The sequence below is a fragment of the Cynocephalus volans genome, chromosome 7 (assembly GCF_027409185.1).
Source record: "Cynocephalus volans isolate mCynVol1 chromosome 7, mCynVol1.pri, whole genome shotgun sequence".
Lineage (NCBI taxonomy): Eukaryota > Metazoa > Chordata > Mammalia > Dermoptera > Cynocephalidae > Cynocephalus > Cynocephalus volans.
The window spans coordinates 15,173,163-15,245,251 of NC_084466.1; the positions used below are offsets into that span (position 1 = coordinate 15,173,163).

Sequence of the window (72,089 nt, forward strand, 5' to 3'; positions counted from 1 at the left end):
GAAAGCAGAAAGTCAAGGCCGGAAGGAAGCCTGCCTCCAGAATGAGCTGGATGACAAAGGTGCGTGGTGTACCTTTCTGCACTGAAAAGCTCTCTGGTTTTGCTGTCTCCATGGGTTTCAAAGGCCACTTCTACCTTCTGGCATTACAGCTTCACTTCTGTAGGGATCTGCACATTTTCCATCTGAGACCAAATGATTTGCCGCCAGATCTTAGCCAGATAAATTCACATCAAATAGCTGATTTGGCAAATATTTACTGAATGCCTATTATGTGATAGATGCTGATGTAGTTACAGAGACGAATAAGATATAGTCTCCATCCTCAGACTATATGGAAGAGAAAATCTCATAAGCACCATGACAGGATAAATCCTGAGAAGAGGTAAAAGGAGCAACTAACTACCTGGGACCCCAGGAAAGCTTCATGGGGAAAACCACATTTGAGACTTGGCATCTGAAAAGTTTTTAATATTTTTTGGTTCATTACAATGGCCTCCAATACAATTAGTGAACATTCGGGTTAACATCAAAGCCTGGTAAATAGGATGCACAGCAGAAATTGCTGCATACTCATATGACTGCGTTTTGTGGGGGCTGATCTTTGCATGTGAAAGGAAATGTGTTCCTGAGTGCGGCTGTGCCGGGTGGGTCTGAAGCAGAGGTGGCGAGATTGAATCATTCTGCACAGGAGAGGGAGAACTGGGAGCTGGAAGGAGAAATGAGGAAGAGGGGTGAGAGGTGTGGGAGGGAGTGAGAAGCCAGATAGAGCATGGAGAGTGGGGCTCCCGGTGGCCTGGGGTGGCCAGTGGGGAAGAATCCCTAGCAGTCCAGTGGGCTAAGATGTAAGGCATGGCAGTCCAGCGTGCTGTTAGAAGATGCCTGCATTGTTGAGATGTAACGCCAGGTCTTCCTAAAGCTTCATGAACCTTAACACGTGTACACAAATGCTTTGTGTGGGCAGTCATTTTGTTCAGAACCAGCTAAGAGCTGCATTCCATGGCTGGTTCTTGGTGGTGCAGAAGACAGAGCACTGAGCAAGAGGTCAAGAATTTTCAACATAAAACTAATTCACAGGTGAAGGGTCCTCAGACAAGAGTTGGATGCAAGAATAGAAGCTCCCCTGGAATTTGCAAGAACCTTGGCAAGAGATTCAACTTTTAACCAGGAATGAAGGTTCACAGCAATTTTATCCAGATATTGCGGTGGGGTGGGGTGGAGGTTGGTTACCATAGCTGATATCTGGGTTTCAACTAGAGATATAGAATTTGCAGCACAGTTCCATCTTTTCTGTGCTGGTGCCTTGTGTAATAATAATTACTTAGTGATATCGTATAGGACAAAATCAAAACCTTGACACAAATGGTAGATTTTCTGATGCTGAGATACCAAATTATTCTGGAACACATGAATTTTTTTTGTACTATTTTTTTTCCTTATTCTGCTCATACATATTTGGAATGCAATAAAGTATAAATAAACAGATGAACAAATAAATAAGAACATTTACAAATTAGTTGCTTTTGAGACATTTACTTTGGCAGTGTTGGTTAATTGTATGGGTTATGATGTGAATTCCTCCCATCCTTGGCCAAACACACTTATTTTGTCACACATGATTTATTACAGCTTTTAGATTTGTAAATATCTTTCACATTGGAAATTGCTGTGTTTGGCAACCGTGCTGCTTAGGAATTTGTTTCTATCAACTCGATCGAGTATTGGAGGAAGTCCCATAATTTGTCTTCTGAAAAATGACACAAAATGTTTTTCTTTAGAGGTGGAATATGAATCTTTCAACAGAATATTTATTGAGCACCTACTGTGTGCCGAGAACTGTTCCAGGGCCTGAGGGAGGAACAGAAGTGCTGATTCTGTTCATGAGGTGGCAGCTCGGAAATGTTCCCAATAAAATGATAACCAGCAACACCATGCAGTAAATGTTGAGAATCAGAGGAATAGTAGGAGCGTTCAGTACTCATGGATCAGAGAGGAGGTGAGAAAATGTTGAGTGGGGTGGTCATAGGTAGCTCTTAGAATGTTTGAGTTAAGAACTACATTTTGAAAATACTTTGTATATTTTCGCAGCTTTATTGAGTTAGAATTGGCACCAATAAACTATATATATTTAAAGTGTAAAATCTGATGCATTTTGGCAGATTTACATCCCCATGAGACCATCATCAAAATCATGATAATGAACATATTCATCATCCCCCAAAGTTTCCTCATGCTCTTCGGTAATTCCTCCCTCCACACTTTCTACCTCTAGGCAGTCACAGGGTCTGCTTTCTGTCATTAGAGGCTGCATTTGCCAGAAATTTTTGTCTGGCTTCTTTCACATAGTACAATTAATTTGAACTTCCTCCAAGTTGTTGCATGTGTCAATAGCTCATTCTTTTAATTGTTGAATAGTAACCCTTTATAGGTGTATACTGCAAGCTGTTTAACCATATGCCTGTTGATGGGCAGTGCAATGGCTAAGTCTTATGATCACTGTCTGTTTAAGAAATTGTAGGACTGTTTTCTGAAGTTTTCCATTTCTGAATGATTGTACCAGTTTACATTTCCACCAGCAGTGTATGAGAATTCCACTTACCCCACATCCACACTGACACTTGGTATGGCCAATCTGTTTAATTTGAGCTGTTATAATAGGTGTATAGCAGTATCTCATTGTGTTTTGCATTTTCCTAAAAGACTAATGATATTGAGCATCTTTTATTATGTTTAATTACAATGGAAACATCCTCTTTTGTGAAAGCGTATTCAGATCTTTTGTTTACTTTTTATTGGGTTGTTTGTTTTCTTGTTATTGAGTTTTGAAAGTTCTTTATGTATTCTAGATTCAAGTGCTTTGTCAGATATGTAATTTCCACGTACTTTCTCCAAGTCTATGGCTTATCTTTTCATTCTTTTATAGCATCTTTTGAAGAACAAGTGTTTAATTTTGATGAAGTCCAATTTGTAAAGTTTTTTATTTTATACATCATGCTTTTGGTGTTGTATCTCAAAAATCTTTGGCTAACCCAAGTTCACAAAGACTATCCTGTGTGTTTTTTTTTTTACAAGTTATATAGTTTTAGGTTTTGCATTAGAGACCCTCATGCAGTTTGAGTTGTGAACTAAATTTTAATGAGGAAGGAGGAGGGTATGTGAAAGCCAAGTCATTAAACCTGGTGTTTCCAAGGTGTGGTCTGGGCACAGTGAAGTGACCAGTGTGGGTGGAACTTAGAGACTGGGTGCTCTCTGTACACCAGTCATACAGCTTTTTCTTAGTTATGTGAACATCTCAAGCTCCTTTCTGCCTCAATGCTTTGTGCATACCAATCTCTGGGCCTGGATTGATCCGTGCCTCCATTAGGCCTAGTCAGCCCAATGTGTCCTTTGGCTTGCAAGATAAGTGTTACTTACTCTGGTCTCGTGTGACTGTACAGATCTGGGCAGTCATGTTGTGCAACTCCATTTGTATGAATGATGTCCCTGGAGTGTGGCAAAGTTATGATGTTCCCCTCAACTAGCTCAAGAACCTTGTTATACACTTGTGTAACACATACAACTTGTTCTATAGCATGCTTATTACAATTTGTATAGTTGTGTCAATATTTTATTAAAATCTCCTTTCCCCAGGAAACCACAGATTCTTGAGGGCAAGATCCATGTCTTCTTTGTTTATTAATGAATCTCCACCAACCAGCACAGTGCCTGACATATACTAGCTGTGCCATAAATATTTCTTGAAGGAGGGAAGAAAAAGGAAAGAAGGAAGGAAGGATTGCACTTAACACTGGAGACAGATTCTGGAGAGTCTAAAATGCCAGACTAAATAATTTCCACTTTATTCTAACCGATTGGGTTCTATTTAAAGCATTTGAACAGGAAAAGTGGCATAAATAAAGCAGTATTTTAGAAACTTGTTGGTGTGTACTGGATGGATTTTAGGTGTGAGAGTCAAAAGAAATTTTAAAACAAACAAAATAAAAACCAGTGTCTGAAATACAGTTGGAGAAGAGGCAGAAATGAATAGATGGATGAGTTATTATGTGAGGAATAATTACAGGATATGTCAGCTGATGGAAACTAGAGAGAGTAAAAGGGGCAGAGGTAAAGTTCACCCAGAGCAGGGAGCCCAGACGCTTTAGAGAATGACATTGCCACATTGGTTGACATGAAGATATTGAAAACAGATGATTTTATAGGAAAGATATATTAAAAAAAACCCTATTAGTAAACTGTTTTAAAATATTTTGTTATGTTTTAACCTTTACTTGTTCTGAGTTAATTTTATGTGTGTGTATTTTTACATTCTCAGAAAACATATTTTTGAGAAAAAATTGTAAATCTTTTGCCTGTAGTAAAATAACCATGCAAAAGTGCCTGAAATACTGATTTATGTCTTATATAAAAATCGTATTTGTGAATATCCTGTTTGGTTTTGTTAAACTAATAAGCAATGGGACATAATTCCATCTCAAGTCTTTTGGGCTTCAAATCTGGTTTTTTCCCTAAGTACTTGAAAGCTGTCTTAGCACTATGTACTCTGAAAACTGCTAAGAACTGTTAAAAGAAAAACTACACAAATTAAATTTAGCAGAATGTATTTGAGCAAAGAATTATTCATGAATTGGGCAGCACTTAGAACCAGAAGAGGTTCAGAGAGCTCTGTCCAGAAGCATGAGCAGTGAGCTTTAATAGTCTAAACGCAAAAGAAAAGTAGAGAGATCACAGCTTGGCTATAGCCAAGCATTTGCCTTATCTGGGCATGGTCTGATCAATTGGCTGCCTGTGATTTGCTGAAGATTAGCTGTTTCTGATTGGCTGCAACCCAACTGGCTATTTGTTACAAAAAATAATAAGTTAAGTTTTGGTTTGTTTTTGTACTGTTAGGTCACAACGGTTACATAGGAACTCAAAGTATGGAGAGGGCCTCAGGCTAAGACCTCTTTATTTTGCTTTAACAATTCCCCTCTTTTGGTCAGTCTTTCAGTCTCAAGAGATTGACCAAAAGCTTGGGCCCTGATGCTATGTTCTGCACTATTGTAATGGACTTGTTTGATCTTAATATGGAATTTACAAGCCATAATGTCAGGCCAGTTGAATAATTTTTAATGTTCTTTTCATGTTTTTGTTGCTCTAACTAAATTGAGACCATTTAATGTATAGGGGATGACTGCATACAAGCATTTAAGACTCTTGAGAGGATACAGCACACCAGGAATACTACTATAACGACTATCAGGAGGATCGTCCCGAAAGACTGAAATATGCTCCTTAACTAAGGCCCCCATGAAGCAAGCGATTAAAATCAAGTAAATGAAAAAATGAACCTGAAGAGGAATCTATTTATTTTGACCAAGTGGCCTGTTTGTTGATTTCTTGTAATTGAGTTTCTACAATACCAAGTGTGCTCATCTGAGTGCCGAAGGAGGTGTCAGCTATTGCACACACTTCCTGCAATCAGCCAACAGATAGCCCAAGGTGATCTGGTTATCTAAAACAATTTAAGCAAGGAAGTTTAGAAAATTTTATTGGGCAGCTATAGCCTTTGCAGTAGACTTGGCTATAGTAGCTAATGTTTGAGACAGATTTCTATTTTTAACATTTTATTTATTTATGTATTCTGTATGTATGTATGTATTCAAAATATTTTAACATTTACTTGTGCATATTTGTGGGGTACAGTGTGTTGTTTCAATACATGCGTATACTGCACAATGACTTGCTTAGGGTTGACAGCATAGTTTTGTACCCATTGGTCTGCCACTTTTTCTCCTCCCCCTCTCCGGTCCCCTGGCCTCTAGTAACCACAGTCTACTCTGAGACAGATTTCTAATCACAACATCATTATGTTATGCCAAGCCAGGGAAGGAACATTCTACCAAAAGATGCCCATTTAGAGAGATTTATGCCTGCTGGAAAATTTCTCTTTATTCTTTAGTGCAAATTAAGAGATGTAGACCAATGTTCAGTTTCCAATTCATTATAGAGTGACGGTGGTACCATTAGAATCCCTAATCCACATTGTCCTCTACTTCCCACTTATTGAGACATGGAGTTTGTCACACATATGGTTGATCATTAAGTCCTTCACAGATAAAATATATCATGGAGGGGTACAACAGACAGTTCCTTCTGGAATGCCTTGTATGTTAGAGGCCACCAGTAGGGAAGCACTAGCAGTATTTATCCAAGACTCTACTATTGAATTATTGCATGGTTGGTGGCCACCAATAATTAGAGAATTAGGGTTATGAATTTGTCTACAAATGGTTGAGTTATCTTTCCCTTTGGTTGTTTTATTCAGTTTCTAATTCTCACTATAAGTTTTGCTTACTGTTAGATTTAAACGGGGAATTTGAACATGTCAATATAAAAGCCTAACCCTATAGAAAGGACGAGATGTTCAATTATAGCAGGAGTCACACCTAAAATATTAGTAAAATCTGTTATAGGGTGAAGAAGACAATCTCTAAGATAATGTAGGCATTTAGGTTTAATATGACATATTTGGCATTCAGTTAAGTTTCCTGTGGAAGCTATTAATTGTAAAATCATAACCATAGCATTATCATGCCATGCACATACAGAAAGATGGAACAGGAAAAAGAGGAAAAAGAACAAAGGTTTTGTGATGACAGAGAAGAGTTTTCTTGATCTGTGGTCTTCGGAAAGCTGTCCATGTCTAGCATGTCCTCTGCTTCCGAGGAGAAATCTCCCTGATCAGTTTTACCTTGAGGTCTCCAATGGGGGTATAGTCCCAAGAATCTGGAGGGGCCTTCTTAAAAGGAGAGATATTTACCTGTGGCTTAAGGGCCTGAATTTTTGTTGCAGTGTGGGTGGTGAGAAGAACTTGATATGGTCCCTTCCAACAGGGTTCAAGGGTGGTCTTTCTCTGGTGTCATTTCCCAAAGACCCAATCTCCAGGTTCTAGTTTGCGAAAGGTCTGGCTGTCATCAGTTGCTGGATCATAGAGAGCTTCTCTTGCCCGATGAAAATATACTTTGGCATAATTCATTAAAACCTTGCAATACTGAGTCAGGTCAGAGTTTATTAGAGCAGGAGATACATGAGATTATATTATTAGGGGCAAGTGTCTCCCAGTAATTCTTTCATAAGGGGTTAATTTGTATTTTCCTGCAGTGGTGGATCTGATTGCCACCGAGTCCAACAGTAGGACCTTTGACCAAGGTAATCCAGTTGATTCAGTTAACTTTGCCAACTTCAATTTTAAAATGCCATTTTTCCTCTTAACCTTCCCAGAAGATTGAGGATGATGGGAGTAATGATAATGCCTTTGTGTTTGTAATACCTTATTTAACTGTTTTATAATTTATTCAGCAAAATGAATACCTCTATTGTAGGAGATTTCTCCAGGAATGTCCCATAAAGGAAACAATTTTTTAAATGTTTTACCTACTGTTATAGCATAGGCCTTTCTGCCTGGGAAAACTTCTATCAACCAGAGAACATACAGACTATTGCAAGAACCTTTTGATATCCCATTGAGGCTGACAATTGAATGAAATCTATCTGTAAGTGCTCAAAGGATCAAGCAGGCAACAAAAATGTGCCACCGGAGGTTTTTGTTATTTTACCGCAGGGTTAAGGGTTTGACAAAACAAACATTAGGTATAAACTATTTTAGCAATTTCTGAACAGTCACAGCACCAATTTTTTTTTTAATAATTTGTATCATTTTGCCTACCCCATGATGAGTCATGGAGTGCAAAGTTTTTAATAATGAAAGTTTCAAGGACTCAAAAAGAGCCAGGCAGCTGTTTGGGTACTCCATGAGTCCATGCTTAACATTAAATTTACATTCTTTCAGGTGCCATTTATTTTTTCCAAATCAGGTGACTATATCATTGTTGATTAAGTAGGTTATCATAGGTGATTTGACTTGGATCATTCTTATGGAGTTCAGTAACATTGCATATATATTTTTTTTCTTTAACATTGCATATTTTAACAGTTTTTGTACTTGCTGACTTAGCATGAAACTATTCCAAGGCCTTTGCTTAGTATTCAGTCAATTATTCTTCTGACTGATGTTGGATTAGAAGTTTTATGAACCAATTACTTTCTTCATTAGTGTTCTAAGAATTCTTACCCAGTCCTATGGGATAATCTTAAAGTCATTAGAAACCCATACTTGTCACAGAGTCCTTTCCATAATTCTACTCAAAGATAAACATATAGGCTTATAGTTGCTTGTAATAGCTTTCAGGAAAGTACCAGAGTAAAATAATTAACTGTTTGAGGATGACGAGACTTAACATGGCCATAGAAAGATCTGATGACAGTTCATTATCCTGCAGTTGACAGGGAAATGTTATTTCTGTGACATACAATATTTTAAGATAATAACTAGGATTATGACTGATAGCATTGTACCAAGACAATCAGATTTCTAGGAATTTCATACAATTTTTGAAACACATATTAGAGCATACCCATGCAATAGGACTTAAAAAGTTTTAGCATCACTTGTTATTTGACAGTTGAACACAGCAAAAAGTCTAATTAGTTTAATATCTTCCTTTTTATAAAGAAAGAGAAATAAAATTCTTTTGAGATGTTCCAGGGGCCCATCTGGGAGCTCTCAAAATTAGTTCAAGGTCAAAAGGTTATAATTTAGGATTTGATTTTGGGAAGGTGTCAAAAATGTCAAAAGGTTTAAAACACTTGGTTAAGATAGGATCACATGTCGCTGTGAAACAATACTTATTCCTTTAACTAGAATTATAATTAAAAGACTTCAAAGGCAAATACAGAAAGCCTCATACTTGTAGGAAAAACCTTAGCTCTTTTAATAGAACGGATTCAGTTTTCTTAAGTAATCAAACACCTAATAAAGACAACATAAAGTACAGGAAATTATCTTGAAAAAAGAGAGAATCTTTGTTTCCCAGGCCAATTACTTAAAAAGTAAAGAAAAATCTTTCACAATTTCTTATTAAAAGCAGACCAATACTCCAAGAAAACCTCGTTGTTTTAACAAAGAGGATCATGCATTAGATTTGCACCAGTGTAATTTTGTTATAAATTGCTCTATTAAAAAAAAATATATAAATAATTCCCTTAAAATTATAGCCAGCTTGATCGCACGTAACATTCCTTTCCAAGATTCCTCTTCCACAAATCTTCCACAACTTTCATATCTTTCAGATTTTGTCAGATACTTTTCCTCTTTCTCATTGCAGGACAACCATTCATTCTACTTTAGGACAAAAATTACTATCCTTTTCCCTTAACAAAACAAAACACATCCTTATACTTTAAAAGACATCATACCTTTCTTGTATACTTGCATATAGTGTGGTTTCCCTTATTATTTCTAGTAATTGTAGTTACATATATTAATTAGAATTCTCAACCTTTAATTTCTAGTGAAAACTAGGAAGCAAGCAATTGTGAACTGCCTGTGACATACTAACATTCTGTAATTTAACACCATTCATAATTCTAGAAGCATTTACTTTCTAATAGTAGAGTTTTTCAGTGTAGCACAAGGCATGTTTACTAATAACTCATCTATCCTTAGTCTCTAATAAAAAGCTGTAGGGAAGGCAAATTTTTAACTCTATTTTCTTAGGGTTTTTTTTTTTTTTTTTATGGGTCTGAGAATTAAATTATTGTTTGTACAGATTCCCCTCACCCTTAACTTTCTGTCCTAGATGATAGATGTTAAAACCTTCTGGTATAAGGAGGACATCTTTCACACTGGGAATTTTATCTTACTTATATCTATTTAACTCACTTGCTTTTAACAGTTAGGCTTGGAATACTCATGAAAATGAGATACTAAACAGTAAGCCATCATCCTAAATTATTTCCCTAGATGACAAATTTTGTAATATAGAGATAACATGAGTTTATTTTTAGTAGTAAACCTAGGTAGAAAAAGTTGTACATCTGTATCATATTTAATGTTGACAACTCTGAGGACTTGCCTGTTTTAATCAACTGACAAACTTTAACTGGCTTTTATTTACCAAAGGTTATTGAAGACCAAAGGAACTTGACAAGCATTTCGGGTTAGTTCCTATCTTTCTAAGAGTTTAAGAAATATTTAACCTATCAAAGAGTTTTTTTTTTTCTATAATTCAATTAAGTAGAACTCTTTTATAAATTAATTTTGTCAATATTATCCAGAGGTAGAAAAATATCACACACACCTTTGTATAGACAGACATACATAAACATATAGATAGAGGCAGATATTATTGTTTTCATTTTAAAATTTTAGCTATATGCCAGGTACAATAATACAACACTTACTAATTTATTAAAGAGTATCTGGATCTTAATGGGTTTTTTCTTTTTAAATTTTTATTGAATCATAATTGATTATACATATTTTTGGGGTTCAACGTTGACATATGTTGATCAAATCAATATTACTGGTATGTATATTGTTACAAATCGTACTTATTCTTTATGCCCCTTGTCCACTCTCTCCCCATCCTCCATTCCCTCCCCCCTCCCCCTTCTAATTACCTTAGATTTCTTCTCTCTTTCTGAAAGAGTAATGGATACTCTGTTGACTGTTGCCTAGATGATCTGTCCAATGCTGAGAGGTGTGTACAGGTCCCTAATATTATTATAGAAAAGATACTTCTTCTGTCACTCTGGAATGAGCATTGTGGAGAGAGACATCCTCTTCTTTGGTTTCTGCAGGTGACTCTCCTTGTGTCAATGCACTCCAGTGGCTGGTGAACCAACTGTGTGGTGGTTGTGATCTCTAGCCACTTTTGCGGCAGCCATGGTTATTGTGGTGGCTATGGTGGGCCACCCACATGGAGGTGATATTTTTGGCATGCTCTTTACCTAGTTGTTGGTGGTGATGGCCATGTGCCTGGTTGTGGGCTGGGGTTCTGGTCCCTGGCTCCAGACCTCCAGACCCCAGGCAGGCCCTGTGGCACTGGTGGTGTGCCTGATTGTGGGCGGAGGGCCTGGTCCCTGGCTCTGTACCTCTGGACCCCTGGCAGGCCCCATGGCACTAGCGATGTGCCTGGTTGTCCCCCCTTTCTGGCTTAGTAGCCCCAGGGACTTCTGGTCCTTCTAGGTGTTATAGGTGTTCTTTGGTGAAGTGAAACCTTTACTAGTGAATATCAAACTTTGTCTCTGGTTGTGGGTACTCTGTTTTTTCTTTCATTTCTGTGTTGGATTATTTGCTCTTCCCCCACTTAAAATCTGTGCTAGAACTAATTTGTTGTCCTTTGCTTACTTCTAAAGTGGGGAAAATTCCTTTGGGGACCAGTACTTGAGCTCTATGGTTTAGCTAAATTGTTGTTTTGCTGTTGATTCCCTGGGGAAGGCTTTTTGTGCAGCTCAGGTTTTAATGGTTGACTTTATAGGACGTCTGGGTTTAGTGAAATCCAATGCATTTCACAATGCATAACCCAAGATGCTGGGTTATGTAGAAACACTGGTCTGGGCCTGAGTCTTTTCATCAAACTGCACCCTGTGAAATTCTATATTCCTGACCAGTCTCCTCTGAATGGTCCTTTGCTGATTGGGGGGCAGATCAGCTGTCCTTGCTGTGCCCCAGTGTTCTCCTAGTGGGTCTATCTACCCTACCACCCATGCTGCAAACACTTCCCATGGGACGGGCTGTATGCCAGTCCTTTGTGATGACTCGTTGGCCTCTCAGTGGCTCTGTTTTTTCAGTTGTTGTGGCTCCTTGCTCCTATGTGGGTTCACAGGAACCCTATTAGTGGTCTTGCTGTCCTGGGGGCCACCAAAGCCCTCTTCTCCCCTGCCACATCCATATAACTTCATTTGGAGGGCACAGATGTAGCTCTTGCCAGCTCCTGCTTTGTGCACTCAACAGCTCCAGCCTGGAAGTGGCAGAGGCTCTAAATAGTAGGAGAGGTTTTTTTCTTTCTCTCCTCATGGCTTCGCTGGCCTTCATGCAGATCTCTCCTCCTCTTCCCCAGAGCTCTAGTGGCCCCAGCTTGGCTGTCATTGCTTTTTCATAGTTGTAAATTAGTTGATTTGTGGGGGAGAGTGATGCTGGGGACAGTCTATTCTGCCATCTTGACTGGAAGTCTTAATGGTTTTTTTTCTGGCTGATAGAACAAGATTACACACCCAGATGGCTAAAACTTCATACTAATATTTGTGCAAAAGACTTTCATGATTTCTCATTTGCTTTTTGTAAGGAGTCTTTTAGAAAGGCAGTTCCTAATTCATTTAGTCTCTTAGAAATCTCTGCATGCCAGTCAAAAACACACTGCATTGTTTTTGAAGTGCTTTGGATCCTTACTTTTCTAATGCTTCTCATAAATTAAAACATCCCCATTATGGTCACTATAATTTTAAGTTGTCCTTAGTAAGGTAAACCCATTTTTCCAAATATACATGGTCCTGGGCCCATAATTTTCACACATAAATTAGTTGGTGTCCCAGAAAGTTGAACAGCAGACTCCTGGAGTCCCATACTTCTTAGATTTGGAGAAATCCATTTTCAAAAGGCACCAACTTGAGTCCTCTAATTGGACCCAGATATATCATTTATTGGATTCAATCCTATTCCAAACTCTGTCCAGTAAAATAGTTGCTCAGATAAAGTAGGAGAGCTCAAAACACAAATTTGTGGAGCTTGAATCCAAGAGTGAACTCACCCTCAAGCAGTGGGCACAATGGGCCTTGGTCACTTAGTCTTCCTGGGGTTCACTGCAAGTATCATGCAGATCCCATTTCTGACATAAAACTTAAAAAAAATTAGATAAGTTAAATTTAAGAGTTTATTTGAGCAAAAAATGATTAATGAATTGGTCAGTGCTCAAACCGGAAGAGGTTCAGAGAGCTCTTCCCAGGAGCATGAGCAATGGGCTTTTATAGGCTAACCATGAAAGCAAAGTAGAGAAATTGGCTACAAGTAGGCGTTTGCCTTATTTGGATATGGTCTAATCAGTTGTCTGCCTGTGACTGGCTGAAGCTTGGCTGTTTGTGATTGGCTGAAATCCAGCTCTTTGATAAAAAAAAAAAATGTACTACTAAATTAGATTTTGGTTTGTTTATGTACTAAGTTAAGTTACAGTTTGTTATGTAAAAACTCAAGGTACAGAGACAGTCTCAGGCTGACGGCCTCCTGCCTATTTTGCTTTGACTGAACAAATTTTGTGTGTGGCCTGAGAGTGTCCATTTACTTTCCTCTGTGCTCCTTGACAGGCTGCTCCATAGCAATGGATGGACTTTCAGATTCTCTACGGGATTTGGAGGAAGGTCTGCCTGTTGGGGGAGCTTCATGACTTTGGACAAAATTCATCTGTAAAATGAGAATGATTGTAATATAGGGTTAAAATGAGACAGTGCATGTGAGACTGCTTGGCCCATAGGGTCTAGTTTATGTTATTTTCTTTAGAATGAAAATGACTGCAGCCTGCAGTAGGAATGAAGAAGTTTGATGATATCAAATGTATGTAACACTGTGGGTCGGTTAGATCTCCCACACACTGTCATTGGAGGCAGGGAGGGACAATTTGTTGTAATACCTTTGGAAAACTATTTGTCATTGTCGTAAAGTGGAATGATCACTAATCCTATGATACCCCTAGGTATGTATCCAAGTGCAACTCACGTTCATGACCACCCATGAAGTATGTATAAAGATGTTCACAGATGTTTAATCTGTAAGAACAACTGCAATGAAAAGCAATAGTAGCAGACATTCTAGTCTTATTCCTGACTCTGTTTCTTAAACATAAACTAGCTCTGGATTGAGACAGATTTATTGTTTTGTATTGAGAGAGTATCCATTATTTCTATTGTGTTAAGAATCTTAAGAATATATGTTGAATTATTAAACAAATTTTCAGCATCAGTAGTGGATATTATATTATTATAATTTTATGATTATTAATATAATATAATAATTAATTATATTATAATTTTATGATTATATTATTAATTTTTATTCTTAGACTATATGGTGAAGCATTAATAAACTTATTTTAGTACTGGTAAATTTTGCATTCTGGAATAAGCACTAGGTCATATGTATTATTGGATATTATTTGCTTATATTTTATTAAATATTTTTCTATTTATATTCATAAATAAGTTTGATCTGTATTGACTCTTCCTGTTAAATCTTTGCTGAATTTTAATGTCAATATTACTTCATTAAAAATATTTAGTTTTCCTTTTTCATTCATGCTAGGGAATGGTTTAAATAATGTTGGAAGTATGTGTTACTCAAAGCTTTGTTGGAATTCTTCTGTGAAACTATTTGAGTCCATTGCTTTGTTATGGGAAATTGGTGAGAGAGAGTTTGTTGACAGTTTTTCCTATGTTTTTTTTAATAGAAACTGTCTGTTAAGATTTACTGTCTTGTCTGGAGCTGGTTGGGGTAAAGTGTATTTTTCTAAAAAATTATGTATTTTTTCTAGCTTTTCAAATTTATTCGTACATTTAAGCAAAGAAGCCTATACAATTATTGTAATTTTTATAGTGATAGTTATTTCCTCCTTATCCTTATTAAATTTTGCATATTTATGATTTCTTCCACTTTTTCTTATAGTTTGTTGCTGTGTAGCAAGCCACTCTAAATCTCAGTGGCTTAAAACATTCAGCATTTATTTTGTGCTTGTGGGTCTCCAGGTTGGCTGGAACTCAGCTAGGCTGAGCTGGATTCTAGCTTCCAGGTTCCATGCTCCGTCTGTCTCTCATCGTCTCTAGTCCAGTGGCTATCTGGGATCATGTTGCACAATATAAACAGCAAGAGAACAAGATGATAGACACGTGTGATACCCCTGGAGTCATCCAGTCTGGTACTAGCAAGCTGTCATTTATGCCCACATTTCATTGGCTAACACAAGTCACATGGCTAAAACCAACATCAATGATGCAAGAAAATATACTCTCCCCACTGTAGTTGGTGTTACTGTGAAGTCACATGGCAAAGGAAGTGGCTATATAATTCTAATACTGAGGAGGCATGAAGAATCGAGGATGACAATTTAATTAACCACAGCTCCTTCTTTTATTTATTTTTTACATCCCTCCCATATGCAAAATATACTTACTCTTCCACAAGATGTGCCAAAATCTCATCCAATTATAATATCTGGGATCTCATTTATGTTAGCTTTGAATTTGGTTCCTCTTGCCTGGGCAAACTGTGAATTGAAAGATGGATGATTTACTTTTACTTATCCAACATGTGATGATGGAAAAGGGACAGGGTAACCTGCATACATACACCCGTTTAAAAAGAGGAGGCAGAGGAAGCATGTGGCCGTCACTGGTCTGTAACAATGCTCAAACCCTGAAGGCAAATACCGCCTGATCCTCTTGTCTTGGAAGTAGATTGTTTTTCCTTTTTAGTCTAAATTTTGTTCCCTAGGAGTAGGTCCCTACATTGTTGTTTTCTATGGCTCTTGACTCTGCTCTCTCCAAGCTTCTTTATTATCATAGTCCTTAGTCACCTCTGAGACAAGTATTAAGTAATATGTTATCTCAGCCTACTTCCTGCCAGTAGAAAGCTGAGGAGCCCAAAAGTCTTTTATGTCTTAAACAATTATAGTCTTCATCTTGGCTGGCAGCACTTTGAATAATTTAGTTCAATAAGTTCTAAAAAGAAGAAATAGGTCAGAATAATCCACTTATCGCAATGAAATAATTCTAGTACATAATTAGAATAAATACTGAAAATAAGAATCCTCTATTAATTGGAAATTTAAAAGTTATCTCTTAACTTTTGGCTCAAAGCTTTGAAATCAAAACCAAAATTTTAGACTATCTAAATGAATGATAAAAAAAATACTATACCACAACTGCTGTGGGTTGAATTGTGTCCCCCAAAGGTTCATGTGTTAATCCTCACTGTGACTGTTGAGGGCGGAAAATCCTATTATGGTAATTGAAAGGTGAGACCTTGAAGAGATTATTAGATTGTGAGGACTGTGCCCTTGTGAATGGATTGATCCACTCAAGGAGTAAGGGGCCTGGTTCTGATGCCTTTAAAGGAGAGTAAGTGAAGAGGTTGGCTGTCTATGGCTCAAGCCATTTGCCATGTGACACCCATGTTGCTGTGAAGAGTCACCACCCACCAACAAGGCCCTCACCAGATGTGTTCCCTGGCTTTGGACTTCCCAGCCTCTAAAACTGTAAGGGATAAATTTTCTTTCTTTATTAATTACCCAGTTTCAGGTGTTTTGTTATAAGCAACAGAGATGGATTAATACAAGAACCTATAAATTTCATCTAAAGGATCCCCATATAACATTTTATCTGTATAAAATGGCTTCTAAAAAAGTCTATGGACATAGTCTTGTGATTTTCTTACAGTACAGGTATACCTTATTCTATTGAGTGTTGCTATACCGCACTTCAGTTTTTACAGATTGAAGGTTTGTGGCAACCCTGCATCAAGCAAGTCTATCGGCACCATTTTTCCTACACCACATGCTCACTTCATGTCTCTGTGTCACATTTTGGTAATTCTCTCTATATTTCAAGCATTTTCATTATTATATGTGTTACAGTGATCTGCGATCAGTAATCCTTGATGTTACTATTGTAATTGTTCTGGGGCATCATGAACTGCACCCATGTACGATGGCAAACTTAGTAAATATTGTGTGTGTTCTGACTGCTCTGCCAACTGGCTGTTCACCTCGTTGCTTCTCCTTGAGTCTCCATATTCTCTGAGACAATATTGAAATTAGGCCCATTAATAACCCTACGATGGCTTCTGAGTGTTCACATATAAGGAAGAGTTGCAGGTCTCATTTATTAAAAATTTTAACGTTTACTTGTACACATTTAGGTTGTACAGTGTATTGTTTCAATACATGCATATGCTGCACAATGATTCACTTAGGGTAGATAGCACAGCTTTGTACCTGTTAGTCCACCACTTCTCCTCCTCACCCAGCTTCTGAATACCCATTATTCTACTCTCTACTTCTAGGAGAAACATTTAAAAAGAAAATAGCTGAATAGTATTCCACTGTGTATATATGCCACAGTTTTTTTCATCCAATCATCCATTGATGGGCATTTAGGTTGATTCCATCTCTTGGCTGTTGTGAATAGTGTTGTGATGAACATGGGACTGCAGGTGTCTTTTTGATATATTGATTTCATTTCCTTTGGTTATATACTCAGTAGTGGGATGGCTGGCTTGTAAGGTAGATCTGTTTTTAGTTCTCTGAGGAACCTCCATACTGTTTTCCACAATGGCTGGACCAATTTTCCTTCCCACCAACAATGTAGGAGGGTTTCCTTTTCTCCACATCCTCACCAGCATTTGTTATTTTCTGTCTTGTTGATAATAGCCATTCTAACTGAAGTGAGATGATATCTCATAGTGGCTTTAATGTGCATCTCCCTGATGACTAGTGATGTTAAGCAATGTTTCATGTGCCTTTTGGCCATTTGTATATCTTCTTTTGAGAAATGTCTGTTCAGGTCCTTTGTCTGTTTTTAAATTGGGTTATTTGGGTCTTTGCTGTTGAGTTATTTGAGTTTCTTATGTATTCTGGATGTTAACCCCTTGTCTGAAGTGTAGTTTGCAGACACTTTCTCCCCTTCTGTAGGTTGTCTCTTCACTTTGTTGATAATGTCCCTTGCTGTGCAGAAGCATTTTAGTTTGACGTAGTCCCGTTTGTGTATTTTTGCTTTAGATGCCTTTATCTTATTAATCTTGCTACATCACATCAATAGAATGAGGGGAAAATTCATATGATTATTTCAATAGATGCAGAAAAAGCATTTCATAAAATCCAACATTCCTTCGTAATAAAAACCCTCACAAATTAGGTATGGAAGGAATGTACCTCAATATTACCTCAAATAAAGGCAATGTACAACAAACCCACAGCAGATATACTGATGGAAAAAAATGGAGGCTTTTCCTCTAAGATCTGGAACAAAACAAGAATACCCACTTTCCCCACTCTTGTTCAATATAGCACTGGAAGTTCCAGCTAGTGCAATAAGGCAAGAGAAAGCAATAAAAGGCATTCAAATAGGTAAAAAGGAAGACAAAGTACCCCTATTTGCAGATGACATGAACATATATATAGAAAACACTGAAGACTTCACCAAAAATTTACTAGAATTGAGAAATGAATTCAGGATAGTGGCAGGATACAAAATCAACACACAAAAATAAGTAGCCTTCCTGTATGTCAGTAATGAAAAAGCTGGAGAATAAATCAAGAAAGTAGTCCCACTCACAATACCTAACACAAAAATGAAATCCCTAGGAGTAAATTTAACTGAGGAGGTAAAAGACCTCTACAATGAAAACTATAAAACATTGGTGAAAGAAACTGAAGAGGAAAAACATAAATGGAAACATGTCCCATGATCATGGGTTGGGAGAATTCCCATCATCAAAATGTCCATGTTACCCAAAGCAATTTATACATTAAACACAATCCCTATCAAAATACCAGTGACATTCTTTAGAGAAATAGAAAAAAACAATCTAAAATCTGTGTGGCAGCACAAAAGATGCTGTATAAAGAACAAAAAGAACAAAGTTAGAGGCATCACACTTCCTGATTTCAAAATATACTATAAAGCTATAATAACCCAAACATCATGGTACTGGCATGAACAGACAAATAGACCAATGGGACAGAGTAGACATCCCCCAAATAAACCCACACACATCCAACTGATTTTTGACAAAGGTGTCAAGAACATGCAATGGGGAAAGGACAGCCTTTTCAATAAATAGTGCTGAGAAAACTGGATATTGACATGCAAAAGATTGAAACTAGACCCCTGTCTCTCACTGTATAGAAAAATCAACTCAAAATGGTGTAAAGACCTAAGTTTAAGACCCCAAACTATGAAACTTCTAGAAGAATACATAGGGGAATACACTACATGAAATGGGATTGGGTGGTGCTTTTCTGAAGAAGACTGCAAAGATCTCTCATTTTAAATCAAAAGCTAGAAAAAATTAAGGTTAGTGAGAAGACATGTTGAAAGCTGAGATAGGCTGAAAGCTAAGCCTCTTGGGCCAGTTAGCCAAGTTGTGAATGCAAAGGAAAAGCTCTTGAAGGAAATTAAAAGTGCTGCTACAGTAAACACACAAATGATAAGAAAGCTAAGCAGTTTTATTGCTGATATGGAGAAAGTTTCAGTGGTCTGGACAGAAAATCAGACCAGTCACCACATTCCGTTAAGCCAAAGCCTAATTCAGAGCAAGGCCCTAACTCTCTTCAATTCTTCAAAGGGTGAGAGAGGTGAGGAAGCTGCAGAAGAAACATTTGAAGCTAGCAGAGGTTGGTTCATGAAGTTTAAGAAAAAGCCATCTTGATAAAATAAAAGTGCAAGGGGAAGCAGCAAGCCATGTAGAAGCTACAGCAAGTTATCCAGAAGACCTAGCTAAGAAAATTGATGAAGGTGGTTACACCAAACAACAGATTTTCAGTGTAGATGAAACAGCCTTATATTGGAAGAAAATGTCATCCAGGACTTTCATACTGAGAGATGAGAAGTCAATGCCTGGTTTCAAAGCCTCAAAGGACAGGCTGACACTCTTGTTAGGGTCTAATGCAGCTGGCGACTTTAAGTTGGAGCCAGTGCTCATTGACCACTGAAAAGCCAAGGGCCCTTAAGAATTATGCTAAATCTACTCTACATGTTCTCTATAAATGGAACAACAAAGCCTGGATGGCAGCACACCCATTTACAGCATGGTTTACTGAATGTTTTAAGCCTACAGTTGAGACCTTCTGCTCAGAAAAAAAGATGTCTTGCAAAATATTACTGCTCATTGACAAAGCACCTGCTCACTCAAGAGCTCTGATGGAGATGTACAAGCAGATCGATGTTTTCATGCCTGCTAACACAACATCCATTCTGCAGCCCAAGGATTAAGGAGTATGTTCAACTTTCAAGTCTCATTGTTTAAGAAATACATTTTGTAAGGAGTTTGGAAGAAGTTGATTCCAATCCTGATGGATAATTTCAAGAGGTTCAAGACCTCAGTGGAGGAAGTAACTGCAGATGTGGTGGAAAGAGCAAGAGAACTAGAGTTAGAAGTGGAGCCTGAAGATGGGACCGAATTGCTGCAATTTCATGATAAAATTTTAGTGGATGAGGAGTTGCTTCTTATGGATGAGCAAAGAAAGTGGTTTCTTGAGATTGAATCTCCTCCTGGTGAAGATGCTGTGAACACTGTTGAAATGACAACAGATTTAGAATATTATATAAACTTAGTAGTTAAAGCAGCTTCAGGGTTTGAGAGGATTGACTCCAGTTTTGAAAGATGTTCTACTGTGGTAAAATGCTATTAAGCAGAATTGCATGCAACAAAGAAATCTTTCACGAAAGGAAGAGTCAATTGATGCAGCAAACTTTATTGTCTTATTTTAAGACATTTCCATAGTCACCCCAACCTTCAGCAACTACCTTCCTGATCAGTCAGGAGCCATCAACTGGAGGCAGAACCCTGTACCAGCAAAAAGGTTACGACATGCTGAAGGCTCAGATGATCATTAGCATTTTTAGCAATAAAGTATTTTCTAATTAAGGTTTGTACCTTGTTGTTTTAGACATACTGCTATTGCACACTTAATAGACTGCAGTATAATGTAAAAGGCGAAAGATTTATACGATCTGAAGAGAAACCAGAGTATCTGCAGTATAATGTAAACATAACTTTATATGCACTGGGAAACCAAAAAATTTATGTGGCTCACTTGATTGTGTTATTTGTTTTTATTGTGGTGGTCTGGAACCAAATCTGAATATCTCCAAGGTATGCCTGTACCTGTAATTAATTCCAGAGGGAAAAGCATATCTCAAAAAGAAGTGTGAGTGTGCTTTCAACACAACAGGGATCAAATATTTATAGAACTCATGAAATTTTTGAGAGACTTAGATTCTGGTTTATGCTCTATGAATATTTGTTCTGTGATTTTTGATGCATAAATATTAAAAACGATTGTATCTTCTTTTCAGATCGCTGTCTTATTCTCAGTTAGTACTTTTTGTCCCAAATTTAATCTTGTTTTCAATCTTGTACAACATTGAAATTGTGACACTGTTCGCCTGTTTTTCTACTTGTGCATTTTCTTGGTCCTTTGTTTATCCTTTAATTTTCAGACTTTCTGAATCACTTTGTTTTAGATGTGTTTGTATATGGCATAGAGTTGAAGTTTACTTTGGATTCCAATCTGAAAGTTTTTTTAAAGGTGAATTTTCTTATTTCTATTTATTAATAAGGTGAAATATTTGGTTTCAGTTCTATTATTTTAGCTGTGTCCCACAAACTTTGATGTGTTGTGGTTTCATTTTTGTCCAATTAAATTTTCTTTCTCTGGTAACTTCCTCTTTGACCCATAAATGATTTAAATGCGTGTTATTAACTTCCAAATACATGGGAATTTTTCTTCGTTCTTATAAGTCCATGAAGTTCAGTCTTCATCTCTGTTATTGCATTTTTAAAATCTATAAACTTGTACTGCTCTCATCTTTTTACTTTCTCCTTCCAATTTCTGTAAATTAAATAATTTCTGAATTGTCACTTAGGGTAGATAACATATCCATCCCCTGAATATTTATGTTTCCTTTGTGGTGATTATGGTCAAGATCCTCTTTTCTAGCTATTTAGAAATATATGATATAATATTATTAGCTCTAGTCAGCCTGGAAAACCAGAATTTATTCCTGCTTTATACTTGTTAATCCATCACTTTTCCTCCCCCTGCTCCTCCCCTCCCCTCCTGGCCTCTGGCAACCATTATTCTACTTACATAAGAACCAGTTTTTGATTTTTTTTAGATTCCACATATGAGCGAGATCATGCAGTGTTTGTCTTTCTGTGCCTGACTTACTTCCATTAACATGATGTTCTCCAGTTTCATCCATGTTCCTGCAAATGACGTGGTTTTATTTTATTTTTTATAGCTGAATAGCATTCCATTGCGTATGTATAGCACAGTGTTTTCATCCGTTCGTCCACAGATGGGCACTTAGGTTGGCTCCATCTCTTGGCTGTTGTGAATAGTGCTGCGGTGAACATGGGAGGGCAGGTGTCGTTTAACCCATTTCTGTCTTCAGTGTCCTGTATGGTGTCTGTCCTACTTCATGCTTCCTTCATTTTTACCTCTATTTCTGTGATGATTTTAATTTTTCTTTCTCTTCTTTTCTGAGATATGCTAGCTCACGTTTTTAATTTCTTCTGCATTTTTACCATCTCTTCCCTAAGTTTTCACACACAGTTGCTTCAGAGGGGCAATTGATTTATTAAAAATTTTAAATTGACTGCAAAGCATTTGGTCACTGTTTTCATCTGCTACGTGACAGTGACAGTTCATTGTCTACAATTTACTTCCTTTTTCTTTTACTCTTTCCCTACTCCCACCATATTATGTATTTTCAATTGTTCCTGTGATGGCTCCTTTTGACTACTCATATTTGATGGAGGTGAATTTTTCTTGGACCAGTAATTTTCAGGTATTCTATGTTGGAGGGGAGCTAGAGTTATGTTCTGGACTAGCTGGAATTTTCCCCATGACCTTGAACTCTTTGTGTGAGGTCGTTTAGCCTTTATTTCTGCCCAGCCCATGGAAATAGCTCCCATGGAGTTTTCACAATGTACAGTCTCCGTTATTCCCTCGTTGCTATAGAGATAAGCTGCTTCCCATAAATATGCTTGCTTAGGTGATCTCTCATGTAGGCCAATATTCTTTGCTTCCTAATTCCAGGGAAGCTCTTGATGCTAGTGGATGTGCTCTGTTCCCATCGCTCAAACAAACAAGTTTTATTTTGTCTGTCAGGGGTGTCCCTCACCATCAAGAAATATGCTTTGCTGGCTCTTTCAAGATCCAGGGCCACAGCATTCTTTCTCTACTTTCAACCACACTTATTTCTACTTGACCTCTGCTTTTGGCAGGCTTTTCTTTCCATCTGTTTGGTGGCATGGGGTTTTCTCATGCTTGCTTTTACCACAAATGAAGTTTGTGTTTTTTAATTTTTCATTCTTCTTAAGGTTTTCAGATGATTCCCAAGAAAATAAGGAAGATTTTCTGATTTTAAACCACCGTCTTTAAACTGAAAAGTCAACTTATGATTTGGAAAGACAGATGGGCTTTTTATGACACTGTGTTGCAATGGGTTGATGCTAGTTTTGATAACAAAGACATTTTCAAGGGCAATATAATGACCAACATCTCAATCTTACTTAGAAAAAAGAGGACATCCAAAGAACCATTTCTTAATGAGTTTCAAAAAAACTGCCAGATAATATTAAAATTGTATACGGCATATGCCCAAAGAAGTTTTTCTGATTCCCTTAACTATGACTCAAATGTTCATTTGTCTTGTGATTTTTTAAATGTATTATATAAAAGGAAGATGATATAAATAATATGTGGAAGAACTTCTGTGATATTGAAGTAAATTGAAGCCAATTTAATATGAATGGGTCCTGGTTTGCTTTGTTTTATCAACGTATATAGACCTCAAAAGTTTTATATCATGAATGTTAATTTGCATCATGAATTCTAGTTGATTAAGTGAGAAGTTTGTGGTATTTTTTAATGAAAAGACGGGCATTAGATTTTCATTAGGAATTACCCCCTTGATTACACTATTTTTGTGAGGGAGAAAATCAGATTGGGCCTGAATCGTTTTGAATGTGGGAATATAACTGTATAAACATCACCAGTTTCTTTAATTGATACTTTTTTATTAAAACATAAATTTTTATATTGGAAAAAGAAGGAATTTTTATTGAAGGAATTTTTATCTTAAAATGTTCTAATTCTTACCTAGAGTTTTAGGGTGAAAGTTTTTAGGGGTTTTTCTGTTTTTCACTCTTCAAAGGAGAATGATCCTTTGGCTGAAAATAAAGGGTATCACATTACATTTTATTGAAAAAATTTTCTGTAATTGACACCCATATTTGTTTCACTTAAGGATAGTTTTGCTTTCTGTAAGCATAAATGCAAAACAAGCAAACAAAGCGACAACCTCCTTCTCCAAACCTTAATGTGGTGGTTTTAAAATATGTACATGAATTCTTTTATATTCTTCCCTTCAAGGAGTAGACCTTAATTCCCCTGTTCTTGATGCAGGCTGAACTTAGTGACTTGCTCTTAATAAATAGAATATGGTGGATGTGATAGTGTGAGAATTCAGAGAACAGGTGCTATGGTTTAAATGCGTCCCCCTAAGTTTCATGTGTTGGAAATCTAATCTACATTGTAACAGTGTTAAGAGGTGGGAAATCCTATTATGGTAATTGAAAGATGGGGCCGTTAAGAGATGACTAGATTGTGAGGGCTGTACCCTTGTGAATGGATTAATCTATTGATGATTTAATGAGTGGCTATGGGTGTGATTATGATGGTTTTATAAGGAAGTGAGTGAGAACCTTAGCTCTCTCTTGCTCAGGCCATTTGCCATGTGATACCCTGCATTGCTGCAGAACCACCACCAAGAAAAAGGCCCTCACCAGATGTGTTCCCTGGACTTTGGTCTTCCCAGTCTCTGCAACTGTAAGAAATAATTTTTTTTTCTTTATAAATTACCCAGTTTCAGGTGTTCTGTTATAAGCAACAGAAAACAGACTGATACAAGAGGTAAAGAAATCATTATGTTTTTTTCCTTGATCTCTCTTTTGGATCACTTGCTGTGGGCGAGGCCAGCTGCCATGTTGTGAAGACACTCAAGCAGCCCTTAGAGGTTTCACGTGGCAAGGTGCTGAGGTTTCCTGACAAGAGCAAGGAACCGAGGCCTTTGTCCTATGAGCCATGAGAGTGAGTCACCTTGGAAGCAGATTCTCCAGCCCCTGTTGAGTCTTGAGATGACAGCAGCTCTAGCCAACATCTTGACTACAACCTCATGAGTGACCTTGAACCAAAACCATCCAGGTAAGCCACACCTAAATTTCTGACCCACAGAAACTATCAGATAATAAATTCTTGTTTTAAGTGGATAAGTTTTGGGGTAATTTGTTACATAGCAGCAGATAGCTAAAACACTTAATGTGACCGATTTCACTCTCTCTATAAGGACACAGTAACATAGACCTTGTGCCTGTATTCCATACAGTGCAAAGCAACAGCTTAATACCCATCACTTGTTTGCTTACATTTCAATTTCTTGGTTCTGTTTTCAAAGACATACATACAACTCCTTAACAGTTGAACCAATAATAAAGAAAAATAGAAAAGCTTCAGGATTTTCTGCATTCAGTGGAAGAAAAAGACTAAATATTTTGGCCAATTGAAGTGGGCCTCTTGTCCAAATAAGGAATATCAACACTTAAATGGTTTTTGGCAAGGATTTCCAGAAAAGCAGTAATTGCAATGGAAACTTCTCTATTTCTCACTTCCTAAACGTGCTGATAATAAATAGAAAACAGTAATAACAACAACTAATCCTGTTAACTTACCTCATGCACTACTCCAAGAAGGTCATAAAAGGAGAGTGACTGGAGGCTAATTATTAGATAACTGACATAACTTGATAAAGAAGACCAAGGGAAGTCTCAAGACTTGAGACAACGGGAAAGGAAAATGAGAAATAAACAGCAACTTATGTGCACAGCTGATTAGCGGTTGCCTTATAATGTGGCAGCCGAGGTAGGTAATTTTACTTGGTGCTTTGCTGGATTTATAAACCAACTGAAACCTAAACCCATTTTCTGCCAGAAGGAGGTTGGTCATGGGGTCAATGTTTGGTGATCAAACAATCCCTTCTACCTTGAGACCAACTGGTTACTTTTGAGGTACCTTATTAGGAGCTAGAAAAGATCTCTTTTCCCTAAATCTCTCCCCTACATGAATTATGCTGTTTTGAATTGTACCCCAGCAAACTCGCTAGAAGGGAGGTGTGCTCCAAAAAGATCTGCACAGATGACAGTAAGTGAAAATTGGTTTATTTTAATGGAAGATCAAAACGTAACATTTGAGAACAGTTTATTTCTTCAGAGAATTTATCTTAACACGTCACCTCATAAAACTGTTATGAGGATAAATCAGTGTACGTAGTTTATGGAACACGCTGTTCTTAGGGGGAGTAGATCATGAAGACACTTTTTTCCCCTCACACCACTGTCTTTCAGCAGTGCTGTGTTGAATCTCTCCCTCCTATCTTTTAACCACACTTTAAGCTGATCCCATTGTGTCCTGGTCACTTTCAGGTTTTATTTTCACATAGTAAAAATTTCAGTTTTATTTTCAATGATTAAAATGTTGGTCCCAATCAGTCTAAAAGCCAAAATTTCAAGTACTCATTCAATGTAAAAATTCTTGCTTTCGCACCTCAGCTCAGTTTTGACACGTTTGGAAACTTATTATGGGGAAAATGGAAGTGAGGGCATATTTGGTTTGTTTGCATCCTGCTATGGTCTGAATGTTTCTGTTTCTCCAAAATTCATATGTTGAAATTCTAACCCCGCAGGTTAGATGGTATTAGGAGGTGGGGTCTTTGGGAGGTGATTTGGTCATGAGGGTAGGACCCTGATGATTGGGATTAGTTCCCTTATAAAAGAAGCCCAAGAAAGACACCTCACCTCTTCTGCCATATGAGGACACAGTGAGAAGGTGCTTTCTATAAGCCAGAATGCAGACCCTTACCAGATACCAGATCTGTTGGCACCTTGATCTAGGACTTCCCAGCCTCCAGAACTGTGAGAAATAAGTTTCTGTTGTTTATTAATTATCCAGTTTATGGTATTCTGTGACAGCAGTCTGAATGGACTAAGATGCTTCCTTCTGTGTTTTCTCTATGTTCTCCCCACTTTCTTGCTGCTCTTTCTGGCACCTTCAGGATTAAACACGGAGGAGGGAGGATTGGTAGAAAAGGGCAGAGTCTTACATGATCAGAGCTGCTCCTGAAGGCTGAGCGGGGAGAGAAGGCTACCATGGAGCAAAGCAACTTCCACCCAAATGCTCCATAAGAATGAGAGTGAGCATGTGGGTGTGTGACCCCCAGAAAACACCACACAAGATGACATAAGCATGAGTCAGGTAAGATCTTATCCCCTCCTTCCCGGTCATCTCCTCCAACCACAGTGAGAGGCGGGTGGTGAATAGACAAGGAGACAAAGGAGGAGAAATATCACAGAAGATCATACCTTCTCCTCTTGCCCATTGCAGGTTTCTTCAGACTGAGTCAGGCTTAAGATTCAATAGGAGGAGAAACTTCAAATTGCTTGAGTGATCAAAGCTTTGATTAAGACTGGACCGGACTTTTTAATACATTAAAGTGGGGGCATTTATTAATATCTGAAAGTGACTTGCAAAACTGCATCTGACTGACATATTGTCTTGGTGTGTGATGGGAGAGCACAACCGAAAGTCATGGGCAGCAGGAAAATAAAATTGTTTTATCTGCTTGTACCTTTCTGAGTCCAGCTTATTTTTATTTAAAAATTTAAAAAAACCACGAAAAAACAAATAAAACATTTAGTACCTGGCACATAGTAAATGCAAAATCAAGGTTACGTGCTGTTATTGTCATCTTCAACATTATCATCACCACACCTGATTCTATCACGCTCAGACCCTGTGGTGAGAACTCAGTCGTGGAGCAGGCAGGTGAGAGATTCACCCGGGCTGCTGTGCACAGCCCTTAGGGTTACTCCATTAGGGTGCAGAGAAGTACCTGGCAATCCCCATTTTCTGTTTAATAAAAGACACTCCATTAAGATTTAATGTGGTTTCAGTATTAATTTCCTCTTGGCTAAGCAGAAATAATGAGGGAAAATGAAGTGGTTCAGGTATATTACTAAAACCAACGCTAGAGGGATGGGGGGTGGAGAGCAGAGAAATGGCCCCTTGCAGAGGCTGCTCTGTTTTCAAGCTCTGTGAAATAATGATAATGTAGAAATAGAGGAGGACAGGGGTCAGTGAACTCTCTCACCCTCCAGGAATCTTAGCAAAGTGGTGACATTCAGCCAAGGTAGGTTTATTGCTGCCTTTATGAGGCACATTTGTTCCAACCTGGATATGGCTCCTATAAAGAATTTTTTCAACCAAAAATGAAATGAATAGCAGATTAAATGCTTAGTAACATTCTTCCTGGACATTACTTACCACTGATGATTATTTTTTGTCGTTGGTGTTGGTGTTAGTACAGTTTTTACTTTAGAACAGAATTTATAGAATTACAGAATTAATGTGTAGATAGGACCCAGTCCCCATATATAACACATCCAGTGTCCCCTGTTGCTCGTAACTTCACCTTGTATGGTGCATTTATTACAGTTAAGGAGCTGAAATGGATAATTCTTATTAACTAAAGTTCATACTTAATTCAGATTTCTTCATTTTTTTCCTAATGTCCTTTCTCTGTTCGAGGATCACATGCAGGTACTACATTACATTTAGAAATCATTTCTCCTTAGGCTCCTTTGGTTGTGACAGTTTCTCACTTTCCTTGTTTTTGATGACCTTGACACCTTTGAGGATTAAAGTACTGGTCAGTACTTTATTCTTATTTCTGCTTATTTTGTAGAATGCTCCTCCATTGGGATTCATCTTATGTTTTTCTCATGAGTAGACTAGGGGTATGGGTTTTGGGGAGGAAGACCACAGAAGCAAGTGACATTTTTATCACATTATATCCAGGACGCATGTTATCAACAGGTCGATCACCTGGCTGAGATAGTGTTTGTCAGTCTTCCCTACTGTAAAGTTGCTCTGTTTTCCTCCTCTTTCCATACTGTACTCTTTGCAAGGGAGTCTCTTTGTATAGCTCATACTTAATAAGTGCAAGTCATGCTTCACTTCCTTGAGAACGGAATATTTACATATATTATTTGGGATTCTTCTGTGTGGGTGATTTTTCTCTTCTCTCACATTTATTTATTTATTCAATCACCTATTTATATCAGTATGGACTTGATATTTATTTTCTATATTGGGTTGTAATCCAATACTGCATTATTTTGTTACTCAAAGTCTCCCAGCTTCTGAGCCCTGGGAGCTCTTTGACATACCCCAGTCACTGTGGCGTGTTGTTTTTAGCACTTTCTCACTTCCTGCCACTATAAGAGACTCCAGGCTCATCTTGTATACTTCTTGCCCCAGTTCTAGAATCAGCCATTTCTCTAAGAAGCCCTGGTTGCTTTTATTAGAGATGGAATTAGAAACAAAACACTGGGTGCTAGGTGTCCTTGCTGCTACCTGCCTGTCTTTGATTCTATGTTCTCTCAGCTGATAGAGCAAGGAGATGTATTTAGGTATTCTCACCAGTGTACATGCACGTCAATAAACATTTCTGCATGTAACCACTGTATCTATATTAGGCTAAGTGTGAGTTTATACTGATGTCTTAAATTGTAATCCATTACTACAAGGGTAATTTTGTCTCCTCTATTTGCATATTTGTCATCTCTCACTCCAGTGACAAACCTGGCTCCCACCACCCTCCATCCATTCTGTTAATGGGTCAAGCACTAAGTACATGTAGACTGGCTTCAGAATTGTTCACTGTGCTCTTATGGGAACCAACTTTATTGGCTGGATTATAGTGCTTAGGTACATTTTCTTTTGCCTTTAGTTTTATAGACTTTACTTATTTCCAAAGTTATTTAGGTCAGCACCTTTTTTCCCTACTCCCTTCAGTGAAGTTGTTTCATATGTTTATAACACAGATGGATTCTTTTATCACTTTTTCCATTTTGTCCTATGTCAGAGTAAGGGCACAATCAAAAGTAGCTATTGCTAACATAATTTGGTTTTAATGGTTGCCTAATATCCATGGTTCAATGGCCCATGATTTACTTAGACAACTGCCTATTGCTAAACATTTAGCCAATTGTCTCTTAGTGGACAATTGCCTATCATGGACTGTTATAATTACCATGGTCAATAACATTCTAATATATTAATCTTGGTGTGGTGCACACTCTTTATTTTATTATGTGAAATTTCTATAGATGGTTAAATCACTAAATTAAAGAGTGCGAACCTTTTTAAGGTCCATAATATTTCAAATTACCCTCTTAAAAATGTGAACTTCATCAGAACTAAATGAGAAGACTGAAAAGACTGAAAATTTTGACTTATAAGAGATTTTTTTTTTCTATTTGATGTATAAAAAATATCTTTTACTATATTATGGGAGGTTGAGATTTTTTTCACCATTTGTATTTCTTCATTCTTCTCATGTGCCTTACCTATTTTTCTTTTAGTATAAACTTTGTTCCTATGTGCTCAGTAGAATGGCTGTCCAGCTTAACTTGAAATCTGATGCTTCATTTGTAGCAAGCCACTGACCTTCCCCTGTCACTAGTAACCCTGAATATCCCTGCTTTATGGAATTTCCAGAGAGGTCTTGCTTTCTGAATACAGACAGTGCAGGAGAGACTCCCCTAATCTCCCTAACTATTCCCCAGAGCTCAGATTGAGACACTTCTCTATCTACTTATAGACACAGGATTTAATTCCTCCGTGACTGTAATTATCGAGGAATTACAGCAGTTGTCTTTATATTTCTCTTCAAAGTGCTTTTAATATTTGAAGATTGTTCTCATGCAATCATTCTTGTAGAATACCATCTCAGGACTCTTCAGACAGAGTGAAAGTTTCAGATGGGTTTTATATTTGTAACCAATAATGTGTCTGTGTGCATTGAACAGTTTTCTTTTCTGTCAACCTATACAAAGAAATTTGCACCCTCAAAAAGACTGATTACCTCCAGGAATGCTTCTAAATCTCAGACTTTATGATGAATCTTTCAAAAGAGTCTGTCGTAGGTTGGGTCAAAGGCTTTCTTTTTCTCAGTCAAGTCATATAGTCTCCCATTCTTGAGGTTGTCATGGTTCTATTTTGGTGGCTTTGGTTTTTCGTCCTGGAGCTCAGACACTGTGCTGATGAGTGCGAGAGAGTGGAGAGACCACGACGGGGCTGGCCGGTGGGGGCAGGAAGTCTGCTGCTATCCAGCATACGGTCCTGGGCAAATTCCTCAACATTGCTGAGCTTCAATGAAAATGGTTGGTGGGGTGGAAGAGGGAATTAGACAAGGTGGTTCCTCAGCCCCTAAGGACTCTTCTGGCTCCACATTTAATTGGAATTGGTCTTATGTTCACATATCACAGACTTGGGAGGTACCAGAAAAGCCCAATCTAAAGGCTACTTAGATACACTGCTGAACTTTTTCAACCCCTAAGAAAGGGCATATCCATGCTCCAAATTCCTCCTTTTCATTTCTGGAGCCAGAGGCAAGGGGCCAGCCTCTTTTCTCCTTGATGCAGTAAATGCTCCTCTTCACCTCTCACATTCTTTCTTGCTAAATTTAGCGATGCCTTCTTCTTTTCCAAAAAGGAGCTATAAAAATCACTTTTATCCTCAAACTCAAATAATAGTTTGAACCAGAAAGTGTTCAGAATTTGGAAATGCCATGTTTTTCAGGGATTTAAATGCAAAATAGAGTCACCCAAAGGCTACTTCATCATGTTTTTATTCTGTTTCATTTAGTGCTAATTTAAAACAGAAACCTGTGGAGCAGAACAGAAGGGACGGCTATAAAGCCAGGAGGTAAAAGCTTGGGAAAGCAGATAACGTCCATCTCGTCCTTCCCTTGATGACTCACCCCCCTTCCTCCTGCCCAGTGCCTGAGCTTCTTACATTTGATTTAATAATTGCAAGGACTCACTGCTCTAAATTCATCATCTCTTCCCAAGTAAAACATGCCACCTCTCATGATGATATTACTAGCCCGTTTACAATGGAGAGAGTGCAGTCCATCTGCTCTACAAACTCAATCAAATGGCCAGCAGGATGTGGCTGCTGCAGGAGTAGGTGAGGCTGATACCCGAGGGTGTCAGGGGGGGAGGGAGAGAGAGAGAGAGAGAGAGATTTATCTGAATCCTCAAGCACACCCTCTGCACTCAGCTCCTTGGCAGCCGTTGTTTTTTTATTTTCTGTTTGCTCCCTCTTCTTCAGTAGCTCCAAGAGTGCTGGAGCTTCTTGGGAATTTCAGGCATAACTGAAAACTTCCTGGCACAGACATGAGCACTGGTGAGACGCAGGCTTGGCTGTGTGGCTGAGCTTTGAAATGCTCCTTGCTGCGGTCCAGGGGCAGGACCTGATGCAGACAAATGCTCTCCCTGCAGAGTGGAAGGGACTATGCCAGGCAGAGCTGATGGGCCACCTACCCGACAGAGGCCCAGGGGTCCTCCCAGACAGAACTTGAAATCCCTAGTGAAGCAGAGGCTGGTGATGCCTTTAATGCAATCTCCTGTGATATGTTCAAGGTGGGAGGTGGAAAAGCAAGAGGGGATCAAGCCTCCCTAGCGTATGTTGAGCAAGAAAACATCACCAGCTTGACATAAATGGAATAATACTGTGCCTTTACTTTTCCAGTATTCTCATTGTGCAGAAGGGTAGGATTAGCTGGTACAGAGATCTCGAGCTCTTGACTCTGTGTAGTATTTAATTTTCATTATGTAGAGATAGTTGAAAATGTCAGGGGAACTAGTGCCAGAATTTCCAGGAGTCCCCTCTTCTCCCCCCGAGTTGCCTGTAATCCTTGGCGGGTGGTTTGGGGGAAATAAACCTCCATCCCACTAGCCTTTTAACATGGATCCCTAAAGACCTGGGCCTACCAGACACATGGGGAACTTGATTACTGAGTTAGGACCAAGGAAGATCTTTAAGGGGTGACAAAACATGGTGCAATGGGGACCCAGGAGAGCTGGAACCTCACCAACCTCAATCACAAACAAGCCACAACCCCTCTCGGGAACTTCGATTTCTCATCTGTCAAATGTAAGCTGAAATTCTAGTTTTGGGGGGGTTACTTTAGGGGGTACAATAAGATTGCTTTAACCCCGAGCGGGGACTGTCGGGAATACAGAAAGCAGCCCCAAACTGGGTTTGTGATCATGCTGTCCTCAGGCCTGCAAAGAAGCACATTTTATACTCGGATTCTTTGAGCCAGAGCCTTCACCTGCAGATAAATATGATAAATTATCTTTTAGGATTGTGGTAAACACTGAAACTTGGAAACTACAAATCTGTGTTCCAGGGTGAAAGGGAGATAAAACCCATAAGGAGCTGTGCTCATGATGAACACTCTGTCGTCATGTTGGTGAACAAAGCACTTCGGGGCCCTCAATGACCGACCAGTGCTGTGAGGTGCAGGAATCGATGCTGGCACCACTCTGTGAGTCTGCCTGGTATTTCCAGGTGAAGATGCTCAGGGAGATGGAAAATCAAATGCAAGGTTTTAAGTACCATCCACCAGAATGGAGCCTTATTTACAATGAGTGACAAAGAGTGAAAAGCTTGAAAGAGAAAGTTAATGCCGCCTGGCCGAAAGTACAGTCACACCCCGTTACACAGAGCAGACCACTGCAGGATTTCTGATAAGCCTTGGGGTAAGTCATGTTCTTTAGACTTAAGCCTATGACAGCAGGGAACCTACAAAGGGAAAGATAGTTCTGTTTCCCTACGGGGACATTTCAGATAGGCTTAGCCATGTAATCGATGTTGACTACATGCATTAGGTGTGACACACTCTGCTAGGCACAACGGAAAACAGAAGGAAAAGGAACAACAGAATATTTTACCACCTATCCACTGTATGACCTTCCTTGGGCAAGTTATTCAACCTCTCTGTCTCTCAGTTTTCTCATCTGAGGATGAAGATAATGATATACCGACTTATAGGGTTGTTATGTAGAGCAGTTAGCAGAGTACCTGGCACCATACCAAAAAGGTTAGCTATGGTTGTTTTTATTATGTATCAAAAGTAGCAGTAAGCTTCTTGGGAACTTATATGAGGTTTTATGATCTATAAAACACTTAACTTTTATCATGTCATTGGATTCCCATAACAACCTGGCAAAGAAAGCATTATCATTTCCATTTTACAGATAGGAGCAGAGGCTTTCCTGAGATTGCACACCTAAAGGCAGGCGAGGAAGCCACCTGGAATCAATTCATTGTCGTTTTCGCTTCACCAAGCTGCCTCCCATGAAGGCATAGGAAAACGGAGCTCACACTCTTAGGAGCCTTGCTATTTACCGAAAGAGTCCAAAACTAAACAAATGAAAAGGATGTGGGATAAATTAGTGTCTGACACAATAGTGCTAGCCATGCACACAACACTTGTGACTAATTTTAGGCAGAATGATGACTCAGCAATTGCTGCGGCAGTGCAAGTGGAGAGGGGTGCAGGGAAGAGGCTGGCTGCTGCCCAGGTGAATGTCTGCTGTGGGTCCATTCACTGGTCCACTGCCAGTCTTCCCATGGCACAGATGCAGCCATGAAACAGGATCGTGGCTCTCAGTCCTAGAGTCCCCAGTCTCTGGGCTGTCCCTCTGTCTACTACCTCCAGCATCCCAGTGTCCTTAGGATTTTTCAACACAGATGTCTCCTCATCAGAATCTGATCACAGCAAAGAAAGCTCTGTTAAATTCTTATGGATGAAGGTGAAATGACTGTTCCCAACCCTAATCTCAACTCTGGCACATGGGTACTTATGCAAGGAACAAAGCCTGCAGATGAAGGGGTCATGGATATTCAGGCATAAGTGATGTGGGGTAGTGAGAAATTATGAGGAAAGGGGGGATTTATCAGAGCCTTTTAAGGATATCATATACTTTTCCCATCTGGTCTGCTTTTTAAAAATGTAGTAAATCTGTAAAGGATCTGAAGTCCATAGGATCTTCAGTAAATAAGCTCCAAAAGGTAAGGGATCATGTCTTGTTCACTGTCGTGTCTGGAGCACTGGCGCAATGCCTGCCATTAAGCAAACATGCATCAACTGCATCAACTCTTTGCTGAGTGAATCAATGAAGACCTGCATTGTGGATTTGTATTAAATTCATCCAGCCTAGATGAGTATTTGATTGGCTAGCCAATGATCCTAACACAGACTTTGATGCTCATGGAGAACCTCTGGGAGGCCGGAATCTTCAGACACTGGAGATTAGTTATAAAACGCTATGTAGTTACCATTTTCAGTGCTCTTTATCCCTTTGTGTAGATCCATATTTTCATCTGGTATCATCATCTGGTATCATTTTCACCTGGTATCAGCCTGAAGGACTTCCTTTAACATTCCTTGTTGTGCAGGTCTGCTAGTGGGAAATTCATTCAGCCTTTGTGTGTTTAAAAGAGTCCATGTTTAACATTCTTGTTAGAAAGATATTTTTGCTGGGTATAGAATTCTAGGTTGACAAGTTTGGGGGGGATGGGGTGCATGAAAGATCTTGCTCCACTGTCTTCTCACATGCATTGCTTCTAATGAGAAATCTTCTGTCCTCTGTACCTTTGTTCATCTGGATTTAACCTATCTTTTTTTTCTCTGGCTGCTTTTAAGATTTTCTATTTATCACTTGTTTTAAGAAATTTGATCATAGTGAGACTTGATATCATTTTTTTTCAAGTTTATTTTGCTTAGGATTCATTGGGATTCTTGGATCTGTGGATTTATAATTTTTATCAGATTTGGAAAATTGTTGGCCTTGTTTCTTATAATATTATTATTTGTCCTTTGCCCATATAGAGACTCCAATTAAAATACATTAGGCTACTTGAAATTGTCTTATAGCTCACTGATATTGTGTTCATTCTTTTTGTTTGTTTTTTTGGTGGCTGGTGGGTACAGGGATCCAAACCCTTCACCTTAGTGTTATCACCGTGTTCATTTTTTAAAGTTTGATTTTTTTCTCTGTTTTATTTTAGTTTCTACTGCCACTTCTTCAGGTTTGTTATTTTTTTTCTTCTGAAAAGTCTAGCTTACTTTTAATTCCATCCAGTATATTTTTCATCTAAGACATTGTATTTTGTGCCTGTGGAAGTTCAATTTGAATTTCTTTTTTTTATATCATCTATATCTCCTCTTAACTTTTTGAACATATAGAATACAGTTACAACAACTGTTCAATGTTCTCATCTTCTAAATATAACATCTATGTCAATTCTGGTTTAGTTGTGCTATATTGATTTTTCTCCTCATTATGGGTTATATTTTTCTACTTCTTTGCATGCCTGGTAATTTTTTTATTGGATTCCAAACATTGTGGATATTGCCTTTTTTTTTTTTTCATTCCAATAAATATTCTTGTGCTTTGTTCTGAGGCAGAGTTAAGTTACTTGGAAACAATTTGAAGCTTTCAGGTCTTGCTTTTAGGAGGATCTGAGCAGCATTTAGACTAAGGCAGGATTTCTCAACTATAGCACTATTGCAGTTTTGTACCAGATGATCCTTTTTTTGTAAGACATTTAGCAGCACCCCTGGTCTCTACCCACTAGATGCCACTAGCAGCCCCATAAATGGTGACAATAAAAAATGTCTCCAAACACTGCCAAATGTTCTCCAGGGGTAAAATTACCGCTGGCTGAGAACCACCAATATGGGGTTAATTTTACCCACCATTAAGGATACTCTTTTGCCCCACCTTTTGGATACTCTACCAAATGTCCTGTGAAGTTTTGCAATCTAACCAGGAAAAACAGACATTATTGTCAGTGCTGTGACAGTGTTGGGTACTTGCTCCCTCTAATCCTTTAGGGTGAGTCTTTCCCCATCCTCAGGGGGTTTCCTTATATGCATGTGACTACCAGGACTCTGCTGAATACGTCAGGGGGACCCTCTTAAGACTCCAGAGTTCTCTCTCTGTGCAGCTCTCACCTCTCTGATATTCTGTTCTGCAAATTCTATCTCCTTGATCTTTCTAGATTCCCAACTTAGCTTTCTCAATTAAGGGAGTCTGCTGTGCTCCCCTTGTGTCCCCTCTTCCTGTGCTGCAACCTGGAAACTCTCTCAAGGTTGTAACTGGGGAAATCATGGGTTCACATTGTTTTTTCCTGTATCTCAGTGATCACTGGTGTCTTTTGTTGCCTGATATCCACTGTATTGAAGCTACTATTTTTATATAATTAGTTTAGTTTTTTGGTTGTTTTAGATAGGAATTTTTCTGTTTTATGATGACTGTCACCCCATCTTGCCAGAAAGTGGGTGTCCCTTTCTGATGTAAAAAATAATATAATTAAATGATAGAAAACTTAGAACATTAAAAAGAAAAGTATAGGGATAGATACAAATCACCCAGAGGTAGTCGTTTTGATATTTTAATATATTTCCTTTCATTGATTGAGGGCATCACTCTCATTGAATCTTCACCAGCACTGAGTATTATAATATAAAAATATTTTGTTAATTTGGTAGATAAAAATAGTATTTATATTTCATTTTAGACCTTCATTTCTTTATTCACTAGTTGAGGTTGAATTTTTATGTTTAGCAATACCGTTTGTTATTGAACTGTATGAGCTCTGAATATATTGAAGTTATTAATACTTTGTCTATCACATTAGGTGATAATTTTTTCCACCCACTTTAATACTTATCTTCCAATTTTGATTTTTTTTGACAAATAAGTTAAAATTCTTATGTAATCAAATCTATTCATCTTTTCTTTTGCAATTCTATTCGTGTAGCTTTTATGTTTAAAAAGTCCATATCTAGACATTACATAACTATTTAACAATATTTTCTTTTAAGTTTTTCTTTTTAGTGGTTTAATTGAAATTCTCATCTACCTAATCCAGCTAGAATTAGCATCGGTGAGTGGAGGGCTGAAACCAGTATCTAAATGGATTTTTTTTTTTCAAATAGCTTTCTTATTTCCCATCACCTTTTATGGAATAACTCGTTCTTTGCCCATTGGATTTTTAGCAAAAATTATTTAATATGTCTTAGGTTCATATTTAGCAGAAGGCTCTATGTCTGGAGCACCCATTTTGCTTCCTGGATCTGGGCTGAGCATTTATTCTCAGGCCTGTGGTATTTTTTGACTCACATTTCAGTGTGCTGAACATATTCTCCAGAAGCTCTAACATTTCCTTTTTCCTTAGCCAAGGAGCTCTTGGTGGGAACAAGGTGTAGATACCTACAAGTGCCATAATGAGAGCTATTTGCAGCAGCCACCGATTCTCAGACACCTCAACCCTCGTCATTTTCTTGTAGGATTAATAAAACAATCTGCTTCATACAACAGCTCTTTCATACCAGCATACACACTCTCTCTCTCTCTCTCTCTCTCTCACACACACACACACACACACAAAAGCATGGCGCTATCTTGTTAGCTTATCACCCTCTCTGCCTGTCACTCTTTACCAGTTGAAGAGCCAAAGCAGGGAGAAGGTGAGAAGAAAGATTGCTTGTGCACATGCAACTGTCAGAATCTAAATATAGGTCATCTGAGTGACTACAAATCATCTCCACAATTCCTCCCCTCCTCAGCACTTTTTCTCATATCTGCATCTCGAATCTGCTCTTAGCCTCTTTACTAATGCTTCCTTCCAGTTTTCTGCCTTTCTGATTATCTCCTCCCAGTAGGAATATGCAGAACTTTTCAAAGGGATGTAGTGACTATAGGACTGTTCATAAATAATTCCACTTTTATTCCTTCATGTGCATGGTGGACTGAACTTGGGCACGTTTCAGTGACATGTTTTGACCAATGACATATGAGCAGAAGAGTAAAGAACTAGTGTGCTATTTGGCACAGAGCCTGGTAACATTCCAGATGGTTAGCTGCTCCATCACCTTGGGCCCAGTGTGACGTGAGCCCCCAGACAATAATGAAGAACATGTCATGCAGGTGAGAACTAATCTTTGTCATTTGAAGCCACTGAGATTTGGAGGATGTTTGTGTTCCACAACACACATAGCTAATCTAACTGATATGTTTCAGAACAAGAGAATGGGGCGTATGGTTTGTGAAACGTGTGGATGTATGCAGACCTGGAGCATGTTATCATTATCATCTCCTAAAAACTAGACGAGGTGCAGTGGTCGAGGAAGATGGAGAATCGCTTCCTCCTTCCCATCTAATCCGTGGAGCTGCAGAGAGCTCCCAGCTCAGCAGTGAAAATAACAGAAACAAATATTTTAACCCAGAGCTATCCTTGTACCTGGGATGAAAAACACCACAGGCGCCTTTCTTAGTATGGCCGGCTAGGAAGAAAACCACAGCCTTTCTCCTGCGGCTCAACTCTCAGTTCTGCCTTTATAATAGACACTTGGGGTAGTGTACCAAAATATGAAGATTAGTTTATATTCTGGTTTCAAATCATCTTGCAATTTTGTGCACTTCCCCAGCAGGTGTTCTGTGAAAGCAGAAAAAGAAGTAAAGAAATTCCAAGCAGATGCTTAATTAATGGTAAGCACCAGCATTTCTACATCTTATCTTAGGTCTAAAGCAAGGATCAGCAAATTTAATTTTAGCTTTAATTGGGCCTTTGTAATATAGAGGTCTTTTCCATTTGCTCCTCGTCTGTGGTGTTATAGCCAATAACCCGATTAGGTAAATTCCTCAGCTCAGTTGGTTGAATGGGTGGTCGTTTCTTACTTTAATTAGTTATTTCAAGGGTTTTTCATAATCTGGATTTGAAAAGATTTCTCTGTGCCTCATTGATCCTAGAGATTATATCCTAAAGCTTTTGGCTGGTTTTTTTTTTTTTTTTTTGCCATCGCCAGTTATAGCTATGGTTAAGCCTTACTGATGGGCACTAATTGGGTGGAAGGTCAATGTAAATTAGTTTCCAGACTGAATTAGAGTCAGTTTTTAAAGAAACACATTTTAAATGCAAACAGCAACTCAAACTAAATTTTCACGAAGTTCTGACATAAGACTTCCAAGTAGAAGTCCTGCTGAGCTGCTGTATTGAGTAGATAAAACTCATTTATAATTAACAGCCTATTTGCATACCAACAGTTAATGGGCTAATGTCCTTAAAAATGATTTGCTCTCTTCCAGAGATTGAATGTGCCCTTACAGTCCTGTTCAGCCAAATCAGCTGCTGGGCAGAGCCTTTTTCCACAGGTCACACTGAACCCCATTCTAACCTACACAGAAGTATAACAAAGACTGAATTAGTGAACTCCGAAGAAATAAAATGCTATTGAATGTAGTGAGGTGCTTTTGAAATAGTAATCAAGTTTTTTTGTTTTGTTTTGATTTTTTAAAATCTCATATTTGCCCCATTCCATCCTAGAGGACAGGGAGAGAGCAAAATCTCAAATTGATTAAGAAGTTTCTGTCACCTACAGAATGGGTTGTTTGAAATAGAAATTAAATCGTAGAACCCTTAGAAAATGATATTTCATATGCACTGTGGACTGGATATGGACTGAAATCCAATTGACAATAGTGACCTTATCACATAATTCTGGATGACGTTCATGCAGAATACAGTATAAATGATGTCCCATTGGAATTGAGCAACCACACGTATAAAGCTATTGGAATTAGACGTTTTATTTGCCTCTGGCTATTGATGTGAGAACATATGTTGCTCTTCCTTTTTTTATTTGGCAAGAGACACTCATCCTTCAAGACTCAGATTAAACATCATTTCTTTCAAGACTTCCTCTTCTCAAGGAAACAGATGCATATCAAACTGAGTAATTTGAGGAGAGTTTATAAGGGTGCTATTTACAAAGGTATGAGCAGGGTATATGAGCAGGGATGGATTGTAGGACCTTGGAGCTTGGAACATCAGGGCCTGAAAATCAAGGGAATAGTGTGACCACTAGGACCTGGTGCTAGTAGTGATATGAGGGAGCCACAGAAACAGAAACTGAGAGCTTTGTGGCTGACACACAGTGACTCAATAGGAGGAAGCTGGGGAAGCAAACACCCCAACCTCACTGCACTTCACAACCCCCTACCATCACTCTCCCTTCAGAACTGTTAGTAGCTGATCCCAACTGGAAGTGAGTAGGCAAGAGAGCCTGCTCATGCAGTCCAAAGAGGCCAGTATGTTAGTTACTAATGGCTTTATAACAAATTACTCCAAAACTTAGCAGCTTAAAATAGCAAACATTATCTCACAGTCTCTGTGGAGCAGGAATTTGGATTGCTGGATTCTGGCTCAGGGTCTCTTATAAGGTTTCATTTAAAAAGTCAGCTGAGGCTGTAGTCATCTGAAACTGGAGAATTTGCTTCCAGGATCATTCACTCACATGGCTTTCGGCTGGAGGCCTCCGTTCCTCATCACATGAGACTCTCCATAAGGTTACCTGAGCGTCCACATGGTGTGGCCACTTGCTTCCCCCAGAGCAGGTGACCCAAGAGAGTGCGACTGAGAAGCTGTGATGTGCTTTGTGACCTAGCCTTGAAAGTCATATACCATCCCTTCTGACTCAGACCAACCCTCATGCAATGTGGGAGGGGTCGTGCAGAAACATGAAAGCCAGGGGGCAGAGATTGCTTGGGTGCCGTATTGGAGGCTCATCACAGACAGCCCAGCTGCAGGGTGCAGAATAGTGAAAGCAGATGGAGAGAGACAAATGGAAGATATCCCAAAGCCCCCCAGGTAGTAACATTCCTTCTCTCCTCTGATCACATAATAAGTTACTTACAACTTGACTGCAGCGCTAATTATATTGCTTAACTTTTTTGTTTGTATGTCTCTCTCTCTCTACTAAAATGTAACCTCCTTGAAGAGAACCATGTCTTATTCTTCCTTGGGGTCTACACAGTGCCAGGCTCATGATGGTGCCCCCAAATGCTTGAAGATTTTAATAAATGAAATCGACTGGCAGTCTCTTGATGGTCTGGTCAGTGGCGTGTGCTTTGACACTTACCGACTCTCACTCTGCCTCTTCTTCACCTGCTGCTTCCCTCTTCACCTTCCCTGCAGTTGCTCAATGCTGTCAAAATGCCTTTGTCAAGGAGGAAATTGACCTAATATACTAAAGCATACATAAGATACGAGTGACTGTTAAATCCTGGAGTATTTGCATAGAACTTTTTTTTTTTTCAAATTAGAAAAAAAGGCAAGATGAGCCGGAATACTAGAAGCCCTTCAATCCCCAGGTCACTCTTTTGAGTTCTCTGTTAACAGCTTTGGCTCATGTTCTCTCCAACCTTGGTGTTACTTGGGTACTCCCTACATGTGCCTCAAAGACTTCTTGATGCAAAGTGCTCACGTAAAGGAGAAGGGCTTTGGCCATCCAGATATAGAAAGAAGTTTCTTGGGCACATAGTCCAGCCCTTAAAAGCCTTGGGCTGTACATATTTCACTAAAGCATGCCAAAAGGATCTAATGCTCCTGAGAAGGGATCTCTCATGGTAGACTCTGAGACTGTGTCATATTAAGACTACAGGGGCTGGCTGGTTAGCTCAGTTGGTTAGAGCATGGTGCTAATATCACCAAGGTCAAGGGTTCAGATCCCCTTACTGGCTAGTTGCCAAAAAAAAAAAAAAAAAAAAAAAAAAAGCTAGAGATCCTTATGGATAGAGAAGCTCTCCTTGAGCCTAGAAGGTGACCACTTCCACACATGGCCATAGCCACCTGAGATGTTTCTGTCACATGTTTATTTATCGCGTGTGCTGGTCTATCTCTTTGCATCACTATTACTCCTCTCTAAGATCTCCTCTACAGAGGAGAAGCTGGAAAATACATTTCTCAGAATTTCCTTCCCCTGAATGGCCCTGGGTTAAAGTTTGCCAAGGAGAGGCAAGCATGTGAGACTTGGGAGGCAGCTGTAGGCAGGTGTAAGATCCAGATCAGGTCTCCAGAAAGCTCTAGAGCAGTGGTTCTCAAACCTGAGCTGCACCAGAGGCACCCGGGTACTTGTTAAAGCACAGATTGCTGGACCCCATCCTGACTCAGTAGGTCTAGGGTAGAGACCCCAAATTTACATTTCTAACAGTTTTGAAGGTGATGTTGATACTGCTGGTCCCCACACCACACTTAGAGAACCACAGCTTTAGAGAAATAACTGCTTCAGCGCTTCCCTTTTCCTGAATTGAGACTCATGCGTAGAGTGCATAGCATGGCATCTGCGTTCCTGAAGAAACTTGATGATATATATACAGGGCATGAGCAGGTGGGAGAGCTTTCCAGGGTGCTGAAGTTTAGCAAGACTTGCTTCCAGGACCCACGTGGTTTCAAGCTCCAAGTCAAAGGCAAGTCCCATGAGGCCATGCTGGCCTTCCAGTGGGGAAGGGACACCCGGACCTCTTTCACCTAGGCACTTTTGACCCTTGTCCCAGTGCCACCACCCAGCTCTGTGAGACATGCCAGGGCAGGGCAAAACCTCCAACTCCTAGCCCTGGAAGGCAGCCCAGTAGTGGCACTGAGTCACAGCTGTTAGTGGGTTGGCCATGATGGTGGGGACGTGTATGACTGGTTTCAGGCAGCACAGCATCCAGGTGAGTGTGCAGAGGGTAACTGCAAGAAATTGTGTGTAAATAAAAGAAACAAATGTGCTTCCTCTGAGCAGAGGCTTTGGCTTGTGATGAGGCTAAGAGGCCAAGTTGCCAGCTGATAGGCCATTTCCAGAGCTGCTCCTGTGGCAAGCTGAGGGACTTGGGCATCATGTGGAAGGGGCTACTGGCCTCACACAGGTCTCTTGGGCCACACTTGACAGATAATGGTCAGAATAATGGATGTTTGTGTATTGCTTTACAGGCTACCTGGGCCTTTATAGCTCTCATCTCAATGAATCCTCATGATCTCATTGAATCTGTAGGTGGCCACTTCTGAAAAAAAATGAAATATCTTATCAGTAAGGGCTGGCCAGTTAACTTAGTTGGGTAGAGTGTGGTGCTGATAACACCAATGTCCAGGGTTCAATCCCTGTATGGGCCAGCCACCAATAATCATAATCATAATCATAATCATAATCATAATCATAATGATGAGGAAGGAAAAAAAAAAAGAAATATCTTACAGGTAAAGTAATAGACTCAGAGGCTAAGTGATGTGACCAAGATTACCCAAGTCAGTTAGTGGGAGAGTCAGGGCCGCAATCTGGTCCTCTAACTCCGATTTCCACACCGAGATGCCTGCAGTCCCCTCTGGGAACCCTGGCTCTGGGACAAAGGGGAATACAGGGAGGCTCTGTGTTAGGAGTTACAGGGAGCTCCTCTTCTGCTTCCAGCCTTGGACAATGTATTTCTCTCTTGCTGAACTCAGGTTATCTGATTTTTTAATTTTTTGTAATTTTCAATTTTGAAATAATCATAGATCCACAGGAAGTTGCAAACGAAGTTAGTACAGAGAGACCCTGTGTTCCCCCAGTTGGTAACATCTTGCATAGCTATAGTACAAGATCAAAACCAGGAAAGATTATCTTGAAAGGGGCAGTTTCTAACAGAAAAGTCTTCCAAATCTTAAGTGCAGGAATTTATGATATCTTACCATTGCTATCATTTTCACTACTCATTAATTTGGTGAGTCCTCTTTATGTTCCAGAACAACAGATGACATGAGATGCCCATGCTGGGGAGGAACATTCGACAGTCCCTTTGGCAGACCAGTCCCCTAGCTTTGAATCAAGGTCTCTGCACCTAACAACTGCTGATGTCTCCTCTATTCAAAAGGCAGCTGGGTCTTTTGGAGGCATTTTACTAAAAGACAAATTCTAGCCTATAGAGCAAGCTTGGCAGATCTTTTTGGAAATGTCTGTATAGCAGAGAGAACAGAGTTTAGAGCCAGGAAGATCTGAGTTTGAATCCTTAAAATCCATCATGCAACAATTACTGACATTTCTCCTAGTATTGTCTTAAAATATTAAGTAAAATTATAAATAACTTTTTGTAATTTGACTTTTGATGAACATCTGTTTTATTGCCCCAACTGGATTAGAAACTCCTAGATTATCGTGCTTTGCACTTTTTTGCATTTGCCATGATGGTTTGATGATTTGATAACAAGTTTGTTGGAACACAGGTAGACTGGCTTCAGAACACTGAAATTCAATGACTATGCAAGGCATAATCTTCCAATTTGTAGTTATTAAAGAAATTAAACTCACTGGTAAGCAAAAGCAGGTGTGTCATATTAGAAGTGGAACGTGAATGTTAATTTGGAGTTTGGTAATCAGTGTAATATTGTCCATCTTGAAACCATTTGCTTGTTCTTTAGTTATGAATACAAAGAACCCACCGCATGAATACATTTAATGATCTCAGATGCTCTACACTTGGTGAGTTTCAGATCTCTTTAAGAGTTGTCTTCTATACCTAAGGATACACATAGCATTCCTAGTTACTATGCACTAGATGAAAGAGACAAGAACAACTATTATGGACTGAATATTTGTTTCACTCTGAAATGTTTATGTTGAAATCTTATGCCCAATGTGATGGTATTTGGAGGTGAGGCTTTTGAGAGGTAAGAAGGTTGTGAGTGTAGATCCCTCATGAATGCGATTAGCGCCCTTATAAGAAAAGGCCAGAGAGCTAGTTCACTGTCTTTCCATTATGTAAGGAAACAACAAGAAGAGAGCAGTTTGCAACCTGGAAGACAGCCCTCACCAGAGCCCAACCATACTGGCACCATGACCTTGAACTTCCAGCCTCCAGAACTGTGAGAAATAAATGTCTGTTGTTTATAAGCCACCCAGTCTATGGCACTTAGTTATAGCAGCCTGAACTAAGAAAGACAACAACTATACCAACCCTGAAAAAATATGCTGGACAATTGTTTTGTTTATTTGTTTTAAGGGAATGATAATGATCTAGTTCCAGCGCTTCAAATAGCGACAGGATTGCTTTATGCTGTAAAAGACCAGTATAAGTGCTATAGGTCTTGTTGAAAGGATGCGAGCTATGAAAGGGTGAACTTTGTGTGTATACAGGTTACCTTCTTTGTTTACTTAATATTACACCATAAGAATGCCTTTATGTTACAATGTTGTCTGTGGAAGCAGTAGTTCCAGGTAGAAGGTGGATAGGCAATGAATAAATAGGTTAAGAAAAATGTATTGAAGCAAGAAGTTTCCAGCAAAACCAAATTATTAATGTTTGGGTTTAGCAGTGAACTTCAGTCTATCACACCAGGCTTTGGTGTCCAGGCAGCACACAGAAAATGCCCGTGAGTCTGTAGACAGAAGCTGTAGGCCCAACTCTTCAATCACAAGTAATGTTAATACTGCGTACGTTTTCTTGACAGCATTTATTGCAGCCAGCGTCTGGCTAGGGCTGCTGTTATCCCTGCCGTTTTTCCCTGTTCAAGAAGAATCTTCTCAACAGGGCTAGAGTTTGTAGAGAGAGGTATGTGTCAGCAGCCTAGGATTGCGTGCCACTGGGTTTATGGTGGTATCCTTCGTGCTGTTGGTAATTACTTGACTGTCTCAACCAACAATATGATTTCTAGTATAAAAAAAAATTGTAGAAAGAAGTAATCATAATAGTGATGTCTCAGAGTTCTAATCTTTTAATGCTAAAAGAAATCACTTTGATGGTTATAAAAATAATGATGCAGAGTATGAATTATGATTCCCCCATATATGACTCAAAAGCTTTTCACCCATGTATGTGCAATGATCCCTGTAAGATCTTCATGAAATAATCTGATGCTTTCCCAGTGACTTTTAGGGTAACCTAAGTGAATTGTTTTGTTTGTTCATTTGAGGGTGGGGAGTTTTCAGAGCCCACATGTTTTTTGACAAATTTGTATCTAGACACCCATGGATTTTGTTCTCTCTACTTAGTGGCATCATTATGACTTTCAAGAAGAGAAATATTTGACCTCAGTGTTTTAAATGGGCATGGTCCTGCTGCCAAATTCAGCTAAGTGGTGGCTATTCCTCTTTGATGTACCTTGAAAACATGGTCACAGTCAGTTCAGCCCATTAGTGACCTGACCTCATGGGACCAATTGAAGAATGGTGGCTGGGATTTGAGCCGATGTGAGGATAACCGCTCCATCGTGCTCAGCACTGCTGAGCTGTACTGCATGAAGAGCAAAGCCTGGTTTCATTTTCCTGCCCCTCTGCAAACAATTACTTTATCAACAAACATCAAGCATCGAGAGAATAATATAAAATGCACCCTGATTTTTTGGTCTTTGATTGGTTTGCTTCTATGTAGTCCCTGAACTCTTGAAACAGAGTGTAAAGAACCTGCTATTCTTTTAGTGTGCTCTAAACATGTGGTGCCCTAGATGTTATCTCAAAATATACTACAGAATGTCAGGCAGAGGTGTCTTGTCTAGAGTTACTGTGTGTCATGCATTTGTTAAGGTGGCCATCAACTGCATCTTTCTGATGACCCTGAGTGTTCACTGCATAGCGATGCTTGGAAAAGACTTAGAGAGGTAAATCTTTACATTTAGCATATTTTGGGGACCTTCTTTCTTTTCATCAGATCATCTGTAGAGCCTTCAGTGAAATAAGTGACCTTCTACCATTTGTTTATGACATATGCATTTGCCACAAATCTAGCAGAACTGAGTCTGGTATGCTTCTTCTGTTGTAATCAAAAGGATCCCAGAAAAAAGTCCCATGATTAGGTTCTGGACATGTGAACAACAGGCATTACCAAGAGTGCCCTCAATCCTTTCCTAGGGCTCCAACAAGAAGTCACCAGCAAAGATCATATGACATCAGTTGAAGTAGCTTAGTGGGCTTTGTGGTATTCAGGGGAACTTAGGGTTTTGTTTTGCTTCGCTATCTTTTGTTTTTCAGCTGTGTGTACTCATTGGAAATTCAGAGATAAGCCATTTGTGGAATAGGGACTTATAAATCATGTCACCAGACCACGCATCTATTTTGGGGACTACTGGGCTCCAGGTTGCTGGACTACTTGTCTCAGGCTTCCCCCTGGAACTGTGTGCATATTGTCCCAGTTAATGTGGAATGTTGTATGTGCCTGTCCCGAAGGTGGGTTCCTTCTGGGACTTCATCTGTTTGGCCAAGTGAGTCTCATCTGGGTTTGATGCAAACTTTACAATGTCACACAGTTCGGGTTATACTGTAGGCTTTATTGGGAAAATGAAAAACGCAGGCCAGGGGGATACTGTGAGAAGAGAAGGCGCTGGTCCTCTCACTCTCTCATTACCCCAGCGAGGTGTGTTGGGCCAGGGCATCATTCCAGTGGTTGGACCCCACCACTCTATGGGACTCCTTTCCTACAGGGCAATTAAGAGAAAGTACCCATGTCAGTGGGGGAAAACACAGGCTGCTTGGCAGTCTGGATTTGGGCTACCAACTGTTGGCAGGAGTTGTCTGAGAATGTTAGCTGCCCAGCACCTGGAGACACTGAGACCTACAGGACATTATGTACCCTCCTTCTAAGTTACAGGTCCCATGGAAAGCTAAGCTTGCATGCAGCTCAATCTGGAAATCCATCTAACCTGTTGTCTAGGTCACCAGGAAGAGCTCCTAGGGTCACACTCAGACAATTATGGTCATTGCCTCACAGTGCCATATATTATGGTTTAACAACAAAGAGCAGGACAGAAAGGCAAGAATTACTGTGGCCGCGGTTAATTTTATCTGTCGAGTTTTATGCCATTTATGTCAATAAATTAAGCAGAAAAAGGGACATAGAAGGAAATAAAAAATCATCAATTACCCTAAGAAAACTTGTGATTACATGGTATACTACATAGTAATGTTAGGTCACTGGCTCTAGAAACATTTACTGAGCAACTACCATGAGTCTAACACTGTGCTAGGTGCTGGGGCAACATAGTCTCTGACCTTAAGGGGCTCACAGTCCAGTGGACCCCGTAAGAATATAATAAATATTCATGACTGATGATTGATGATGAGTTCCATGGGTTGAATCATAGGGTAGGAGTGTTAGAAATAGCAAGATAGAAATATTGCATTAGGTGCAACTATTTTCTCTTCAGGGTATAGCTTGAAAACTCTGCTTACATTAACATAATGGAAAAAATCTAAATGTTGGTAATAGCCACATGCAGTAGTGTACTGGAGACAGCTTGCTTCAGTCCACGAGATCCAATTGTTAAATTTTCAGAATTTTGAGAATTTGCTGGCTGTTAAACGCAGTCATTATAAAAAAGTAAGTTATCTAAACTTACAGTTATATATGTTACACTAAAAACCAGTAATACTTAAAATCCATCACTTCCTGAACATTTCAGTGCATTTCACTTTTATCTATGCTCTTGAGGTTATTTACATCTAACCACAGATGCGGTGGAAATACTATGTAATGCTGTGTTACCGCACATCTCTTCCCAACTCTGCATTCAGTGATGACACACTGGTAATTTGAAATTGGCTATCGGGCACTATTTACACCATGGAAATCAGCAGGCACAACACATTAGGGCTTGATTTACTGCCAAAACTGAAAAAAAATTTAGTTTAATAAATACAATTAATGTAAGGGTGAGAAATAACAGAAAACCACATGTCAGATTCAATGACAATACATTCATTGGGAAAAGAATTAGTGGATGGAATTAGTTTTCTCAATTCAACCACGAATTGACAAAATTTGTCAATTCGTGGTTGAATTGCAGTTCTAGGTTGGCTGTGGATACAGGTATGATGGTTAATTTTGTGTGTCAGCTTGACCGGGCCATGGGATGCCCAGATAGTTAGTAAAATATTATTTGGGGGGTGTGTCTGTGAGGGTGTTTCTGGAAGAGACTACCATTTGAAACAATAGACTGAGAAAGCAGATGGCCCTTCCCAATGTGGGGGGTCATCATCTGATTCCTTGAAGGCCTGAATAGAACAAAAGGGTGGAGGGAGGGTGGACTAACTCTACCTGACCCCTCGAGTTAGAACATTGGTCTCCTGACCTCAGCATCCCTGTTCTCAGGCCCTCAGACCTTGACTGTAATCGATACCTTCAACCCTGGTGTGCCATCCTGGATGATTCAGATGAAGGCTGCACCCTGGGGATGGCACAGAAGAAAGCTGGAAGGAACTTGGGTGTCCGAGAAACCTGGGAACAGCACTGCTACACTTACCCCGGACAGTCTACTTCTGTACTTTAACACAAAAGAGAAATAACCTCCCCTCTTGATTAAAGCCCTTTTACTTTGGGTCTTTCTCACTTTCATCTGAATCTAAACTTCACAGATCCAGCATATGTTTTGAATCTGATGTACCTCACCAAGGATATTCAGGGGCTCCCTTAGTTACGATTGTGTATCTTCTTGTCTTCTCCCTGCTCACATTTTAAGGGGAGCATAGTTTAAAGCAGTAGTTTTCAGGCAGAGTGATTTGCACCCCTAGGTGATATTTGACAACGTCTAGAGACGTATTTGATTGTCACGCTGGGTTGCTATGGTCGTACAGTGGGTAGAGACCAAGATGCTGCTAAACAGCAGCATCCTACAGTGCACAGGACAGGCCCCCACATCAAAGAATGACCTGTCCCAAAATGTCCATAGTGCCGAGGTTGAGAAACCCTGGTTTAAAGGGAAGAGCACAGACTTGGGAACCAGATTGGCATGGGTTCGAATCTTGGCTGTGCCAGGTCTCAATTATGTGACCTTGGTTATATGAATCTCTAACAGAATTGGGTTAGTAACATCTACTGTTTAGGGCCGTGTGGGAGTTTAGGTGAGACCATCCTTAGGGCTGACACACAACAGGCTCTCAATAAGTGGTAGATTTCACTCCTGTAAAGGATTTCCTCTTGGGTGCGCTCCTTGCACACTGAGGAAGGGGAAGCCTTGCCTGCCGTTTCAATACTCAGGAAAGCAATCACAGCACACAAGGCTTTGTCACGTCCGTGTCCCCTAGCTTTGCCCATAAAAGTCCCCGATCTGATTTTGGTTCCTTCTGCAGCCTCAGTTCTTGCCTCTTTCAGTTTGCATGGTGAGCTCCAGCCCCTTCGAGCCGCACACACTCGCTCTGTGCCCGAGGGACAGCCACCCCTGCGGGAAGCACCTTCCACACCGTCATGGCCAGATCGACCGCTGCTCACCAGGGAGGCTCGGCGGCAGAGGCCTCTCTTCTGGAGGTGCCCCGTGCTGTGGATCTGCTGAACGCCTCTTTTCTGAGCTTCCTCAGCCCGCTCTGCTCAGTTCCTTCTCTCAAGAGTTCAAAGACACAAATTCCTGGCATGGGGTAAACTGCCAGAGGACATTCAGAGTCACTGGAGAGTACATAGAAATGTGATCGTGGACATGAAAGTAAGGCATATGCTGTAAAGCCCTCGAAACCCTTGCTGGGTTTAGTTTCACGTTCTCCATAGACCATACATGTTCTTTGAACGCCAGGCCTATGTCTTTTACTTCAATATTCCCAGCACCCAGTGAACCACCTAGGTAAATTAAAACAACAACAACAACAAAAAAACTTTGTTAAAGGTTCATTTAATTAGAACTTTCCCTCTTTTCTTCCCTCTGCCACGCCTCCAGCTTCAAAGGGCCTCTATGTTTTATCAATGATACCTTCACATTTTCCTCACCTGTGTCCTCCTCTCTTTCCTGTAATTTACCTACTTTAGAGGCTCCTTGTTTTAACAGAACTATCAGAATGTGCTCTTACCAGTGACTCTGCCCCCAGGCCTCTCTCCAGTCCAATCAGCCTGCTGGGCTCATCTTTTAAAAGTACTACCTGATCATTTTTTCCCTTGCTTAAAACCTTTCAAAACCAACCCATTTCCTTCAAGATAATATCCAAGCTCCTTAAAATGGAACACAATGCTCTTCATGACCTGGCCTCAGTTTCCCTAAAACCCATCTCCTGCCACTTGCTTAGATGAACTTGAGGTGTCAACATGCTGAATCACCACATTGCCTGATTTACTGTCCTGTGTGTGACTGCTTCAGAGTCTACCATTTTTCTTCTGGAATGCTTTTCCCTTCTTTTCCGGGGAAACTCCTCATTCTTTGAGATTCCATGTGAGTTTCCTATTCTATGAAATCCCAGCTCTACCTAAGCAGAGTTGATCACTCCCCTTGTTTGGAGACCAAATAAATTAGAACTTCTTCCGGGGTAGTGTTCCTCACACGGGGCTGCAGTGATCTTTTTCTCCCCAACTGGATGGAGTGTCCAGCTTTATTCACTTTGACAAACTAATTGTTTCCATGGCACCTGGGACCTGTTGATGTGAAATAAATGCTGAAAGAATAAATACAAATCTGATCATTCATTAAAAAATCAGTGTGTTCCATTTTGTGGTCTATTTGCATTGGGATCTCACTAGCTAAATCATTTAGCGAGCAGTAATTTGTCATCCATCAGGCTTCACAGCAAACCTATTATTTTCCCTACTTTACAGATGAGCAAAGTGAGACATAGATAAGTTAACTTGCCAATAGCACGTACTTAGTGCTTATCACATGTTCTTGAACTCAAGTCTGTTTCACTCCAGGCTTGTGGTCTTAATCACTACCTGCTGGCCTGCCCCCAATATCCGAAGATAGAAAATATATTGGGAATAAAAGATTTTTTCGGGATGGAAAGTATTGCAGTGTAAGCACTTATGTAATTAATTGATCTCTGAGGGCTCCCTTTGCAATACTAACAAATTTTACTCCTTTCAAAAAAGAAATATTTGTTTGGAGAAGCCAATTATTCACAAAATCAAATGGAAAGGAAAGTATGTTTTCTTCAGAAGCTTATCAAATACATGAACGTAGGTGCCTCTGGGAACTGGTGACCCTCCGTCCTAAGAGGAGCTGAGTCTCCACTGCAGGCTGGGTTTGCCTGCAGCATAAGGTGCGTGCTAAGGTTTTGGTTTTCATTTTCTATCAGGATAGTGGTCAAAAGAACTGTAAGAGTCACAACATGAAAGGTCAACCCCTTTCATCATCGTTAACCTTTTGGTCTCGTTAACAGCTGTGTAAGGAGGGAAAGGTAGGGATTTTGTCTCCATTTCACAGATTAGAAAGTAGAGGCTCAGAAAGGTTACATGAAGCAATGCCCCATCCTCCACTACTTTGGCATCTACTTTGCTTATCCATATGAAAGCATTTTCTTCCAAGACGGATTCCCAGAATTTTCGCAAGAATTTGAGAGCCAAGTATAAAAGGAGCTAGTCAGTCCCTCTGCCTTCGAAGGGAAACATGCCCAATTTATTTTTGGTTTGACATTCTCTCGCTTGCCGTTTCCTCTGTACCAGCTTTGTTTGCAATCGAACCCAAGCTTTCAGCATGCTGGTCTTTGGATGCACCTTAAGAGTGAGGACATTTTGCTGTTGACATTTCTGTCTCAATTTCCTTCCCTGCTTCCTTATGATTAATGGTCAACCCTCCTCCCACCTGTGTTTCTGCCTTCTAGCCAGAGATGCACTATCCAACAGGAACTCTTTTCCTGCAGTTTTGTAACTAAAAATAACAATAAGAAAAGTCTTCAATTAATCTCCCGCCTCCCAGCCTGCTTTGCACTGGCTCTCTGGGCTGTGCTCACATGTGAGGTCAGGACAAAGTGCTGGCTAGTTGGAGAACCTCTTTAAAGTGCTGAGGAAAGCAAAGGCTGGGGAATCCCGAGCAGGGAGATCATTCCCCAGGGTCAGAACAGACAGTAGACAGGACCTCAGTCTTCTTCTGTTTAAAAACACTTCTGTTCCTTGAAGATTATTGTGTGCCAAGCACTGTGCTAAGCATGTCATATACATGACATCATTTGAACCTCATAAATCAACCCTCTGAGGTAGGGCACATCATTTTCATTTTAAAGATGATAAACTGAAACAGAAAGGTTAAGTAAGCAGCCCAAAGTGCACATCACTTACAGACAGGATTTAAACCCATGGTTATCTTGGCTATTTTTGTTGGCATCTGATTTGGTTTTTAATTTTATTATTATTATTGTTATTAGAAATGTAAATACTCATTTAAATAACTATTGTTCAGCCTTTAGTATGCTCTAGGAAAGATGTCAGGCCTAGGGGGGGAAATATAAGTACGATATAATTTCTGCCCTCAAAGCGTTTTCAGTTAAGTGGAGCAAAGTGTCTGTCTCTCATTTCTTACACTGAAGAAATATGGGGAATTGTTTGAAATAAAACCATTTTTGTCACACTCAATCTCAACATGATAAACTTTCTCTTCTATTTATGACTTATCAGTAGATATTAGTTAAGTTTTGGTTGAGTATTTTTTCTCAACCATTTAAAAAAATACAATCCAGGTCTCAAGGCAATGACTACTTCATTTCTATTGGGTTTTCTGAAAGTGGCACAGAGGTGTCAGTACACCATGTGTAGCCATTTGCCTTTATTATAGCTAAGACCAGAACAATGCCAGGCCACCCCTTGCGTGTGTCAGTAGGTGGCAGTCTGGCTTTGCACACACTGTGTGTCTGACATCAAGTGGGATACAGAAATCCACCTGCCATAGAATTCCTATCGTCAACATTTTCAGATCTTTCTGGACCTAAAAGCAATGCATTCTTCAAACCTGAAAATGTAAATGTTGTGACTGAGCCATTTTGAGAACTGTTAGTTTGTCTAGGTTGAGCTTTGGGAAGAATCTTACCAGAACCAGATCTGTGGTCATTGTGCTCTGTAGTCACTGCCACCTAATCTGTGGATACTGAGCCTGCTGCACACCTGTGCAGGTCTAACTCACCCACACCAGGTTGCTGAAACAGGCCTCTAGCCCTTATCTGAATGGCAGCCTTGTCCTATTTCTTGCTCAGAGAATTCAAATAGCTATGTTCTGCTCCAGTAGTTCGCAATATCCCTATGGTATCAGTTGTGATCAAATAATTGGAGTACTCTAATGTAACCTTGTCAATTGGGTCACCAAAATATGGTATTTGTAATAATGATGGCTGACAAGTGTACCTGTGAATTACCTATGACAAACTTGTTTGCTAAGAAAATAACCCCTACTGATGAAAGTATGGGAATCCTGTTGAATTAAAGGGAGACAAAAATAATATATACAATCATTGACTGCATGAATTGTACCATTGTCTAGATCAAGTGGTATCACAGTGCATTCTGTTAATTAAATCAGATTCTACAGATTCTCCTTGGAAATTCTGAATTAGTAGTAATCTTGAGCTGCTCTGCTAACTAGAAAGAATAAGGGAGCCTTTCTTGAGACGTGATGCCCTCTACTGTGTTATGATGCAGCAAGAAGGCCCTCACCAGATGCTAGCACCATGCACTTGGACTTCCCAGCCTCCACAACCATAAAGAACACATTTCTTTTCTTTATAAATTGCCAGTCTCAGGTATTCGATTATAGCAACAGAAATCAGACTAAGACACCTATCTTCCTCTGTCTTTCACGAATAATCCCTATATCCCATTGCTCCTTCCCATTCCATGAAATGCTCAAATAAAGTTTATTAAATGCAACACTGACTTCATCCTACCACGCAGACACTCCTTTCTTCAGAGAAATAGCCTATCAATAAACTGACCCATCCTTACTGGGATGGCTCTGTGAGCAGCCTTGTTTCTAGACCCGGGAGCTTTTCTTCTCAAACTGGTACTCATCTGTCATTGGGTTCCTGGTGGGGCAAAAGAAGCCATGGAATAAAAACAGAACAATTTCCTAGATCATAATTTTTACTAGAAAAAACTTTGAATGTCATTGACTTTTTATTAAAACAAAAACAGATATATTATGCAGTGAAGTATGATAATCTTCATCATTTTCAAGGGTTTTAAAAGATAAAGCAGAGATTTCTTTGGGCAGCACTGTTACCTCTCCCCTGCCCCAGAGTACAGGTAAACTTTTCTGTCACTTTAGTGGAAAATATTTTTAAAACCCTCTTTATAGAAGAATATTTTGCAAACTGTGTCATGACCTGGTATTGAGTTCTGAAATCAATCAGGTAGGTCTTGGCCAACAACAATACTAAAGAAATACAATAGAATGAACAATACCAGAGGACATAGTAAAGATAGTTATTATTTTAGCTAACTTTAATGTTAGATTGTGTGTGTGAATGAACTGGGTTGCAATGTTAAGTGTATTTCTCACTATAGGTTGCTGTCACAAAAGTTTAAAATATACTGCTATAGAGGATATTATAAAGTCGAGAAATTATTATTCATAAACATCCTAAAATCTATTTGGGAAATAAGATAGATGAACAAAATTAATACCAATGGTGATGGAGACTTGGGAAGCAGGCTGTGAAATTTCCATGTGACAAAGCTGAAAAAAAGAAGCAAATATGATAGGTGATAGAATAAAAATTCCAAATAATCTTGGGTTAAATTAGGGAACTGTGAATGCAAATGTGAGTAATCAGTGTGAAGTCCTGATTTTATATTTGAAAAGAAAATTCCACCAAATTAGGGGAACTACTGTTTCTAGATCAAGGTAGATCGTGGCTTTTTTGTATTTGTTGTGTATTTTGTCACATCTGCAGAATTCTCTTCAGGTGGGGAAGGTTCACTTGGAGAGAGGCATTTGTAAACCTGGTAGAGGGCATCTGGAAGAAGATGACCTATAATGTGGAACTTTTTCTTGGACAAGAGAACACCAGGGGAATAAAGGAAATAACATTTATTGATTATATATTCTATTTCAGGCAGCTTACACAGCTGTCTATATATTTGGAAGGTATCAGCTGAAAAACAGAGGGAGTAGGGACTGGCTTCAGACAGCTGCCATAGCTATGGCATTATAGTACCTGCCATTCACTGAGTGCTCCTGGGCACCAGCCATCGTGATAGATGCATTACATTTCTTTCAACAATGCAACAACCACCACCATTTATCAAGCCCTGACTATGTGTCAGACATGATGCAAAGCATTTTATCTGAACTGTTTGAAATAAAATCCTCCCAATAATCTTTTGAGGAAGGTACTAATTTTATTTCCATTTGCAAATGAAAAAAGTGGGTCTCTGAGAGATAGTCCCTTGCCTGGCATTGTGCAGTTATTAAGTGGTAGATTTTGGCTCAGTGCAAGGAGGAACTTTTTAACCATTAAAACTGTCTCAAAATGGGGTAGGTTATTGCTTGAAGAAATGAGGGCATTGCCCTGGGAATTAATCAAGTAGGAAATGCCTCCTATTGATCAGGGATTGTTCACTGAAAATTGAAGTCCAGATATAGAAAAGGGACTTCGGTCAGGTGTTTTAAGGGAGGACTTCTTGGGAGAGAGAGGATTTACACTGTTCCTTGCAGGAGGAGTAAGAAGATAAAGCAGGGAAGGGTTGAAGGAAACTTCACAGGAACAAAGGCAGGTCTGGGTAATGTGCATCATCCCTGAGGTTGATCAAGGAGACCTTTCTGGCCGGTTTACTCCTCCACCAACCCTTCTTCCTCTGCTTTCACCTTCCTATTGTGCCCTTGACTCCAGTAACCCACCTGCTCCCCCACTGTCTAGCTCAGCACCAGCCTGGAGACCTAAGTGTGCTGATAATGACAATTCTGCATTTCATCTCTTCAGCAATTTTCTTTTGCTCCATACTGAATCCCACCCTCCTAGTTTTCAGTCCATCCCTGACCCTCAGTTGCCTATCACTTCTTTCACCTGCTCAGCTCTAGTGATTGTAGTCCTGATTTCTCCAGGCCTCCCTTGTGAGAGGCTTTTGGATAAGTCCCCCCTGGAAATCACTGCTATGCTGGCATCCATTTTGAGCTTTGAGAACTTTGTGGTAGTCATTTGATTTATCTTGCACTTGGATCTGTCACTTGGTGTCTACTGTCGTCTAACAAGTTACAACAAACTTAAGAGACAAAGCAATGCTATTGATTAGCTCACAGCTTTGTAGATCAGAAGTGTGGGTGGGCTCAGCTGGGTTCTCTGCTTAGGCTCTTATAAGACAAAACCACAATCAAGGTGTCGGCTGGCCTGGGCTCTTATTTGGAGGCTCTGCAGTAGAATATGCTTCCAAGCTCATCTGGGTTGGGGTAGATGCTGTGGTCCGAAGGTTTATGTATGCCCCAAATTCATATGTTGAAATGCTAACCTCCAAGGTGATGGTATTAGGAGGTGGGGCCTTTTGGGAGGTGATTAAGTCACGAGGGTGGAGTTCTCATGACCTTATAAAAGGAAGCTTGTCTTGCTGGCACCTTGATCTTGGTGCCGACTTTCAGAACTGTGAAAAATAAATTTCTGTTGTTTATAAGCCACCCAGTTTGTGATGTTTGTTCTAGGAGCCTGAATGGATTAAGACAGCAGAATTCAGTTCCTTGGATGTTTTTCTTACTTCCTCTTCTGCCATCATCCTGAGAAAACTTTCTACTTTTAAAGGGTCCCTGTGATTAAATTAGGCCCAATTGAAAAATCTCTCTTTTGACTAACTCAAAGTAAACTGAAAAGTCCCCTTTGCCATGTGACCTTAATCACAGAGCCACAGTAGTGATATCTCATCATATTGCAGGTCCTGGTCACACTCAAAGGGAAGAGATTATATGAAGGTGAAAGTCATTGGGGATCTTCGTGGGATTCTACCCACCACATCTGGCAGGTATACTCACTTTACCTTCTCATTTCACTGCTTGAATGTTAGAGAGAATGGAAGAGTTCTGCTGCCTCACCAACTTTTCCCTTTAGCATTCTTTGCATTCTTGATTATCTTAATTGGTTATTATGCTAACAAATCTCTTACTACTTGGATTGTGAGTTGCCTGACACATAGAAAATACCTGATAGCCTTTTATAAGTATCACCGTGTCATATATGGGCTCCTCGAATATCACCAACACAACCTATTGATAATTGATATTGATTCTGAGTTCCTTGCTCACTGCTGTTAGGGAAAACACCACCCTGAAAGAGCTTTGGCAGTGTCTTAAGGGGGAAAGGTAAGGTCATAATTTATTGAAAATTGGAAGTTTTGTTTAAGGCAGGTCTTTCAATGTGTATGTGTGTGAGTTGGGGAGTGGATTGATTAGGATTGGGTAAGGACCATGATACAGTAGTCCTGGATTCTTGTCAAAGGTGAGGTGAAGATTTTTGAGGTAAGAGATTCAAATAAGTTGAGGGTGCAAACAGTCAATGCATTTTCATAGAAGAGTTGGTGGGTTTTTCAGGAAATTCCTGTAATGAACAATAAGATATTTGCCTAGGCAAGAGTGTTCTAGAATAGTAATATCATGTTAATATACAGTAAGTTGTGTGTGTCTGTGCAGTAGGAAGATGCAAGCTTCAGTCTCTAAGCTGTGTGTGCGGTTGATGACTTTGACTCTTTGGAAACTATGAATATTAATTTATTAGCTCCAAAAACATAGACATTTTTAAGAAATGAGAAATGGAAACAAAACTAAAAATCACCCAGGATTGTATCTCCAGCATTTATATTTGGATATCTTTGCCCACCCTTGTACTTCCCAGCAATATATTTGGATGAACATTTTCTTATATCATTAAATGCTCCTTAAAAAATAAAATTTTTGTGGGCATGTAATATTCTGTTCTATGGATGTGACAGGGTATTTTTCCATTATTCTCTATTATTCATCATTGAAATAATTATTTTAAACAATGTTGCAAGTACAACTTTATACTTTCCAGATAGACCTTTAGATATGGGGTTTTTGTGTTAGAGAGTGAAAAAATGAAAAATTATAAGGCTTTTTACACATAAAACTAAATTTCTCTCTAGAAATTTTGTATCAATTTATATTACCTCCAAGAGAATATGAGCAATCTTGTCTCACTGCACTCTTTCCTACCATTAATTATTTAATATCTTTTGCTCAATTTGATAGTAGTTCAAAAACATATGAACTTGCCAGTATCTGACCATTTTTGACTCACAAAAATGGCAATTTCATGTAGTTCAACCTAAAATATTAACAATAAAGATTAAGGTGCTAGCAAACACTGACTGAGCCCTTGCTGTCCTGCTGGGCGTGGATGAGGAGCGTGTGTCCCCAGTGAGTAGTGGCCAGAGGCTACACTTCCCTTCCTGGGCTTATCTCCCCAGGGACCTGATTGGTTTCTAAGCAGTCTCCAGTTGAGGTCAATGCCTTTGCAGATTTGGCTATCATTTAGATTAATGCTCCAAGGTAACATTTTTAGGAAGCTGGAAAGCAGTCCATTTTAGAAGAGCACTATTTTGGTAGGAGAGGTTAACCCTTTGGCGTCTTTGTCCTTTTCTATGTAGGAAACACAGGCGCTAGAGTAACCTGAGGATTTGCCATTATCCATAAAATAGAGAAGGAAATCAGTTGCAAACTGGCGCTTCAAAATTTCTAGATTAGTTCTTAATTTGCTGAGAGTTGGTTATAGGCTAACTTTAAAGACCCCAGTGACATTTGTTTTCCCTTGTGCAGCCTGAGATCCTGCCTCCAGGTGGTCCTCCCAGAATGAGCTGGGAACCGCTGCAGGGTGTGAGGTGAGGTTTCTGCCAGGTTTCGCGCCGGCTCCCGGATGGGTTTTTCTTGCTGCAATGTTCTCTTCCAGCTCTCACCGGCTGGATGCCCTTGAGCACTTTTGGCTCCTTACCAGGCTTATACTTTAAACACAAAGCACAATTTTGCAATTTCATAATCATTTTCTGAAGCCGGGGGGTGCTTATTAATGGCTTCCAGCAGTGAGAGGTTTGAGTCTGAGCTACATAGGGGTCTACAGTGCAGGCAGCCTGATGGCTGGTCCTGCGCTTTTTCTTTTAACTTGAGCACAGTTGGGGGCTTGCAGCTTAATGATTGCAGGTAAAATGACAATAGATATGAGGTCCCTTGGGTGGGCGGACGTGGAGAAGAAAACCCTGAGCCATTCTTAGAGGAGCACCTGGCTGAACCAGGAGCAGCCTGCAGGTGTTGATCGTGGTCCTGTGTGCCCAGGCTGCTGCATCGGTGACACACGCTAAGTCACGGTCACTTCTCAGGGAGTTGCTCCTGGACACTGAAGGATTCTGCTCACCCATCTGCTTCTGACTATTTTAGGACTTATGCTTCTGTCAGTAATTTCTTCCATTGAAAACAAGCGCTCTCCCCCACCCTCCCCCCACCCCCTTTTCAGTCATTTGGTGCCATGCCGTGAAGCCCTGGCCTGGCAAACTTGAGATAAGTTTATTCACTTTTTTATGTGATTCAGTAACAATCTCATATCTAGATCATCGGGGTTTTTACTTCTTCCCTTTGCAGGCTAAAATAGTCGTGGCAATGGTGGGGAGTGGGTAGGTAGTATTGTATATACATGTACTTCTCAAATTATGATATATGTTAAAAATGCAAGTTATGATTCAGTAGGTTTGGTTTGGTCCAGAGATTGTGCATTTCTGAAATGCTCCAAGACGATTCCAATGTTGCTGGTTCAGGGACCACGCTTTGTGAAATTTAATTTTGCCTGAACATTAGAATCACCTGGGAGAATTCAAAATTACCAATGCCCAGGCTCCATTCCAGACCAGCTAACTGAGCATTTATGGGTTGTGGAACCCAGACAAGGGCTTTTCTTTTTTTTTAATGTTCCTCAGGTGACTTTATTTTGCATCAGGAGTGTGACAACCACTGGATTTGGATTAGTGGAGAAAAGTATTAAATTCAGAGGTAGAAGCCAAAGTTCTATCCCAATTATAGTACTTCCTTAGCATGTGATTACTTAGAAAGATATACTTAGTTGCTCTAGTTATAACATGTAATAATAATTATATTTGTCCCTACTTGACCAATTTAGTTTTAGCCATTTTATAAAACAATCTGTGATGGCTCCATTCCACATAACATACCCTCTCAGCTCCTGACCTAGCATCAGAAATCTCAGCTCCTGACCTAGCATCAGAAACCCTCCATATTTTGGCCATCCATGGCCATTTCCTACTACACATTAGCTTTGGCCACATCTTGTCCCTGTATACACTTGGGCTGTCTAACCATCTGCCATTGCATAAGACATTTCCTCTGCTCTGCGATCTCCTTCTACCCCACCCTCTTCTCTCAGATGCCCCATATTACCTGGATGCAGTCACAGCCATCCTTCGAGGCCTACTTCCAATTTCAGTTCTAAAAAGCCTTCCCTTAGTCCCTCTCCAGTCAGTATAAATCTGTACCTCACTCTCTCTCGTGCAGTTTATCAATCTTCTTTGTGTCTGTTATTCTGTATAGATCCTTTTTTCTGCTCTAGACTGTGAACTCTCTGAGGGCAAAGACTGCATCTTATTTATCTTTTTATCCCTTCTGGTATGAAATATAGTATGTTTTTATTTAGAGGAACCCAGTACATGCTTACTGGAGTCAGAATCATGGCCTTACAGGACTATAGTGAGACTAATACCCACAAGAGGTAGATGAGGCCAGTGCTTTGGGTCCAGAGGCCTAGCCAGACTCAATGGACCCAGCGTGGAATGACTCTTTCAGTGTGAAGTAGCTTCAGAAGGTTCTGGAAAATCCATGTCAACTCGGACCAAAGGGAGGCTATGTCTGTTGGACACTAACACCAGGAGCTTGGGTTTGCCTTTACCTTGGAAGGTCCACCTGGCATCTCAAACCAGGAGTTCTTTAACTGAGAATGACTCAGGATGGGTGGTAGTTCTTTAAGGACGCTTTGTGCAGGAGGAAAGAGAAGGAGGTAGTGTATATTGGTCACCAATCAGCTATTAGGCAAGTGATTTTTTCCTATGAGCTCATGTACTTCCCACAGTGACCCTGTGAGATGAGTATTACGAATCCTGTTCTAAAGATAAAGAAAGTGAAGTTCAGGTAGATCAGTTATCTGCCTGAAGCCACACAATTGATACATGACACAGCTCAGGTTTGTACCAAACTCTATCTGACTCCAAAACCAATACCGCTTGCTTTAAAGGAGAGAATCTACTCTGCTTTAGAGATGGTTGTTTCCCATCTCTAGCCGAGATCCTTTCTTATGAAGATAGGAGATGATCCAGAGATCCCCTGTGCTTCTCTCCCAGTGGGACTGTGCTAGTCTCCTTGGAAGTGCTCTTCCTCCTGCTATCCGCTTAAGTTCAGTCTAGAGGCGGGGATGGGGTAAGTCTTGCTCTCCAGTAGGAGTCAGAACAGCACAAAGGTTATTGTGGCAAGTTACCTGAAATCCCTGAGCCTTGGATTCTTCATATTATGGGCTGTGGTGAGCATTAAGAAGAGGAATGCACCTAGCACAGTCCCTCACACATAAGAGACATTCAGTGACTTTTAGATGGACCAAACTTTCCCGATTAGCCTATCACATGTGTGATTCTAGACCTAAATCTGCAAACATGTTTTGTGCTTTTCTATGAATCAACTTAATTTTAATGTAGGCCCCCATTCTCCTAGGATAAGTGGAAATGCTCAATGTGAATCTCTCATTCCCTTTCTGTGTGGATATATGTGTGGGCTTAGGTAGTGCCAAAGCATGATGGGTGCTGTGGGTTGAATGTGTCCCCCAAAGGTTCATGTGTCAGAGACTTGAATCTCCATTGCAACAGTGTTAAGAGGGTGGGAAATCCTAGTATGGTATTTGAAAAGTGGGGCCTTTAGGAGATGATGAAATTGTGAGGTCTGTACCCTCGTGAATGGATTGGTTTAATGGGTGGTCATGGGCATGATTATGATGGCTTTATAAGGAGAGTGAGTGAGCAGACTAGCTCCCCCTCTTTTGCTCAGCCCATTTGCCTGTGACACTCTTTGTCACTGGAAAGAGCCACCACCCAGAACAAGGCAATCACCAGATGTGTTCCCTGGACTTCAGATTTCCCAGCCTCCAAAACTGTAAGAAATAAATTTCATTTTTTAAATAAATTGCCCAGTTTCAGGTATTCTGTTATAAGCAACAGAAATGGACTAATACAATGGGAGAGGGGACCATCTGGTCCTTTATGGCATCAGTCCTCAGGGACGTTCGTTATTCATTGGGTCTTCAGTTGTTTTTTTTTTTTTTTTTTTTTTTTTTTTTAATAATGCCCCTGCTTTATTTCTGATTTTAGCAATTTTGGTCTTCTCTCTCTTTTCTTTTCTTTTCTTTTTTTTTTGGTCAATCTAGGTAAAGGTTTGCAAATTTTGTTGATCTTTTTAAAGAATCAACTTTTGGTTTTGTTGATTTTCTCCGTTGTTTTTTTTTTTTTTTTTTTTTTTTTTTAATTTTATTTTGTCGATATACATTGTAGCTGATTAATGCTCCCCATCACCAAAACCTCCCTCCCTTCTCCCTCCCCCCTCCCCCCAACCATGTCCTTTCTGTTTGTTTGTTGTATCAACTTCAAATAATTGTGGTTGTTATATCTTCTTCCCCCCCCCCCCGGTTTGTGTGTGTATGTGTGTATGTGTGTGTGTGAATTTATATATTAATTTTTAGCTCCCACCAATAAGTGAGAACATGTGGTATTTCTCTTTCTGTGCCTGACTTGTTTCACTTAATATAATTCTCTCGAGGTCCATCCATGTTGTTGCAAATGGCAGTATTTCATTCGTTTTTATAGCTGAGTAGTATTCCATTGTGTAGATGTACCACATTTTCCGTATCCACTCATCTGATGATGGGCATTTGGGCTGGTTCCAACTCTTGGCTATTGTAAAGAGTGCTGCGATAAACATTGGGGAACAGGTATACCTTCGACTTGATGATTTCCATTCCTCTGGGTATATTCCCAACAGTGGGATGGCTGGGTCGTATGGTAGATCTATCTGCAATTGTTTAAGGAACCTCCATACCATTTTCCATAGAGGCTGCACCATTTTGCAGTCCCACCAACAATGTATGAGAGTTCCTTTTTCTCCGCAGCCTCGCCAGCATTTATCGTTCATAGTCTTTTGGATTTTAGCCATCCTAACTGGGGTTAGATGGTATCTCAATGTGGTTTTGATTTGCATTTCCCGGATGCTGAGTGATGTTGAGCATTTTTTCATATGTCTGCTGGCCATTTGGATATCTTCCTTAGAGAAATGCCTACTTAGCTCTTTTGCCCATTTTTTAATTGGGTTGCTTGTTTTCTTCTTGTAAAGTTGTTTGAGTTCCTTATATATTCTGGATATTAATCCTTTGTCAGATGTATATTTTGCAAATATTTTCTCCCACTCTGTTGGTTGTCTTTTAACTCTTTTAATTGTTTCTTTTGCTGTGCAGAAGCTTTTTAGTTTGATATAATCCCATTTGTTTATTTTTCCTTTGGTTGCCCGTGCTTTTGGGGTCGTATTCATGAAGTCTGTGCCCAGTCCTATTTCCTGAAGTGTTTCCCCTATGTTTTCTTTAAGAAGTTTTATTGTCTCAGGGTGTATATTTAAATCCTTAATCCATTTTGAGTTGATTTTAGTATACGGTGAGAGGTATGGATCTAGTTTCATTCTCCTGCATATCGATATCCAGTTATCCCAGCACCACTTGCTGAAGAGGCAGTCCCTTCCCCAGTGAATAGGCTTGGTGCCTTTGTCAAAGATCAGATGGCAGTAAGTGTGTGGGTTGATTTCTGGATTCTCTATTCTATTCCATTGGTCAGTGTGTCTGTTTTTATGCCAGTACCATACTGTTTTGGTTATTATAGCTTTGTAGTATAGCTTAAAGTCAGGTAGTGTTATGCCTCCAGCTTTATTTTTTTTGCTGAGCATTGCTTTGGCTATTCGTGGTCTTTTATTGTTCCATATAAATGTCTGAATAGTTTTTTCCATTTCTGTGAAGAATGTCTTTGGAATTTTGATGGGGATTGCATTGAATTTGTATATCACTTTGGGTAGTATGGACATTTTCACTATGTTGATTCTTCCAATCCAAGAGCATGGAATATCTTTCCATCTTCTTGTATCCTCTCTAATTTCTCTCAGCAGTGGTTTGTAGTTCTCATTATAGAGATTTTTCACCTCCTTGGTTAACTCAATTCCTAAGTATTTTATTTTTTTGGTGGCTATTGTAAATGGGCAGGCTTTCTTGATTTCTCCTTCTGCATGTTCACTATTGGAGAAAAGAAATGCTACTGATTTTTGTGTGTTGATTTTGTATCCTGCTACTGTGCTGAAATCATTTATCAATTCCAGGAGTTTTTTTGTAGAGGTTTTAGGCTGTTCGATATATAGGATCATGTCATCTGCAAACAGGGACAGTTTGACTTCATCTTTTCCAATCTGGATGCCCTTTATTTCCTTCTCTTCTCTGATTGCTCTGGCTAGTACTTCCAACACTATGTTGAATAGGAGTGGTGAGAGTGGGCATCCTTGTCTAGTTCCTGTTCTTAAAGGAAAAGCTTTCAGCTTTTCCCCATTCAGGATGATATTGGCAGTGGGTTTGGCATATATGGCTTTAATTATGTTGAGATACTTTCCCTCTATACCTAACTTATAGAGGGTCTTTGTCATGAATGAGTGCTGAACTTTATCAAATGCTTTTTCAGCATCTATAGAGATGATCATATGGTCCTTGTGTTTGAGTTTATTAATATGGTGTATCACATTTATTGATTTGCGTATGTTGAACCAACCTTGCATCCCTGGGATGAATCCCACTTGATCGTGATGAATAATTTTTCGTATGTGTTGCTGTATTCTGTTTGCTAGTATTTTAGTGAGGATTTTTGCATCTATATTCATCAAGGATATCGGCCTGTAGTTTTCTTTTTTGGTTATATCTTTACCTGGTTTTGGTATCAGGATGATGTTTGCTTCATAGAATGAGTTTGGGAGATTTGCGTCCGTTTCAATCTTTTGGAATAGTTTGTAAAGAATCGGTGTCAATTCCTCTTTGAATGTTTGGTAAAATTCTGCTGTGAATCCATCTGGTCCTGGGCTTTTCTTTGTTGGGAGCCTTCTGATAACAGCTTCAATCTCCTTTATTGTTATTGGTCTGTTCAAATTTTCTACGTCTTCACGGTTCAGTTTTGGGAGCTTGTGTGTGTCCAGAAATTTATCCATTTCCTCCAGATTTTCAAATTTGGTGGCGTATAGTTGTTTATAGTAGTCTCGAATGATTCCTTGTATTTCAGATGAATCAGTTGTAATATCGCCTTTTTCATTTCTAATTTTTGTTATTTGAGTCTTCTCTCTTCTTTTTTTTGTTAGCCATGCTAATGGTTTGTCAATTTTATTTATCTTTTCAAAAAACCAACTTTTTGATTCGTTGATCTTTTGAATTGTTTTTTGGTTTTCAATTTCATTTAGTTCTGCTCTGATCTTAATGATTTCTCTCCGTCTGCTAACTTTAGGATTGGATTGTTCTTGTTTTTCTAGTTCTTTAAGGTGAAGTGTTAGGTTGTTCACTTGCCATCTTTCCATTCTTCTGAAGTGAGCATTTAATGCAATAAATTTTCCCCTCAATACTGCTTTTGCAGTATCCCACAGGTTTTGGTATGATGTATCATTGTTTTCATTAGTTTCAATAAACTTTTTGATTTCCTGCTTGATTTCTTCTTGGACCCATATGTCATTAAGTAGAATGCTGTTTAATTTCCATGTGTTTGTATAGTTTCCTGAGTTTCGCTTGTTATTAATTTCTAGTTTTAATCCATTGTGGTCTGAGAAGATACATGGGATAATTCCAATTTTTTTGAATTTATTGAGACTTGATTTGTGACCTAATATGTGATCTATCTTGGAGAATGATCCATGTGCTGATGAGAAGAATGAATATTCTGAGGTTGTTGGGTGGAATGTTCTGTAGATATCTGCCAATTCCAATTGGTCTAGAGTCTTGTTTAGATCTTGTGTTTCTCTACTGATTCTTTGCCTAGATGATCTGTCTAATATTGACAGTGGAGTGTTCAGGTCCCCTGCTATTATGGTATTAGTGTCTATTTCCTTCTTTAGGTCTAATAGAGTTTGTTTTATAAATCTGGCTGCTCCAACATTGGGTGCGTACATATTTATGATTGTTATGTCTTCTTGATGGATCAGTCCTTTTATCATTAAGTAGTGTCCCTCATTGTCTCTTTTTATGGTTTTTAGTTTAAAGTCTACTTTGTCAGATATAAGAATAGCCACTCCAGCTCGTTTTTCTTTTCTGTTTGCATGGTAAATCTTTTTCCATCCTTTCACTCTTAGTCTGTGTGAATCTTTATGGGTGAGGTGGGTCTCTTGTAGGCAGCATATAGTTGGGTCCTGCTTTTTGATCCAGTCAGCCAGTCTGTGTCTTTTAATTGGGGAATTTAAGCCTTTAACATTAAGAGTTGTTATTGAAAGGTGTTGATTTATTCTTAGCATTTTATTGGTTGTTTGGTTGTCTTAGGTGTCTTTTGTTCCTTGCTTTCTGATTTACTGTTTGGTTTCTTTGTTTGTTGGTTCCTTAGGTTGTAGATAGTGTTTTTGTTAGCTTGTTTTCTCTTCATGAATGCCATTTTTATTGTACTAGCGGGTTTAGATTTTTCTTAGGTTTTTATGGCAGTGGTAGTTATTTTTCAGGAACCAAACCCAGTACTCCCTTGAGGATTTCTTGTAAGGGTGGTCTTGTGGTAGTGAACTCCCGCAGTTTTTGTTTGTCTGAGAAATATACTATTTGCCCCTCATTTCGGAAGGATAGCCTTGCAGGGTAGAGTATTCTTGGTTGGCAATCTTTGTCTTTTAGTATTTTGAAAATATCATCCCATTCCTTTCTAGCTTTTAGGGTTTGTGATGAAAAGTCTGATGTTAACCTGATTGGGGCTCCCTTATAGGTGATTTGACGCTTCTCTCTTGCAGCTTTTAAGATTCTCTCTTTGTCTCTGAGTTTTGCCAATTTGACTATGACATGTCTTGGAGAAGGCCTTTTTGGGTTGAATACGTTTGGAGATCGTTGAGCTTCCTGGATCTGAAGATCTGTGATTTTTCCTATACCTGGGAAGTTTTCTGCCACTATTTTGTTGAATATGTTTTCAATGGAATCTCCGTTTTCCTCCCCTTCTGGAATACCCATGACTCGGATATTTGAGCGCTTGAGGTTGTCTGATATCTCTCTCAGATTTTCTTCCATGTTCTTGATTCTTTTTTCTTTCTTTTTGTCTGCTTGTGTTATTTCAAACAGCCCATCTTCAAGTTCAGAGGTTCTCTCTTCAACTTCGACAAGCCTGCTGGTTAAACTCTCCGTTGTGTTTTTTATTTCGCTGAATAACTTCTTCAGTTCAGCAAGTTCTGCTACATTTTTTTTCAGGACATTGATTTCCTTGTATATTTCCTCTTTCAGATCCTGTATACTTTTCCTCATTTCATCATGATGTCTAGCTGAGTTTTCTTGTATCTCATTCAGTTTCTTTAGAATTATCACTCGAAATTCCTTGTCAGTTATTTCAAGGGCTTCTTGTTCTATAGGATCTAGAGTATGAGATTTATTAACTTTTGGTGGTGTACTTTCTTGATTTTTTGTATTTCTGGTGTCGTTTTTTTGGTGTTTATTCATTGTGGCAGGGGGTTTCACAGTCCACCGGTTTAAGACTAATGACTAACTAGGATGTTGCTGTTGTTGCCAATTTGGTATGGCTCCCGCCGTGACTGCTCAGTTGGCCTCTAGTGTCTTGTGTGTGTGGTTGCCTCGGGTCTTGGGCTTCTCCGGGGATCCACCTTTCTGGTCAGCTTGTACTCTGCTGGGCTGGTGGATCACGTACCACAGGGTGTGTGATCTCTGTTGAGCTTTCACTTTCTGTACAGGACTTCTCCCCGTTCCGTGTGCTCTGGCCCAGGCTGTTAGATCGTGCAGTGGCGACCCCACCGGGTGTGTGGTTTCTGTCGAGTCTCCGCCTCCCTGGCCGCACGTCTCCCCCCTCTGTGCACACTGTGCTGGGTTGGGGCGTGTCTTCTGCACCCCTCGTCTATCAGCTGGGCCTTCAAGACCCTGCTCAGCACCGCCTCGCCCAGGAAGTCTACCAGGTTTCTGCTAGGCACAGACGACCGGTCTCTCTGGGTGCCTTTGTAACACTGTGTAGATCTTTCTCGGGTCTTGTTCACCTTTGTATCCCCCCGGTATAAACCGAGTCTAGTGCCCGCCTGCAGCCTGCTCTCCGGCAGGTTCAAGCGGACCTGGGAACTCTCCTACCACACTATTCCCAACCAGAAATTCGTTAGGCTTTTTTCCAAACTGGTGGTCGCAGAGATGGTATCTGCCTCCCAGTAACAGGAAGTTTACCGGGGCCGGAGTCCAGGGTGTGGTGGAGTGACAGTCGGCCCGCCCGTACTTCCTAGCCCTCCCAAAACTGGTCGGGACGCCCCACACCCCCAGCCCTGCCAGAGAACCGTGGAGGGAGTGGGAGAGGAAGCCGGCCCGCAGGGTCCGGAAAGCCCTGCGCCAGGCCAAGCAAATGGGCTCAGTGATGGCCGAGCAGGGCGGAGCTGCCCGCACCTGGGAAAATGGAGGCAGCACCGGGGCAGTGAGTGGCCTGGTGGTGCAGTCGGGGAGCCGCGTGGGCAACCACCCCCCAAACAGAGCTGTGCCAGGGATCACTCACAGTGCTGTGCCAGGTCGGGCGCTCGCTCTGTCTCTGGTTTGTTGCCTTCCGTGTTCTCGGCGCTGCCGCCTCGGGCTGTTCAGTCGCGGCGCCGCTCGGGCGCTCCCAGGAGTCTTCTTTAATGCCGGCCTGAAACCTCGAATCTTGAATAGGGCAGCTGGCCGCCTTCAGTGCGGCCCCAGCCTCCGGGATCCTGGCTGCATCCACAGCAGCCCTGGCGCCGTGTTCCCTGTTTCAAGACTCACTTTTGCAGCTAAGAATCAGTTCTTTTCCTGCTCCACACTTCAAAGCTGTTGCCTGTAAATGAGGCAGCCTCTCCTGCCGGGGGCAAAGTGGCGTTGAGCCCCCACGACCGGCCAGCAGCAGCAGTCCTCCCTTAAGAGATGGCCAGAGGAAGGTCCACAAGTTTCCCGGCTGCCTGAGGCCCAGTGGCCACCTTTTCCACCTCAGCTACTCCGCGCCAGCCGCCGCAGCCGCCGCCATCTTGAAAACAGGTATCGGGTCTTCAGTTGTTGATTCATGTGCAGATACATTCCCTGTCAAGCATCTTGAGAAGACACCTTCTTGGGGCTCCTTCTACCATTGGGTCTCACTAATCTTCTGGTGGGTTTTGTTGCCTCCTGGGGACCGCGTCCGTCCCGCGCTGACTCTCTTGCTCACTCAACACAGACATGCTGACACATACACTTGCCATCTGTCTCCCTCTTTTAACTTCCACAAGTCTGGGGAATCTTCTCCTAGTCTGAGGAGAAGAAAATGTCCTCTCCTACCCCTGGCAGGCTGTTTGTTCAAACTTTTCTATTTCTCTGAGGGCATCTGTAACACAAAAGATACAGGATTCTTTTTTATCCTCTCCTTTCCACAAAGTCACATCTTTCCTCTGAGGCAATGAGCACAGAATGGCTTCACTGGAGTGTGGGTGGAGGAGAAGGAAGGAACAAATGGAGGGATAAATGTGCTGGGGAAACTGTGGGCTAATGTCTGAGAGGTGTCATTCCATCACGGCCCCACTGGCTTTGTTCTCCCCAGGGATTCAGGTAAGACCCTGTCCTTGCCTTGTATCCTTCCCATGTTCTTAATCTTCTGGCTTTGCTAGTTCTGGAGGTATTCTGATTCTCTGTGTGATGAAAGCCTTGTGATAACCAAAAGAATCTGCTCTGACCAGGTCAGCTAAATTATAGTGCCTTGGGAGATCTGGGATAAGTCAGTAATGATGTCCAACTGCCCTGGAAAATGTTATCATAAGACCATTTTACTTAGTAGTAGCCATGATGGTACCAGAAAGCTATAAAATAACCTATAATACTTTTTCTGACCCTTACCCTAGATCCCTGCATGTAGGATGTGACCTAGTAACAATCCCAAACCCATATGTCATGTATAATCAATAGAACACCCAATGAAGTATTTAGGTGGGGCTGTCTGTCTCACTCTCTGGAAGTTTTACCTCCAGGAGCGCTTCAAGTTTCTTAGAGTGAAAATCAGAGGGAAAAAAAGGCCCTTTTTGCTTCCAGCAGAGGGGCGGGGAAAGTAGCTATTTTCAATTACACCCAGAAAATTCTGTTTTTAACAAGGCCTGCTCTCAAGAGCAACTATTTTACCAGAGCCTACCCTACTGGGGTTTTACTGAAGATTAATTGACAGAGGGGAGGAAAATACCCACTGCAGTGCCCTCTGGTCTTCCTGTCTCACCTGGGGGTGGTGGAAGGGAAACAAAAGAACACAAGACTGAGAGGCACTTGTGAAGGTCACAGCCCAAGGGCACAAGCTCACCGGAAGTCTGAGACCTAATCATAGGACCATAGGGGGCTTTCCCTAACCCCCATTCCTCCCTGCCACGTCACAGGGCTCCTGTGTCATAATAGGGGATTACAAGGGAAAGAACTGTGTGTCTCAGACATTATTTAAAAAGAGTTTGGGCAAAACTGATCCAGATACAGAGGCTAGCCCCAGAAAGGGTGGCCAGGTAGCTGTGACACACAAGATGATGTAATCAAGAAAGTGAGTCCAGGACAGGCCCAGCAGTAAGGTGCCACGTTCTGGACTGAGCAAAAACTAACATCGTGCCAGCCGTCGTGCAGATGTCCATCCAAGAATCACACCCATTCGTGTAAAATTGTATCTGTGGCAAGGGACCCAACATCGGGGAAGCAGGTGTAGTCATGGAGGTCACAGAAGGCTCTTCTGGAAGGAGATGCTTGAGCAAGATCTAAAAGCTGTGAGTCTTAACTAAGGGCAGGTGCTGTCTGGGCGGAGGGAA

General features: G+C 40.1%; 1 long non-coding RNA gene and 1 other non-coding gene across 2 annotated transcripts; both read left to right on the forward strand.

Moving 5' to 3' along the window:
- The first annotated feature begins 24,381 nt into the window (after positions 1–24,381).
- LOC134381857 (uncharacterized) lies at positions 24,382–26,938 on the forward strand. Its single transcript, XR_010024029.1, has 3 exons — positions 24,382–24,479; positions 24,630–24,854; positions 26,758–26,938. It is a non-coding gene; the product is annotated as an uncharacterized LOC134381857 (long non-coding RNA).
- Positions 26,939–42,074: 15,136 nt separating this feature from the next.
- TRNAI-AAU (transfer RNA isoleucine (anticodon AAU)) lies at positions 42,075–42,149 on the forward strand. Its single transcript has one exon. It is a non-coding gene; the product is annotated as a tRNA-Ile (tRNA).
- The last annotated feature ends 29,940 nt before the right edge of the window (positions 42,150–72,089 follow it).